At 37.5% G+C, this 72,089-nt stretch overlaps 1 protein-coding gene across 1 annotated transcript; it reads left to right on the top strand.

Moving 5' to 3' along the window:
- The first annotated feature begins 4,583 nt into the window (after positions 1–4,583).
- Positions 4,584–38,335, top strand: LOC113433557 (LON peptidase N-terminal domain and RING finger protein 1-like). The gene is made up of 12 exons (XM_087924248.1): positions 4,584–5,820; positions 8,779–8,897; positions 11,794–11,916; positions 16,804–16,938; positions 17,438–17,519; positions 19,114–19,246; positions 22,666–22,780; positions 24,306–24,427; positions 25,250–25,408; positions 28,908–29,070; positions 30,679–30,825; positions 36,169–38,335. The coding sequence occupies exons 1-12, from the start codon at positions 5,514–5,516 to the stop codon at positions 36,331–36,333; spliced, it is 1,770 nt and encodes a 589-aa protein (XP_087780374.1). The 5' UTR covers positions 4,584–5,513; the 3' UTR covers positions 36,334–38,335.
- Positions 38,336–72,089: the final 33,754 nt, after the last annotated feature.

A 72,089-nucleotide genomic window follows, 5' to 3' on the forward strand; every position in this document is an offset into this window, starting at 1 on the left:
CTCTTCCTATTGGGGATCTTCAAAAAAAATATGCAAAGAGCACAAAATACTTATTATTACATATATTGACTGCTGCTAGAATTGCCTTTGCTCAATGTTGGAAACAACCAGTTCAGAGAAACTGGTCATACAAAAAGTTATGAGCTGTGCTGAAATGGACAAATTAACGCTGAGTTCAAAAGATAAAGAAGCTTCAATATTTTATAAGGTGTGGGAACAATGGTATAGCTGGATAGAATGGAGATAGATTAAAGATAGATAGTTATCAAATATAAGTAACAGATAAAATAAGAATGTAATTATGCATAAATCAATACCTGTAGAGCATGAATTATTGTTATATGATAAGCACTACAAATTGTTGTTATTGAGTGATATATTTTTTATGTTTTTAATGTAATAAAATTCAATAAAGTCTATTTAAAAAAAAGATTCCTGTCTGTTTCCTAGGTGTGTTTTCACTAGCCTTAAGGTGCTGTAGTAAGAATGTATATAGAAGACTGGTTGTGGTCGATCTCTTGTCCTTTCCAGAAAGAGAATGGTTTGATTAAGGCAGTTGTCAGTTTTAGGCAAGAAAGCAGCAAAGTTGTATCTATGTAGTTATTGGTAATAGAGGTTGATGTGAGGATACAGTTTACCTTTTTTAAGGAAGGCTTCTTGGTATGGAGTACTCTGGTATGATAGAATTTCTCTGTGTATATGAGAGAATCAGTCTATAACTTCTCAATCATGACAACTTTATGATGTGTGAGCTTTAATTCCCAGAATTCTCTAGCACGCTGGCTAGTGAATTTAGGGGGTTGAGGTCTGCAAATCTTAAAAAGTCGACAAGTGGAGAAACACTGGTCTACAACACTGAGGGAAGATTGCCATCTACTGCTTCCACTAGCACATTGCAGCTTCTGTTCTGGCTCTTTGGAATAGCTCTTTTCAGCAAGTCTCACATCTGCACTATCTGCACTATCATCCTGCTCCTGCCACTGGCTAAAATACATGTAGTCCTCATTCAATGACTGAAAATGGTTCCAGCAAAATGATCCACATGGAACCACCAAGACTGAGAGACAAAGATGCTGGGAAAATTGCTAATTGCTCTGTCTCATTCAGATAAAGCCCCCTCATACAACCTTCTATGTCTGACCTGGTTTCTTTAACCTCTCACAAGCTATCTCTTCCTGAGGTGCTTTTTTTCCATAGACTGACTGCACTTCCCTAAAAAGCTAAGGATAAGTCAACAAGCTCAGCTCTGATCTTAATTATTTGATGGTAGACTGGTAGTTGCTGGAAACTGAGCAGACCTTAATCAGTTTCAGGGATTGGTCACAAAGTAACTTTTTTAAAAACACTCATAATTGCCAACTATCTGAGGCAATTGCTAAACAAGGATTATTTGTATTATATTTTAATGCTGTAATTACTCTAATAAATAAAAGCATTATTTCATTTGAGGTAGAACATATTTTTAAATAAATCTTGCACATTAGATATATTTTACCAAACTGTAAAGTGGAACTTAACAGTCCAAGCAGCAACTACTGTGGCCTGTGCTGACTTGGGAATGCAGCCTGAGTTTGTCCTGGATTTCTTCATTGGAAACACATTTCCTGAAAAAATTGGGTTTTGGCAATTCCCATATTTTCAACATTGATAGAATATGAGAAATAATGACTTAGACATCCTCAGGATTGGGTGATAATGAAATAGGACATGCCATTATATTGACTGCAATTGAAATTCAAATGCTTTTTAATATTAATTCTCTGCTGACTAAATATAATTTTACCTATGTTTAATATCAAGTGTCAGGATGATATTCAATGGCACAATGCTGTCCTGAGGGCTGGTCCCCATTTTGAAATACAGCAGCCATTTGTTAACTCAAATTGTTTCAAATTAAAAACCCATGCTTTTCCCTGTTTAAAAGCTTGTCAAAAAAGCAGGCAGAAAAATATATCAAATCAATCTCCATGAAGATGGAATTATAGGTAAATCTTGCTTGTCAACCATCTTGTTTAGCAACTCTTCAAACTTATTATGGGGTGAAAAATTACCTTTTTAACCAATCATTGCATTTATGACCTGCACAATGTCTCTGTGTTCCTATAATTGCCATTTGTGTGCTTTGTAACTGGTATTCAACGAGCAGAATGGAGGTGGTGGCAATAAAATTGGAAGTTATGATCACATAAGGTCTCACTTAATTATTGCAGCAGGTCATAAGTCCATTGTGGTTACATGATATTGACCATGATTTTTAACAATGGAGTTGCCCATCCTAATTGTGGTTTTTAAGCAAGGACTGCCTGCATATAATTTAGATATTATTATGAAGAATGCTGCCTTATAAAAGCAATGAAAAAGACAGGATCAAAGGAACATGTAATGTATGGTTTATCTGTTTATCTTATATTTGACCTCTCTGGCTAAATGAAATGATTGGATTTGTGGAATTCTTAAAAATCTTGAGTTCTTAATTTGCAGGAAGATGTGTGTATATTGCCATAACAACCAGCTTTTCAGATTTTCTTTGAAATTACATCTCATAAATACCTCTTAAACTAAAATGTAATGTGAAAAATGGCAATTGGGGGGACATTTACTGTACTTATTAAAATGAAAAGCAGCAGTTGTGAGGTAAAGATTATTCTGCAGGAAAACAACAGGGTAACTCTTGATTTCCAAACCGGATTTCATAATCTAAGATTTGCTGTGGTTGCTTCTACAGGGATGTTGTAACCAACCTATGATGATTTCCTAATATTTTGGCAATTACCACTGGCTATAATGATATTGTGAAAGTTGATCAACACTTGTTAGCCATTTTGTCATGTTTTTAGCTAAGCGAAAGAATATGAATGATAGGATTATAGGATGATAGAATATGAATGATAGGATTATATTGTTTATCACAGAAGCCTCTTTATGAGAGGGAGCTGTTTAGAAAGGGGGTCAATCTGTAGAATATTTATCTCATTACTGAGTATTGGTTCAGGGCATATGATCTATTTATCTCATTACAGAATACAAGGGTCCATTCTCCCAAATTAAATTGCTATGTTCCTTCAATATTCTGCTCCCTCAACTATTTTTATGATGTATTTTTCTTGGATATTTTTTACCCTACCAAGTATTTTTTCCCCTCTGGTGATATAATCATGACTCCAAGTTGTTTTTGTTGTTTGAAATGGTGGTTTACTCTGTAGTCTCAATCACTTTCTATACAAACTAAAACAAATTCAGAGAAATTGGGGAGATTTCGTCCAATATCTGATCTAAATAGCAGCTTTGGGAAGGATGACAAGTAATCTAGCTTCTAAATGGTGGCTTCAAAGATTGCAAATCACCATGATCACATTCTGATGGCTTATTAAACCACACTGTTGTCTGGATTACTGGGTGGATCCCTGAAAGTTAAATAGTTAATGATGATAATAAATAGCATTAACTTTTCACATGTTTTAAAACAACCCAAATCAATCTTGTCTCAACTCATTGACTAGGATTTACTTTCACCAGCTCATAGCATAAATTAATGCTTCTCAACCACAGCAACTTCAAGATGGACGGACTTTTAACTTCCCATCATTCTGGCTGAGCAAAGTTTGAGAGTTGACATCCACATATCCTAAAGTTGCTGAGGTTGACAAAAACTAGCATAAACCATAAGATAAACCAAATCTCAAGCTAAACAATTGTTTTAGGAAAAAAATACTCTCTTTTAGTGTGTACCCGTATGTCTGTGTGCATTGGTTGGAAATCCCAAAGGCGTTTTTTCCTTGAAGATGTTTTGCTTCTCATTCAAGAAGCTTCTAACTCAGAACTGAAGAAGCTTCTTGGATGAGAAGCGAAACGTCTTCAAGGAGAAAACAAAAGTCTGATTGTCTTTTGAAAAAGCAACTTTGGGACAACCATGAGAATCTCCACAGACATTGATTGGAAATGTCAATTTTGCTGCCCACCACTTTATGCGTGTCGCACTTCATGCAATATACGAAGGATTGCTGCTCCAGAGAACAATATTCTTGTAAGTTACCCTGAAGCAAAGTGTTTTCTTTTCTTCTTTTTCCACCGAGCTGACCAAATGAAACCCAGCGAAAACCTTCACAATTGCAATAGTGTTTACATCTAGGGCAGTACCCGAGGGTAACAAGTGTACAGCTCTTTCTGTATAGGGCTGTGGACCATCCTTGCACATCGGTGGCGTTCTGTTTTGCATTCAAGTAAATTCCTCTTATGTCATCGTTCCATCAGAGGAATGAATAATAATATGACCAAGGCAATGGGGGAATCACGAGTTGCTTTTAATTTCAGAACCACGCAGCGGGAAGCGGAACGTTCTCGCTTACACTTCTCCCTTTAGGAAAGCAACTTCTTTGGGACGTCAAGGGCAGAACTGGAGCAGGAGGCAAGACGCCCCCCCGCTTCCCCTCCCCTTTTCTTTAGCCGAACGGTTCGCGATTCCCAACTTTCATCCTTCTCGGAGGTTATGAAACGCACTTCGCTACGTCTGTTTCTCAGTGGGGGCCGGCCAAAGCTGGCAGCCAATCGGCTGGCTCTCCGACGCCATCACACGGGGCTGCTCCCGATTTTATGTAATATTCCGGCCTGGGGGTGGTGAATGAGGGTAATTTACACGCTTGTGTGTTGGTTATCAGAGAAATCCGGTGGCTGAAACCGATCCGGCATAAAGGAGGCTGAAAAGTTACTGGTTTGGGGGCCCCTCCTCCTCCTCCTCCTTTTATTCGTCCCACGCCGAGACACCTTCCCCCCTCCGCCCCGCCTCCTTGTCGCTAACTAGAAAAAGGATGCCGCCTCCTGCCCAGGCTGAGAGATCGCCCCGGGCGACAGGAAGGGGGGCCCACCGCTCTGAAGGGGAATCAAGTCTTCTCCAGCGACTGCCCATTGATTGATGGATGGATGGATTGATTGGCGCAAGAACGTCGTTGAGTTGCAACAGTTTTAAGCCTCGGAGGAAACCAGGGAGCTGTTGGGCGGAGAGAGCGCTTTAGATGCTCAGACCGAGCAAGCACCGGGGTCTTTTAAAAGAAGAAGAAGGAAAAACAACAACAACAACAACAGGATGAAGCGGTCGATTTAGTGGTCGTTGCATGGAAAGCAACCCCGGCTTGCTGCGCGCGAAGTTGGCAGGAAGCGGCGCGTTTGCTTTCTGCTCCATTGCCTGGAGAGAGAGAGAGAGAGAGAGAGAGAGAGCAGCTCTTTTCCTTCGGAAATTGAAGAATTCCTCCAAGGGGCAAACAATCGGGAACCGCGAAGGAGGTTTGTGACTTGAAGAGCCCGCGATTTGCTCCGTCTTTGCTGGTTGGACAGGACGCAAAACCAAAAAAGAAAAAGTGGGGGGAATGAAGTTCCAGCTTTGTCAAAGTGTCCCACTGGCTCTTTCGGCCGCTTTTCTTTGCTGCTCTTGGGCAGCCGCCGACCTTTGCCCGGTGCCGTCCTAACTTCTCGTCTAGGCCGCGATTTCCCGTCCCCCTCCCCTCTGACGGAGCAGAAGCATGGAGCTTGTTCTCTGTCCCTCGTGTCGCATGATCCTCCGGGACCCAGTGACTGTCTCTTGCGGCCATTCCTTCTGCAAGAGATGCCTGGGCGAAACCTCGCCTCCCGAGTGCTGCCTCTGCGGGGAGAAACTCGGCCTCCTGGGCTCGCGGAAGCTGAGCTCGAACGTCCTGCTCGGGAACTTGCTCGAAAAGGGCTTGGATACGGCCGCCAAGGTGGCCCAGTTGAAAAGGGACCTGCGGGAGCTGGTGAGCCACGGGGACTTCCAGGAAGCGCTCAGGACGCTTCAGAAGGGAATCGGCTTGGGTAAGGTTTGCGTGCTATCCAGAGAGGATGCTTATTTTTTGTGGGGTGGGGGGAGAGTGTTGCGAGGTTGAACGACGGGAAGGGAAGGGAGGCTGGGTGATATGCGCGGGACTGACCGCCAGGTGCTCCCTGGTTATGCAACTTGCCACCATCTCGTTGGCTGCATTGTATAAGCAGGCGAGGGACAATTCTTGGTAACCCTTTTCACTAACTTCAGCTATGGGGTTTCCTCTTCCTTAAAAGGCTGGAGATCTTATGGTCATATAAGTATTTGGGTGTAGGGTATCTCCCATTTGTGCCCTTGCTTCTAGATCTTGTGATTCCCTTCTCTTTTAAGTAAAAAAAGGGCTTACTTTAGTTAGTTTCTGTTGCAGATTTTGACCACAGAAGTGAAACCAAATGCTGCCAATGGTAATGGTCACATCAGAAAATTAAATATTAAATCTAAAGTGTGTATGATGATAGGACTGTGTTGTTTTTGGACTTATTCTTTAGGAACTTTTAAAAAAGGAGTTATGTAACTTTGCTGACTTCCTTGGAAGGCCATGGGACCATCTTTAACTGTTCATGGAGAGCAAGAATAAAATAGAGCAGATCTTAAATGTTGGAATGTGCTGAAATGAGTAGATTGACATTTGAAATCAGAGAACAAGATGATAAACAATTTTATAAAATTTGGGATCTATTAATGGTTAGACAATAAAACATGGTAATGAAATATGTAGATTCTTAGAAAATAATAAATATATAAAGATGTATTCTTTTCTTATATCTACAAACTGATTGTAGGATAGATTTGAGATGATAACATGAACTGTTATAAAACAAATTAAGTAAAATATGATTATTTCATGAAACATGAATGAATAAAAGTATAGTCAAATGATTAACAAAGATATTAATGTATTTAATACTTGATTGAAAATATGAGAATATATATAATGTAATTGTAATTGAAGACTACGAAATGGAAGCACAAAACAATTTGTAAACCAACCGGCACACTGTATATATGTATATGTATAGGGAAGATGGCTTGATGTTTTTATGTTTTGTTTGTCTGTGTTCGTCTTAAAAACCAATAAAAATTTAATAATAAATAGAGCAGATCTTTATAACGTTTCTATAATTTGAGGGCTTGAAAGTATTTTTGATGTGGGAATCTTAGCCCTCTGGAGCACCATTCTCAATGTTGAATTTTTTTTTTTTGTATGCTGCCTGGAGTCTTTATTTCTTTACCATTTACTGAAGAGGCAGACATTCAACAGATGCTGCTTTCCTATTATGCTGATGTTATGATGATGACAAATATACCAATTTTTTTTAACATGCTCTCATTAAACACATAGTGCCTTTGTTAGGGAAGAAAAGATGATCTGTTATTACCCAGGGGAAATAATCTCATTTCATCTTTAATCTTAAAACTTACATTAAAATCAGCTTTGGACCTGGTAAGCTGATGCTACTTAAACCTTAGGATTTAGGAATGAGTAATTAGGAACCAGGCTTTTCTTTACTGATTCAGACTTTCCTGTGAGTGGAAGCTGACACACCCCTCTCATTTATAGTGCTGTTATAAAATGCTAGCTCTTGTTTTGCAATGAGTCAGACAGAAGTGTCAGTACAGGTGTTTCCATCAACAAGTGAGCTTATACAGGAATATTTTCATCTACTTTTTTTAGATGAATTTTTTTTTTACTTCAGTTGGAGGATTCCTTCAATTAATAGGGATCGAACTCAAATCTAGCAATCCTTGAGTTTAATCCAGGTGCATTTATAACATGGACTGCCAGGGCTGAATGATTAAGCAATATTAAACAATGTTTCGGCATTTCAGCTTTTTACCATTTGTACTATACTTTTCTTTATAAACACCAAAGCAGGTGAGGTGAAAATGTGCTGTCAAATCTTACAAATATTAATCTTGGATTTGACTTTTTTTAAAATCACTTTTTAAAAAAACTTTAACATCCATGAAAAGTTTTTTGGAGATTAAAAATATTTACAACATTATGTTACTCAAATTGTGAAATACTGTGGTATGAGGTGATAATACATTCTAAAACCAGACTTTACCTATTACCATTTATAAATATCTATAAACTTTAATCTTGAGTTAGTCCTGCTCATTTTGTATTAATTGATACATAGGCCTTTTTCAATTCTTTTAATTGAAAACAGTGATAATATAAGAAAGATTTTGGACCAAATTCTTGTTTGGACCAAATTCTTGTTTAAGGTGATGATAAAATTTGTTAAAATCTAATTAGCTGTGATTTCCTACTTTTTCTCAAAATGGATGTACCTTAACATCCATTATACATTGCTAGATAGGGGGAAAACATTAAAAAAAGAACTCTGTTGTGGTCAGTCATAAGTTAAGGACTACCTGTACAGGGTCATAAAAATACTACTAGAGTATGTGATCCACAGCAGGTGAAAGATAGCTGACTGAATTGTTTCTCTTGTTCTTTATTCCTCATTCTTTTAACATCTCTGTATTGGAAACTTCTTCGACAGGAGCTTTCTGCCATTGAACAACTTTTTAATTCTGGTCAGTGGATGAGGCGAGTTCTCTCTTACCGTTCACTCCTATAATCCCCCATCCTCAAATGATACAAGTATGATTGTATATTTCCAACTGAAAAACAATAGATCTTTTCCTTAAGCAGAGAATTGTTTTTGACAGTATCAGAATAAGCTACCTTTGGATGATTTTATCTGGCCATTTAATTGATGGATAATACTTAAGGCCAACTTTCTTGTCAATAAAGTAGAATTAATGAGTTTTTTTAAAAAAATCTGGCTAAACTTATTGGAAATGAACATAGCTGATTCTAGTCAATAAGTCCCTTTCTTGGAGATTTTCTTATAGTACCTTGGTGTGTATAACTGTACCATGTTTGTTTTTTATTATTTCTTAGGAACAACAGTGAAATGTTCTGCTTCCTCCTACAGCTCCAGATGATCTTACATTAAGGCTGTGCAGATCAGAGCTTTATGTGGCTTTACAGGAGTATGAAGGGGCTCTTGAGGATTTGGAGGTTCTATGCAAGCAGAAGCCAGAAGAATGTGAAGTGAGTTGAGTGTAAAGCTGGGTGTTGAGATCCAGAATAAGCATATGTCCTTTCCAACTTTTAAGTGGTGAGATGAAGTAGCTTTTCTGGACAAGGCTACATTTGAACTCAGTTGCAATAGTAGTATAGAAAGTGAGCATGTTACTTCATATAGTTGCTTATTTAAATACAAGGTAGGCTTTCCCTGGTTCTGTACAAACCAATATTGACTCATATGCTCTAACAGAATGATTAAAAGACATTCTCCTGCTAAAATCCACAGAAAGAAAAACTTGAATTACTTCTGGAAGATTCACAGATTTCTCTTGTAGTCAAAGAGGAATTTACCAATGTTTCAATTAATACCCAACTGTAGGCTAAATTTGCAGTCTGGAGAATTTCTGCGAAATACTGAATGTTTGAGCTTTGATAGTGGAGAACCAGAGAGGTCTTAGTGAATTTTATAAAGCTGCCTTGAAAAATTTCCCTATGTTTATCTATGTTATGCTCCCTGGCAATAAATTTCTCTACAAAAGTTAGATAATAGAGGTTCTTTACTATTTGGAACACTCAATAAATTTGACAGAATAGGTGATTGGAGTTTGCACATCCAATCAGCATAATATTTTAAAAGACAAGTGCTAGTGAGCTGTCTAGAAAATTTCTACTCTGTATGTCTACAGGGAGGAACAAGTAATGAAACTGTATGGTAACATCATGGTCAGGGAGGCAAATATCTAGCCCAACCTGTTCTGATAGATACCAGTCTACTTTGACGAAAAAAATATTGGATAACTGATTTATTGTGGCTTATTCCCTCAGTCTGTATCTGTGCTAGGCTTCAAGCAGAGAATTTGAAATCTTGATTTACATAGAGACTGAACCAACACTTCTCATCTCTACTGACAGTCCCCTTTTACAGTTCCACAATATCTGTATCATTAATTAATTCCATCTCACAGGAGGGTCTTTTACTTTGGCATGTATAGATCTACTTCCCACAATGGCACTTGTGGGTAAATATAATAATATTCCTTTCCAGGACCATTTGTGTATTTACATAGACTTTGAAACTGAGATCATAGCCTACGTGCTTCTGAAATATCTACATTAGAGATAATCTTTCATCTTAATTACAAACAGAACAACCTCACATGTGGACTGTGTGCTATCTACTAAATGATTAAGATGTCTCTAGAATTGGAGTCAAACTTTGTACCATTGCTATGAGTTTCAGGTTTGAGGACCTAATTGCTTCCCCAGATATAATTAGTGCAAGTATGAATAGGTTTTTATTGGATGCTATGTAACTCTGTTTTTTAATTTCTGTATATTTGGTCTATGATTGTATATTTTTAATAAACCAAACTCCTCCCCTTGCATATTTTGTGTGGAGGGATGTTACAATGCAGGTTTAAAAGGGAGAGCTTGCATTGTGGGGCTATGATTAATGTTTTGCTAGTTTGGCATCATCATGATTAGTAATTTGAAAATGTTTTGGAGTGCTTAACATTCTTCAGTTGATCGTATGTTCAAACTTGGTCTCATATGTTCTTCTAATTTCTTAAAACTTCTTTTCTGTCTTTTGATATTTGTGTATTCCCAAATAATTTCTTTGACCTTACCTGAAGGTACATGCACAACTATGACAGTTGCTAACCACATTTTACAACAAAGCACTGATTTTTTTGTATTTGATCACAATTTTGGAAGTAAGGATTATGTTTTAAGACTTGCCAGACTTGTTGTTTTAGGCTCTGTTGAAAAAGCTCTTCAGCCTATGAGGGTGACAAAGCAAGAACAGAATCTGTGCGATTGTCATTTTGCTACATTTTTGGTATGAACATTTTGAAGAAAGGTTTATGGTAATAGGTGTGGAATATTTTTATTTTGAGTAAGGCCAATTTTATTTGCATTTTCAGATAGCTTTCTTTTGTTTTAGCCCTTAAATTTTTTTTATATTAAAGAAGTGGGGAAGTTGTATTGTTGCAATAATTGAAGTTATTTCATACTTCCGTCATAAATATGCTTTCCCCCTTCATCCTGTTTTATAGTAGTTTTTTTTGTTTTAAGTTCCCAAGTTCTGTGCTCAGAGTAGGTTAATCAGGTACTGCCACTTGTTGAGACTAAAAATTAAGTTTTCTTTGAGTCCTACTCACATCCTTAATGAATGTATTCATGAAGTTTTCTTGGATCTCCCCAGTTTTATTCTAATATTATACTTAAGTAGCATTCTTAGTATCTGTGTAACACACACACACACACACACACACACACACACACACACACACAGGACATTACATATCCTTAGTATGAGCTAGATGTATTAAGAGTCTACACTTTTGATATACTTTTTTTTTTTGCAACTGGGAATGTATTAACTCCATATAGCATCCATTCTCAGAAATGTTGGTGGGAAAGAGAGACCTTACCATTGGTTTCACAGATTTTATGAGTGACGTCACTGTTTTCATGCTCTTAGTTTTCTTGCTTCACAGGGATTGTGGAAGTTGATGGGGCGAATGATCCCTATCCTAACTGCCATTTTATTGCTCCGGCAGTATCTTTCACTGTTGCCCTGTTGAAAAATGGCAAGCTAGGCTAGAAGGAATATAGCTGGGTGATTCTTTGATTCTGCTAATCATAGGGAGGAGGGTTTAAGTAAAGCTTGCCTGCTGATAAAAGAGTCTACATCATGAGTGTCAAACTCGATCGCATCATGTGGTCTGCGCATGATGCATCTAGCCTCCAGCCTGCCATTTTGACATCCCTGATACCCTGAGGACTATATACTTGATTGATTGATTGATTGACTAAACCTGCGGCCTTTGGCATTATGCAAAGCAATTTGCAGCTGCTGCAGAATGTTGTGACACTTCAGGAAGGCAACTGAAATGTGTTTTGTGTTTCTTTTCAGGGCTTTTTTAGAAAAGGGAAAGTGCTCTTGGATTTAGGGAACCAATCAGAAGCCCTGCTGCAGTTTCAACATTGCCTTAAACTGGACTCCAGTTTCCATGCTGCTCAAAATGAGATAGAAAAGGTAAATGCACTATTATGACTAAGAACCTTGAGATTAAATGTTGGAAACTTAATTGATTCGCATAGGAAGAAGCAGCGGTTTATTTTTGAGATTTCAGTAAAGGAAGATGAGATTCTTGTGCTGTACATGATGGAATTGATGAAGTTGTATCTACTCATACTTCTCCAATTGGGTATCACACTGTTGTTGTTTTAAGAAAAGTATTTGTTTTGTTTGAGAATTGTTAAGGATACAGAATTGTTAAGCTACACAGAAGTTAAGATTTAAATGGCAAAATATGAATTGATGTGTCTATGGTTGCACACAGTTTGCCATTTTTGTGTGATGCTGGCAAAGGTTTATGACATTCCTAATAGGTATGGGGCATGTTCACAGTGGTCTGAATCACATTTTGGCCATGGTATTTGCTCAGCCCTAATAAATATATTGTTAGGCAGGTTGCTTCTGTATTGGTAAGAGTTATCAGAAATCATTTCTCTATGTACTGTAGTGTCTTGGTCTAAACCAGTGGTTCCCAAAGTGGGCGATACCATGCCCTGGGGGGCGGTGGGATACCTTAGGGGGCGGTAAGAGGGCCGGCAGGGGGGCGCTAAGAGGTGGCAGGGGGGCGTTTGAGGTGCCGGCCCCGCAGGCTCATTGACTGCCGGCCACGCAGCCCATTGACTGTTTCATCACTCTGCAGCCGGTGCCTCGAATGTGGAACCCACACATGGTGAGCCTTGCCAAGCCTGGGGGGAAAGGTGGGAGGTGGTGGAAAGAGGGCGCCTTAGCTTGCAGGCTGCCCTCTCCGGTGGAAGCGGCGGAGGCATGCCAGAGGGCCTGAAAGCAAAACCCTCCCAAGGCGCGCAGTGGAAGGAGTGGGTGGTCTGGCGTTAGGGCCCCCTTCCCCAGAGGAGAACAAGGGAGCGCGCAGCACCCACTTGGTCTCCGCCTCTCCAGCCAGCCAGGCTTGCGCGCAGGAAGTGGGTGGGTGCAGCTGCGGCTCTCCAAGACGCGTGGCTCGGTTCGCTTCGGCTCTATGTGGCTGTCCTGGACCTAGAACCTAGCCTCCCTCCGCAGCCCAGTTCTTTCAACCAAGCCCTGCGCTTGCTTGCTTAGTTTCCAAGCGATCGTTCCCTCTGCCTCCCCTAGTCTGGGCTGCTTCCGCATGCCTTCCTCCTCCCGGGTGGAGCATAAAGATGGGTAGACTGTTTCACTGAAGTTGGGAGTCTCTGAGCATGTGCAGAGTACTTCCCTTGCTTGGCCGAATGGAAGTAGACCTTGGGTTGAAGCAAAGAGAGTGAGGTCGGTTGCATCGCTGCCCCAGGGAGGTTGGCATTGCAAAATTAGATACCAAAGGGGGCTGGAGAAGGCAGTTGCAGGGGGCTGGAGAAGGGGTAGAGGGGCAGCTGCAGGGGGCTGCAGAAGGGGCAGAGGGGCAGCTGCATTAAGGAGCAGGAAGATTTTAGCCATGGTTTATTCATTGACTAAGCCGGAATCAAACAGCATGCTAAACTCTAAACCAGAATGGCTGGGTTGATATACTCAGCCCGTGTTTCTCAACCTTGGCAACTTGTGTGGACTTGAATTCCCAATCTGGCTTTGCTCTACTTTCTCAAAGTGCCACTGCTGTCACATTCGTTCTTTCTGTCCATCCATCCATCCATCCATCCATCCATCCATCCATCCATCCATCCATCCATGCAAAAGGTCTGCCTGTCTGTCTGCCTGCCTTTCTGTCTACCTACCTACCTACCTATCAATATAGATCTATCTGTCTGTCTGTCTGTCTATCTATCCATCCATCCATCATGTCTTTCTGTCTGCCTGCCTTCCTGCCTACCTACCTACATACCTACCTGCCTGCCTACGTATCTTTCTGTCTGTCTACCTATCTGCCTATGTACCAATATAGATCTACCTACCTACTGTGTTTCTCACAAAATAAGGCCGGGCCTTATTTTTTTTTGAACCCCGAAAAAACGGCTAGGACGTCTTTCCAGGAGTGAATTAATTTCTTCCCACCCTCGCGCATCAGCGCCGTCTCCAACAACAGCATCTGAGTCGCTCCCGCTTTTCCCCCGTCCCCGTAACAACAGGAAAAAAAAAACATTTTGAGGTATCTGGGAGCGCCGTGCGCTGCGTTTTGGTTTAATCCTGAGTGGCTGGGTGGGTGAGAAGAGCCGAGCGAGTGTCTCTGCTGCTGCTACCCTTGGTGCTCCATCCTCGGGCGCTGCAAGTTTGCAAAAGTCCCAGTGCGCAGCCTGTTCCTGCATTCCAAGCGCCCAGGCCGAGCTGCAGCTGTCCCTCTCTCGCCAGTGCCATCTCCAAAAACAGCGGCAGCAGCAGCAGGAACCGTGGAAGTTACAGAGGCGGCTCCCCCACCCGGGAAGCAGCTGAAACACTTCCACGGTTTCTGCTGCTGCTGCTGTTGTTGTTGGAGACGGCGCTGGTGAGAGAGGGACAGCTGCAGCTCGGCCTGGGTGCTTGGAATGCAGGAACGGGCTGCACACCAGGACTTTTGCAAACTTGCAGAGCCCGAGGCTGGAGCACCAAGGGTAGCAGCAGCAGAGACACTCGCTCGGCTCTTCTTACGCCGACCCAGCTGCTGGGTGGGAACCGTGGAAGCTACGGAGGCCTGAGAAGCGGCTGAAACGCTGCCCGACATCCATGCCGATGCTGCCCGCCTACTGACCCGGGTAAGGGAGGAGTAAGGGAGCTCTCCATGCTACACCATGATTGGCTGTTAGGAGCAGCTGATGGTGAGACGTAGCTGCCCGCGGGGCACTCCTAATGGCAAGTTACCCCCCTGCCTTCCCTTACCCCCCAATTTTGCATGTTTTAAACTCGGCCTAAATTTGGGGGGAGGGACTTAATTTCACTTTATGCCTAGAAAACATGCTGGGTCTTCCTATTGTGGGGGGCGTATTGTTGGAGGAACACGGCACCTACCTACCTACTTATCTACCAATCTACTTAGCTACCTACCTACCTACCTATCCATACATTCATCCAAAAGTTCTGCCTGACTGCCTATCTGCCAATCTACCTACCTACCTGTCTCTGTCTGTCTGTCTCTCCATCCATCCATCTATCCATGTTTGAAGCGCCAGCCCTGCAGGCACATTGGGAAAGTAGACCAAAGCCATTCTGGGAGGGAGAGAGACGGAGAGAGAGAGAGAGAGAGAGAGAGAGACCTGATTGATTGAAATGAGGCCTAGTTTAGACTGAGGTCATTTTCCACATTAAAACATCTTTGGCTTCTATAATTAAAGGTTTTGTGGACAAAACATGGTTAAGACTATCAGGAAGCTCTCACATTTTGTTGAGGCTTTAAACAGGATCCATTGGACCAGATCTCCATTCTAAAAATTACTTTCCCCCAATGTATTACAGTGCCAGTTCTGAAGAAGGCAAAACCAAAATGTACTGATAAATTACAAGGAGAACACACACACACACACACACTCCCTTCTAACCCTGCTGGAGCAGGTGATTGGACTAGAATAGATATCTCATTATCTTTTTCCTCCCTCCCTCCTTCTTTATTTCTTTTTCTTTCTGTCCCTTCCTTCCATCCCCCCTCTTTCTTTGTCCCTTTTTCTTTCTTTCCCTTTTCTCTTTCTCTCTCTCTCTTTCTTTTCTTTCTCTCTCTTTCCCTCTCTCAGGCTTATCCCATTGACTTGACTTTCTTGGACAGGTCCCTCCAATGCAGTGGGCTCAATGGGGTGGACCTGTGGGACCAGCACCTAGAACACGGCAGTGTCGGCATGTTTGAAAAGTAGAGCAAAGCCAGAGGTCGGTAATTTTTGCTGCAAAGAATCACAAAAGCTTCTAGGTTGTGCACAAGAAGGGACACACATGTCAGTGCAATTCAGCAACATAAAATAAAGAGATACAAATAAAACAAATCAACAAGAATCGGCAAAGCATCTCTGATTAGATTTTATTCACTGCTAGAATCTAATCAGAGGTGCTTTGCCGATTCTAGTGCAATGACCTGCTCCAGCAGGGTTGGAAGGGAGTTTGTGTGAATGTGTGTGCATGGCTGTCAAAACTCTAAAAACGGGTCAAGGATCTCTGGAGAAGGCAGTCATAAATCAGAACACTTGCTAAACAACCAGCCATTAAGTGAGGACCACTTGTATTTAGTTTGCCAGTCACCTGGACACGCCCACCCAGTCACATGACCATCAATTCACACCTACCCCGTCATGTGACCAGCAAGCCATGCCCAGCCAGCAAGCCGCGCCAGCCAGTCACGTGACTAGTAAGCCATGCCCACCCAGTCACATGACCAGCAAGCCACACCCTCAAATTAGGCCACGCCCACAGAAATTTGAATCCCAGTCCTGGGTGGGGGGCACTGAGGATGAGTTTGTAGCACCAAGGGGGCGGTGGACTGAAAAAGTTTGGGAACCACTGGTCTAAACTGACGGGCTGGGGATTCTGAGAATTGAAGTTCACATGTTTTAATGTTTCTAAGATTGAGAAATACTGCCTTGGCAAAGAGTTTTTTTAAAAAAAGTCATATTGATGTGCTGTCTGGTCAAGTATAGCACGAAGAAAGTGAAGCTTGTATCTGACTAACTTCATATTTAACCAATTGAGAGACATGACCCTTGCAGATTTCTCAGAAGTCAGATTCTACTGTCTCTGGAGATTCTCAGTCATCCAGGTCATAATTGTCCCAGAGGTGGTTTTTCAAGAGGCAACTGGACTTCCTTGTTTTTCTCTGAAGACATTTTGCTTCTCATCCAAGAAACTTCTAAGAGCTGAAGAAGCTTCTTGGATGAGAAGCAAAACATTTTTAAAGAAAAATAAGCAAGTCTAGTTGCTTCTTGAAAAACTACCTTCGGGACTGTGTTCTCCTTCAAAATAAACTAATGTAAAATCTTTCTGTCGCAGATTCTCACAAATGATGCCTCCCCTACTCCTGGTACTGTTATGGAGTTAAAGAACAATGGCAGTCAGAATTTGGAAGGTTGCAATTCAAGGGAACAGTTGACTTTTCTTGGGAGTTTTGAAGGCGAAACCCTACCGGTAATTCATATGGGATGATGTCTTACCAGTTCCAAATTTAGAGATGGCGTAACAAAAATATGTATTTGTATGTAGTGAAACATTGGTAAAGGGATTTCCATGTGAACCCTTTCATATGTTCAATCACATCAAGACTGTCCACTCACCTCTAGTTTTTCTCACTTAAAGAAGTTCTTGTACATTCATCTGTAAACAAAAGAACCAGCTAACATTTGTAGGGATTGGGAACTTACCTTTCACAGAGTTGCATTAATTCCTTTCCTTTTAAACAATATCTGCTTTTAATCTATAATAATAAAAATACAAGAATTAAAAATAAACATTAAGTACCATAATGTATTATAGCACAAAAAGCAAAACAAAGATAAATCAAGAAATAATTAAAGTGTAGGAAAAACAATGCAACAATAACAATATGTAGTGTTATCTTTTTGTTTTCCTATCTGTACTTGTGTCCCTTGATTTCATGTTTAACATCTTATTTTTCTTTATTAAATAGGATATGAAGATGCAAAAAGAAAATTGGCTGGAAGAAACTATGCCTGATCATAGCCAGGCAGCACTTCCCATGAGGAAGAAAGGCGAGTATATCACTAAATGTTTGAGTCCATGTTTTTTAATAAGCCTCTTGTCTCTGTCTGGGAGAAATAATTGATGCCCTAATTATGATAAATTATTTTGGCCTGTGCTTTAAAATCTTGGTCTGTCATTTGATCACTATTTCTACACACACACACACACACACATACACACACACACACACGCCCAGCAGGATCACCTTAAGCAGGTACTTTGAGTATGCTCCCAAAACCCTAGAATCATGTGACTGTTCTCAAGACCAAATTCCATCACAAGAAACCCCAAGGAATCGTGCCTGTTGTATATCAATAGGGGCTGATTAGATTGCGCTGTTTTAATGCTGATGGCAATAAAGTCCTGCCAGCATATTGCTCCTAATAAATCCTTTGAAGTTTTTTGAAGTTTGGCTCGCGACTCATGATTCAATTAGGGTGATCGCTGGAATCCTGACAGCTGATCAAATAATAGGGTAGAGAAGGGCAGCCCAGTTTAATGTTCAAATTAGCTACATTACACTCAGTCCAGCATGATTTATAGAAGAGTCCTGCTTCTGTATATACTAGATCTTTCTAGAGATTTGGGGCCCCAGCTGGAGATAAATATAATAATATCCATCTGAACCTGCTCTGAATAAAATTTAATGGCCTAGGACCATGATGGTGAACCTGTGGCACATGTGCCACAGGTGGCACGCAGAGCCATTTGTGTCGGCACACAAGCTGCAGGCAAACTTACCTCACTGCACATGTGTGCACCTCACAGTTATTTTTGGCTGGTTTGAGGCCTTTTTCGGCTTCCCAAAGGCTTGAGGAAGGCTTCTGCAGGCTTCTGCAAGCTTTGTAGGCTGAAATCTAGTCCCGTTTCATTACTTCTGTTTTTTTCAGAAAAACAGGAAGTGATGAAACAGGGCTTAATTTCGGTGTACAAAGCTTGTAGAAGCCTGCAGAAGCCTTCCTCAAGCCTTTGGGAGGCCAAAAAAGGCCTCAAAGCGGCCAAAAATCAGCTGTGAGGTACAGTGCAGGTAAGGGGGTGGTGGGGGTGGTGGGATTGTGCGCACATGTGTAGGGGACATAGGGGGGCGTGCATTGCCTTCTGGGTGCTGGCATGCGAATGCGAGTGTGCTAGCGCACGCACAATTTTTGGTACAGGAGCCCAAAAAGGTTAGCCACCCCTTGCCTAGGATATGGTGGCTCAATTTCTTTTATTGCTGGACAGTTTTTTCCAGTTTTGATTTATAGTCTAATTGGAAAATTTTATGGATTTTACTGGGAGACAGGAGTGCATATAAAAAATGAAGGCAGTGGCTGAAGGACTCTTCTTTCATCACTGAAAAGGGTTATAGACTTAAAGTAACATGTTTGGGCTGAATAGATATAAATAGCCAGTGTTCGTGTGAAATCAATTGCCACTTGGCATGACACCATAATAGACTCTTGGTCTTAAGGGGGAGGGGAACTCCACAAAACAGCTTCTTGCAAGTATGTGACCCGCCAATAAAATAAATGTGATAAAAATGTTCAAAGTGAGGTTCAGTGAGGAGTTGGTCAGTGTGTAACATTCATAATCTGACTTTTGCTCTTTCCTTTTGTGAACCAGATTTGGATGAAGAGGAGGCCTCACCAGAGACTTCAGGAACTAGATCAGCAGAAACAAAATCTGTGAAAGACTATTATCCAGACTTCATGGGCTTCCTGACTACATCAGACTTGGAATGTTCCCTTTGTATACGGTCAGTTAATTAACAGCACAGGAATAATCAAGGAGAGAAGAAACCTAGAACTAAGGAGAAATTTCCTGACAGCTAGAACAATTAATCAGTGGAACAACTTGCCTCCAGAAGTTGTGAATGCTTCAACATTGGAAGTTTTTAAGAAGAGATTGGGCAACCACTTGTCTGAAGTGGTATAGGGTTTCCTGCCTAAGCAGGGAGTTAACTAGAAGACTTCCAAGGTGCCTTCCAACTCTGTTATTCTGTTAAGAGCTGCTAGGGAAAGGATTTTGAAGTGCTATGCAAATTGAGCATGAGGTGTCTTCTTAGCCCAGGGATGTCAAACTGGTAGCCCTTGGGCCAGATGCATCATGCAATGGCCATGCCTACCCCAGCTCCGGGAAGGGAAAAAACATCATGATATGTCATGTGACAGCAATGTGATGCCCCAGATTTGACACCCATGTTCTAGCCAATGGATTTCTGAAAAAGCCATGGGGATAAACCCTCTCCTTATTTGTTGAAGAATAAAGAAAAGGTTTTGAAACATATTTGAACTTCCTCTTGATATTTTCAATACATCTATTCTATTTAAAGTACTATTCAAAATTATATAGTTTTTTGTAAATAGAAAAAAACCTACAATCATGAGCAGTGGAGCAGTGGTTTAAAGTGCTGTACTGCAGGCCACTTCTGCTGCCTACTGGCTGCCTGCAATTTAGCAGTTCAAATCCCACCAAGGTCTAGGTTGACTCAGCCTTCCATCCTTTTGAGGTGGGTAAAATGAGGACCCAAGTTGTTGGGGGCAATATGCTGACTCTGTAAACTGCTTAGAGAGGGCTATAAAGCCCTGTCAAAGCAGTATATAAGTCTAAGTGCTTATTGCTATTGCTGTAACCTGAATATTCTTACATGCACTAAAATCCAGTGTATATTGTAGGACTGCTTCCTAATGATGTGCAAAAAAGCATGGTCAGGTTTTCACCAATCAGAAATGAGCCAGTTCTCGTATGAAACATGAAGTGGTACACTATTGCATGGCATGATATCAGAAAATCTTTTTTGACTGTTAAAAAAGAGGAGAAAAATAGTGATGATTACACACCAAAGTTTTTGTTCGTCATTAGAATTTAAAATAACAATTTTAACAATCTAAAGAGTTAAACATTGAGGCATGCTTTATATAAGACTAGCCCAACCATGAAGTTTATAGATCTCATATAATGAATTATTGCTAGAAGGCAAAGTAACTTGCTTGCAAAACTCTCCACCTCTGGGGTCAGTGTAGTTCTTGCCATTTAAATCCTCTTCTCAGTTGTAAGTGAGAAAAACCTTGAGACATGGGCAAAGAAATGCTGCCAGGTCTGAAACGCAGATCTGGGAATGGAAGATATTAAATGGATGTGCAGACCTCAGTGCCTGAACATTTACTGTGGAAAGGCTATGAACAAAAATTAAAACTGGGTTAGAATGTCATGACAGTATTCAATACAATAAAGGGACGGAATGCCTAGAAAATAAGTCCAGGCAGAACTTAATAGAGGACATCTTTGACCCCTGAAATTGTTATCCAATTCAATGTGCCAGTGTAATACCTTTTGCAGAGTGGTACTACTTTGTAATGAACTGAAATTTGTTTCATCTGAAGATGGATATTTCAAAGAAAGTAAGAAAGGAGGGCTCTTTGGCAGTTAACCTTAACAGATTCTAATCTCTTTTGCAGAATATATATTTTATGTGGAAAATAGAAATACTGGCTGTATCGTACAATGGTCCAGTGTGATGGAATTGGAGTGCAGCAATTTCGGGACTGGTGTTGGAAAAAAAAATAGAGAAATTGTAGAACAATATTTTTCTTCATATAAGTATTGTAGTATTTTAATGAGAGCATTGGAAATTGCAATCATGACCATGTCTCGCTGCAATGTCATAATTGTGAGCCAGGCCTGCAACTGCCACAATTTTGTGGACTGCTTGTAAAAGTTACAACTTGGTAACTTTTCATAACTGCAGATTGTTTCATAACACAATCATAACTTTGAATGGTTGTTGAACAAGTGGCTATAACCCGAGGACTACTTATAATCATCAGGTGTCGTAGGACTCTTAGTGTTAGCGCCTTGGCAGCTGATTCAGTTAAAAGTCAATCTTCAAGAAAGATTCACAAAGTCTTTAACTGGCTGTATTGAAAGAAAAGATTTAGACTTACTAGAATTTGAGCACTCAACACTTATCACTTTAGAACCGATTTATCTTACCTTACATTGTGGTGGACACTTTTTCTATTTTTTTGCAACGTCTCTCTTGTGAACCTGGAAGAGGGCATTTATCTCAAGTTAACACAGGAACTTGCTGGTGGCTGTTTACAAAACCGTTGGAAATTTTTTCTTCTGATCCTGTGAACTGATTATTATGTTTTCCATCATATATTTCCCAAGAAAGCAGCACATTTCTCTTGATATTACTGAATTATGATGCAGTTGGAATGGCCTATATGGACTGGGGGTTTTAAACTCTCTTCTGCAAAATCCTTTATGGGATTCCATGAGAGATTAAGAACAAAGTTCACTTGAATGCAGCCACTTTATTACTAGAACTTTGCTTCTGGATATGGGGTTCCAGAAATAATAACAACACAATAATTTTAACTAACAGGTTCCATGGCCTGAAAAGGCTAAGAAAAACCTGATTTATACTATTAAATCAATCTCATGAATATTCAAAAATCCAAATAAAAAGCATCTATGACTGTCCTGCAAAATGCGGTCATTATCTTCCTCTTAGTTTTGCTCTTAACATTGAATTAAACCAGAATCTTTCTTCCTGCCATTTATCAATTATTCCATCTTCTTTTCTCTGGGATAGTGGAATACAAACCATTCTTCTGAAGGATGATGAGACACACAATAATATTTCCCTCTGATCATAATTTTCTTTCAAACTAAACATGTTCAGGTTCCTCAGTTTCTTTTCCTAGGACTTAGTTACTAGTTGCTTAATGATCTTATTGCTCTTCTCTGAATTGTTTCCATTTTATCTTAAATCAGGAATTGCAGACTGTCTTTAAAATGGGATCTGAACAGAGCAGGGATCTTCTGTCACTTTGATCCTAAGCTTCCTGCATTTACCCTTTTTACTCTTCTGTCAAAGAACTAATTCATATTTAGCTTGGAGTCACCATTTTTGCAAGTATCATTACCAAACTAGGCAATAACTCAACCTATGCATGTGAGATCTAAGTGAAAAACTCAACCTTTGCCTCAGTTAAATGTTATGCTGCCATTTTCTATTCATTTCTGTAACCTGTTAAGATTATTCAGAAATGTACTGCTGTCTTGTTAGATATTCTTTCCAACCACCTAATAGATACCCCATTCTTAAGTAACTCCCTAACAATGAACATGTCAGTGCCCAACGAGAGATGTTCTTTTTCTCTGCAGTATGTTTTATGAACCTGTCACGACACCATGTGGCCACACCTTCTGCAAAGAGTGTATGGAGCGTTGCTTAGACCACCGGCCCACCTGCCCACTTTGCAAGCAAAGCCTGCAAGAGGTAAGAGGGACAATTTTCTCTTGGTTGCTTTCAACTGCTGGGTGCTTTTCTTTATGTAGTCAAAAAAGGAGATGGTAAATGAGTTCTGTCATTCCAATGCATTTGAAGAATATTAAATTAGGTAATATTTTCAGATTTTGGATTTGCAGGTTGGCATGTTCTTTAGCCTTGACTTTTACTATTGAATGGGATTTTCTTTTGTAACAAAAGTGGGATTCTCCATCTCCTGGCAGGTAATTTTTTTTTATTTTTACTACAATAAGGGGGGTCTGTTTGTACCCAGGTGTTTTTGCTTGTGGTGTGGAGATTTATTTTGTTGTGAGTGCAGGCTTCCAGATAATTGATAGTCTGGTGGAGTCATCTCTTCTGTTCATGCTTTCAGGTCTTTTTTCAATCTCTATGGCTTCTCTGATAATTCTGTAACTGGAGTTAGCTATAGTGGCTAGGGTTTTGATGCCATTGAAGTCGATGCTATGACCTGTGGCTTTCATGTGTTGGACTAGTGAGGAAGTGTGTTCCAGCTTTTTTACAACAAAAAAAGCTTTTTATTTTACAACAAAAAGCCTGACTCACAGATGAACACAATACACAAGACTGATGATGGCAAATGAGATTCTGCCGAAACGTCACTACAACTTTAAAGGCACAACTATAATGACATGAGAAAATACCCGAACAAAGCTGAATACCACACACACACACACACACACACACACACACGCACACACACACACACACGGTTTTATCTTGATGTTGTAAGCCACCCAGAGTCACCTGGCATGGAGATGGCTAGCAAACAAGTTTAATAAAGAAAATAATTTAGCTTCAGCACTGAGAATGATTTTGTATACAGTAAGTCATAAGAGTTAGCCATAGTAGTTTAGACTATCTCATAAAAATATTAGGCTCCTTACCAAGTGCTAAATCAAATAGTTTTATTAATTATTGCCAGATATTTGCTATAATTAGTACAAAACTGTTTTTGCATTAGGTATTAGATAGTGAATATTAAATATTGACAGGTGCTGAGTATGGGATTATCAGAGTAAAATATTTGCAAAGGCCATCAGAGCAGAGATGGTATTCAGCAGGTTCTGACCAGTTCTGGAAAACCGGTAGTAGAAATTTTGAGTAGTTCGGAGAACTGGCAAATGCCACCTCTGATGGGAGATTTTACAGTATCCTTTCCCTTCCACGCCCACCAAGCCACGCCCACAGAACTGGTAGTAAAAAGTTTTGAATCCCACCGCTGCATCAGAGGGTCACCTGAGCCAAAGTTTTATTCTTTGGAAAAAGACATTGTTGAAAGGAGATTTCAGTTCTGTGCAATTCAGAAGTGGATATTGAAAAAAACTGGCTAGGTCCAGAAGAGGAACTCAGAGAACAGAATGTCTTTTGCTGAATGCTTTCAAACTTCCATTCTGCAAAAGATGTACTTTGTGAGACTAAAATATATAAGACATATCTGTAAATATGTGTAAAATATATCAAGGTGATATAATTATGAATGTTTGATTCCTTTCAGTATCTGAAAGCTGGAAAATACAATACTACCATTCTGCTTGAAGAGCTGATGACGACAGTCTTCCCTTCACAACTGGCAGAAAGGAAACTAGTCCACCAAGCTGAAATGGTAGAACTTTCAAAGTAAATATGAACCTTTTGGCTGCATATTCTATGTGTACAATCCCAGAAGCAGAAAACATATTGTACAGGAATTGGAAAGTATATTTGATGGTTTTATCCTGTTCTTCTCTGTCTCCCTCTCTCTGTCTCTGTCTCTCTGTCTCTGTCTCTCTGTCTCTGTCTCTCTCTCTCTCTCTCTCTCTCTCTCTCTGTATCTCTCTCTGTCTCTGTCTCTCTCTATCTCTCTGTCTCTGTCTCTCTCCCTCTCCCTGTATCCCCTATACAAGGTAAGCTTTTGATGACCAAACAATCTGTTCATGGTGACCCTGAGTTTTTTATTTATTCCTTGGCCATCCTTGCTTCATAATGAGTGCCTCACATCATCATGTCTTCAAGCCTTTTTCTCTCTGTGTCTTCTGTAATCTGACATCAAGGCTCTAATGGCAATGTCTCCCTATGCCTTATTCCACATTCAGAGAAATGCAGCTTGCTTTCTATCAGTGTAGGGTCCCAGTGTTGATTAATGTCCCTAGCAATGCTGGAAGGGACAAATGAACTAGATAGTGGGTTTATAGAACATGACTTTTCTTTAGAGTTCTTTGGCAGTCCTGTAGAGTTCATGGAGTAAAATGGGCATGTAAATCTAATAAATGACTGGCTTCTTGGTAGGTTCAATAGTCCACATGCATTTTATCTTTTTGGGCAGGCATGGAAAGTTCATTTGGATGTCCTTGTGTGCATGCATAAAAGTTACCCAGTGGTATATTCTACTCTGAAATCCTCCTGTTTATTTTTCAAATTCCTAGTAGTCCTTTTGTTGATTATAGTTCCTTTCTTTTACAGCCTAAACAAGAATATCCCCATCTTTGTGTGCACCATGTCATTTCCAGGTCTCGTCTGTCCTCTTCATGTGTTTGAACCTCGCTATCGACTCATGATGCGAAGATGTCATGAGACTGGCACAAAGATGTTTGGCATGTGCATGTATGAAAATGGAAAAAAGTAAGTTACACGGAAGACTGAGGCTGCGACTTTTTAAAACTTGGTTCTACAGTAGAGGTTGAATCCCACAATTTTGGGTTGATTGAACCAACAGATGAAACCATACTAAAAAGAATAAATGTAACTTTTGTTTTTCTGAAATTCTATACATGGGTTCTGCTTGGTATTTTGAGGCAGAATGTCATCTTTTGAATTGTAACTGAATGCTCTCTTCCTCTTCCCCCTCTCCTACAAAACTTAGATTTTAGAGAAGTGAAGAAGAAAACTCCACTGAGCTCCATGGTTGCAAATCAGCTTTCATTGTTAGATACCAATGAACAGGAGGAACATAATCAGAATCTAAATAAACAAATAGATGAATGGATATTGATCTGGGTTTTTTTTATTGATACTTCTTTACATGTTAGCCTGCGCTGAGTGCTTATCTATGGTAGGTAGAATAGAGATTGTCACCTGGTCTTTCCCTAGATATTGTTCACTATGCCAGCTCTGGCTCTAACATCTGCATATTGAATGCAGTCTATTGCTCGTGCAGGGTGACTTTTTGTAGTGTTTTATGAGTTTGCAGTGTAAAAAGAGGGAACATCTGCATCTGGTTGAAAATGTCATTATTTGGGACTATGCAGGAGTTCCAGAAATACGTTAAAAGCATGTCCTTTTTGGAGACTTCCGGTTTGGGCTTCGGCGATGGACCAAAGTCGCAATCGCCTGTGATTTTGATCCATGCTCGCCGCTGGAGCGCACCGAGCCGCCCGGACTCAGGGCTGAAGCCACCCCCTAGAGGTGGATAATTTAAAAACTTTCTTTAAAAAAAAAGAAAGAAAGCAGCGGAGGGAAAAAGGAAAAAAGAGGGTGGAATCTGGAAAATGAAGGAGACCACCTGGAAAAAAAATTGATAGTGGAATTTTAACAAGGCTTGCAAAAGATACATTGTAGCTGAAACTTTGTTACAAGAGAACAAAGCCCCTGGAAAGAGAAAGTGAGAAAAGAAGCAAGAAACAGTTTTGGATTATTGGATGATTCCTGGAACTTTGGATGGAGGATCCTAATGAAATAAAATAAAATCAATTGGGGGTTGTTTAAAATTGTTTAATTTTTTTTAAAAATGGCATCACTTCTTGAAGAGTTAAAAATGAGACTTAAAGAACAAAAAGAAGAAACACAAGACGGAAGAGGATCTTTTGGTTTCGTATTTCAATTTTTAGAAATGGAGATCTAGAACTATGAAAAACAACCAGAAATGCTGGCAGAACAAGAAGGGCGGGACAACGAAGAAGCCATCTTTAATGACCAAGAAATTTTAAGTGGGGTAAAAAAGGGAAAGGGGGGGAAACGAGTTAAAAACTTAAGTACTGAAGCAACAACCAAAAAAATAATAATTTGAAAAGTAATAATATCAGGAAGAAGCAGAAGGGAGGATCACAGAAAGGAGAATCAGATAGAAAAGGCAATAAAAAGGGGAGGGAGAAGAAGAGAGGGAAGAGACAAAGGAAAAGAAGCTACAAAAGACAGAAACAAGATATAGAGGTACAGGAAAAACGTACAAGAATTAAATGCATAAACCTATTTAAAAGACACAGAGACAATGGTTAAAATTTAACTTACATACATACATACATACATACATACATACATACTTTTTTCTTTTAAGAATTTAGTGTGTATTTTAAGGGAATGTACCGAGCAGAATTTGATTGAAAATAGGTATGTGTTATAAAATAGAGGTTAGAAAATGAATGTTATAACTGTAAAGATGTAACTTAAATTTTTAAATAAGATTTGAAAAAAGATACAAAGGTGTTACACTTCAGTCTAGTAATTACAGGGGAAAATTTGTTTTATGAGAAAAGATAATATGAAATTGTAAACAGGACAGACGAAAGTATAAAACATTGACTAGAAAGATTTTAAAAATTGGAAAAAGATATGTAATTGAATTAAGAAAGGAATGAGATAATTTAAAATAAGGCTATAGGAAGTAAAGAAAGGGAAAAGCTATTGAAAAAATTGTGAAAATAGTTATAAGATATGGATTACAATGTATAAGATAAATATGTATTGAGTTTATGTCTGTATGGAGAAGTGATAACCAGGGGCCATGCTGTTCTAAAAAAAACCACATATTTTGTTTGTATTTGTATGTTTTGTGAAATCTTAAAACTTTTATTAAAAAAAAAAGCGTGTCCTTTATATACATTTGCTGGATATGCGGTAAATGTAAAACTAAAAGGTATAAGGAAGTTTTTCTTGGGTGTGAAATGCTAGAGTTAAATTGGTACAAATGAAAATGAACGTGTATTAGAAAGCTGTTCCAGTATTTGATAGTGATTGAATTCTAATTTAAGTACATTTAAATTGCATTCTTTTTTATTCTGAATCCTTCCATCCCAAGCCATTCAATTCAAAGCATTTGCATAATAGCATCCATCGTAGGGTGGGTCAAATTTTTCAACTTTCAATTTCCAAATATTAGGGGTGCTCAAAGCTGTGACATGCCTTGGGGATTGTAAAGATATTTTAGTTACTTTAATTTAGATGTGCTTGGCAAGTAATTACATAAATAAATAGAATAGAATTCTTTATTGGCCAAGTGTGATTGGACACAGAAGGAATTTGTCTTGATGCAAATACTCTCAGCATACATAAAAGAAGATACATCCATCAAGAGTCAAGAATCATAAGGTACAACACTTAATAATAGTCATAGGGTACAATAAGCAATCAAATCTTACTAGGAAACAGTCAATATATTATAAATAGTAAGGATACAAGTGACAAAGTTACAGTCATACAGTCACAAATGGAAGGGGATGGGTGATTAGGAGTGATGAGAAGATTAATAGTAGTGCAGACTTTCTAAATAGTTGGACAGTGTTGAGGGAATTATTTGTTTAGCAGAGGGATGGCATTCGGGAAAAAACTCCTTGATTCTAGTTGTTCTGGTGTGCAGTGCTCTATAACATCATTTTGAGGGTAGGAGTTGAAACAGTTTATGTCTGGGATGTGAGGGGTCTGTAAATATTTTCACAGCCCTTTTTCTGACTCGTGCAGTATACAGGTCCTCGATTGAATGCAGGTTGGTAGTAATTGTTTTTTCTGCAGTCCTATTTATCCTCTGAAGTCTGTGTCTGTCCTGTTGGGTTGCAGAACCAAACAAGTTATATAGGTGCAGATGACAGACTCAATAATTCCTCTGTAGAACTGTATCAGCAGCTCCTTGGGCAGTTTGAGCTTTCTGAGTTGGCGCAGAAAGAACATTCTTTGTTGTGCTTTTTTGATGACATTTTTGATGTTAGGTGTCCATTTTAGGTTTTATGATATGATAGAACCTAGAAATTTGAAGATCTCTACTGTTGATACTATTGATAAATTTTGTAACTTTTAAAAATTTTGTTTGTTTCATTTCCCACAGGTTACATAGCATACCAGAATTGGAAAAGCAGAATTGTAAAGATGAATCTTCCTTCTGTCCTTTATTAAAAGCCTTGTCTCTTTTCAGCTTTGCTGACTATGGCTGCATACTGGAGATTCAGAAAATAGCATTTTTCCCTGATGGACGATCATTGGTGGACACTATCGGCAAGAGGAGGTTTCGAGTTTTGAGACGAGGGCACAGAGATGGCTACCACACTGCAGATGTTGAATACTTGGAAGACGAGAAGGTGAGTAGTCCTTATGTGAAGAATAAAGTCCTAAAGATCTGGCTAAAACAAAAGGAATATTATGCACTGGGTGTCGCTTGATATAGGTAATACTTGACTTATGACCACAATTGAGCCCCCAGTTTTTGTTGCTCATCAAGACAGTTGTTAAATGTGCTTTGCCCATTTTAGACCTTTCTTGCCACAGTTGTTAAGTGAATCACTACAGTTCTTAAGTTAATCACACAGTTGTTAAGTGAACCTGCCTTTCCTATTGACTTAGGTTGCAGGAAGGTCACAACAGGTGATCACATGACCCTGGGACACTGCAACCATCATAAATAGAGTCAGTTGCCAAGCATCTGAATTTTGATCATGTGACCACGGAGATGCTGCAACGGTTGTAAGTGTGAAAAACGGTCATAAGTCACTTTTTTCAGTGCTGTTGTAACTTCGAATGGTCACTAAGTGAAATGTTGTAAGTTGAGGACTATGTGTAATTTACAGGTGTTCCTGAGTTTATCTTTCACTTTTCCACCAAAAGATGGCATTCAAAGTGGTAATCAGTAAACACATATTAAAATGAACAAATTTAACACAGCTGAGCTACAAAATAATAACTTGAACCATGCCTACTCTTTTGAATCTTATAGGACAGATGGTAACGATTGGAGATAGAATATTCAACTTAGCCCTCTGCTGTTTTTTTTTTCATTGATACTTTGGTACAATAAATGTATAAAACAAGTAGAAAAACCTATCATATTGATTTATGGGTCTGCGCTTTCAATTTATGAGTTAACAGCTGTCCACTGTTAGAAGGAAAAGCGCTTTTTAAATGTCTTCCCTGTTCTTAGTACATTGCAGTAAAGCCAGGATAATCACTGCACCCCCACCCAAATACAGCATTAATTCTTTGATTCATTGGTTAAAATAGTTGCTTGTCAAGCTGGAATTTTCTTTGATAACGTACTAATGCATAGCTTCTATTCCCCTTGCTCCTTTTAGTAAGCGAGACTGTTCTTCTGGCAGCTCTCAAATGAGCACATGTCTGCCTTAAGAAGACTCTCTTTTCTTTAAAGAAGCCTTGGTAATTGAAATGCATCTTTCTACCGTATCTCCTCCTCTTGCTCCTTTTAATGGTCTGTGCACCAGCCTACCTGCTTCATAATTTGCCTTCTATCCTATTCCGTCTGCTCAGCTGTCACTCCTGCCAATAAAAAGGACTTGTACCTTTCCTTTTTGCAATTTTACAACTCGGTGGTAGGGAAGAAGGTCTCAACATTTGACCTGTCCTTATTGTCCCAGCACCTTCCTTTCCCACTAGGCCGAGGAGTTTCCTCAAGAGCATTTCCTTCTCTTTTCTCCCAGGCCAAACCAGTTCTGTGTGTAGAGCAAAACATCCAAGCACATGTTTCAGTTTTGGCACAGACCACTCAAAACCAGGCTTTTGAAGCATGCAATATTTTACAAGTCCCTACTATATGGCAACAACACCTGCGTTCTACTTAGCAGTTATGTTTTCTCTCTCACGCTCTCTTTTGATCTCAACTGTTGTTCAGATTCTTTCGTTTTTACTTTCAATGTGCTTCCCTTTGCTTGTTTTCAACTTCTGACCTTGTGATCTAGATGGAAGGAGAAGAACAGACTGAGCTCCAGAATTTGCATGATTGTACCTATGAGCTAACCCAGAGATTTTATGAACATGGGGGCAGGACTTTCCGACAGCTTGTGATGCATCATGGACCACTTCCGGAAAAAGAGGAAGACATACAGGTATTGAGACTTGTTCTCACCCGGAATATAAAGTAATCTGCAGGGGAATAAGATCTGATAAAAGGGATATATGACTGTCATATAGAATAACAATAAAAATACTCAGATTCCATTCTAATTTGGAGGAGAATAAACAATTTATTAATTATCTAGTCCTGGCATGGATTCTATATTCTGATAGCCTATTGTGGTACATTAGATAAATTAGGTGTCCACAGCCTTGTTGACCATTTGTTGATTATGTGCCGTCAAATTGGTGTTGACTAGTAGTCAAATGGATTGACTGTTTCTTAGATACATATGTCATATTTGGTGGCTTTCTATGGCACACATAAGGTTTTTAAAAATAATCTTGTGTTCACACTCTTAAGTTTTAAAAAAAAGAATAAGCAGGGGTGGGATTCTACTGGTTCTGTCCACCTCTGTAGAACTGGTTGCTCTGAAGAGCAGCAGACATAGAACCGGTTCTGTGTCTGCTGCTGTTGTGGCCCACACACCTGCCCGGGCTCTTACCTGACTTTTATTTCCTGCTTTTTCAACCGCAGCTGCTTTGCGTGACATAGCTACAGTTGAAAAAGCAGGAAAAAAGGGCTTTTCCAACCGCTGCACACTTGCACGCAGTGCTGTTCAGCTGTCTGGGCAGCTCAGCAGGTTGTAAATTGCACTTGTGCGACTCACGTGACTCGCGCATACGTGCATGACTCTAATAGACAGAACCGGTAGTTATACCAGTTACATCCCATCCCTGAGAATAACCATATCATAACAGATAAATAAATGCTATGCAGCCAATCGAAACTTGTCATTCATTTGTCTTTTCCAGGATCTTAATCCTACATTTTGTAGTAGATAACATAGAAGCCATTTTTAAATTATTTTCCAGGAACTAGATTGCCTTGAATTTCAGATTTAGGTTCATGTATATAAATGCATTTTGTACATTATAAGTTGAAACAGCAATTGTTAAAACAACAATTCCCTGGAATCAAACTCAACATCCGATGTTTACATGGACCTATGGAATCCATGAAGTTTTCCTGGAAGGAATGGAAGTCATTTTCTATTATCTTTTAGGATGTGTGTTGATTTGTTAGATTTGCCTATTGCCCTGGGATTTCCAGTAGTATCCAGTACTATGCAGGTCTATCATTACATATTTTTTCAAGATCAGCCAAAGGCAGATAAGAACTTGCAGCAGCTTTAACAAAATAAGTTAGCAGTTTAAAATTTTGCATTTTGTACATTCATATAATTTTTAAAATGTAATTTTAGCTATTTGATTAGGTAATGCCCTTTAAATGAAGTCCATGGTATTAGGTTACTATAAGGCTCAAACCATCCATATCTTAGAAATGCAGCCTTCCCAAGTAAATAATATTAGAGATACTGCATTATCATAACTATCCCTATATGTTTTTCTTTCTACAAGCAGTTAGATGGCCTTAAGAGAATTTTGTACCTGAAAATCATAGTTTTCCAGGAGTGTAGTAATAAACAAAGTTCAGTGGCAAAGTAAATTTAGTTTAGAATTAATTAACCTATTAATCTCACTTTTCTGTCTAAATAAATTAATTATAAGAATTATGATCTTCAGTTGCTGCAATCTGCAAACCTTTCTCCTCTAACAAGTGAGACTTAACAGCTCTAAAAGATTGTGTCTTGGGGCTTTTTAAAATAGGAAGTTTGGGTTCTGTTTTAAAGACTAGAAAGGATATCCTAGTTTGTACAATTTTGCCATGGTGACTATTCTAAATATTTCAGTATTGTTACTATTACATTAGCGATATTAATTTAAAATATTAGTAGGCTGTATTAATATTACACCATATCATTTATTAGTTGCATGAATAATTTAAGGAATTGTCATTGCTATAAAATTCTTAGAATGGCATACACTGAAGAATATTAAATTAATAACCCATAAAAAGAAATGAGGCACACAGAATGGATGGCCATAAAACTGGCAACATCCATAGAGCCATAAGGTTAAATTAAAGCAACTTATAATGTGGAGCAAAATGCCTGGACAACTGGAGAACAGTCTTGAGTTTGACCCCCAAAAATAACAAAATTAACCTCGGCCATGTTTTATCCAGTATCTTACGCAGAAGTGCCATGGTGAAAGCTTCTTAACTTCAGTCATCACCCAAGTAACCTTGATGAAAATGGCAGTATTTAGCTGACCTTCAAAAATGATAAGCAGTGTTGTTCCTGGCTTGTCCTTAGGGGGTAGACATATTTACCACAGGGGAGAGGAGCAGAACAACAGTTGTAGGCTAGAACAATTGTAAATATGTTGACTGCCATATGAAAGTTTGAATCCTTCTTCATTAGAAGTCTATAAAGAGGCTAGAATCTAGATGATCATCTATGAGACAAGCTTTACACGGGGAAATGTTTTTAGATGAGATGACCTCTCCTTCAAACTATGTGACTATAAAATTCCAGGGCTACAACTGGATTGAGAAGTTTAAAAATTCTAGAAGAAAGTAACGGCAAATCATGTAAATCATTCCTGCCTAGAAATACGTTTTACTCAAGCATTTAATTTCCTGTCTGTGAAAAACTGAATCAAATCTTAACTCCTTTTCATTTCTAATTACTTGCCATTTCACCTCTTAAAAATGTTCCTTCTAAGGCATCTATGGTATCCCCAGTGCTTGATTGTTTCAGTTCATTATTCCTTAACTATGGTTATTGTTTTCCAAAATCTCAGTCTTTAAAATAAGAAATAAAATCAAAATCTGATTTAAACCAGTATTATTTAAAAAACAAAGCTGTAATTAGATCAAATTGTTAAGGGCTATTTTAAAAAGCTTGCTTAGGATCTTTTTTCTAAAAAATTTTTGCAAAGCAATTAGGGTTTTAACAAATAATTGGAATATTCCAACATTCTGGGCACTTGTTGTTTATGGCAACAATAATCACATTTGCTCTAATGACTTTTACCATGGGGATCCTAAATAACCTGGATTTAGGCTATTAAAATTCAACACTCAGAATGAGAGCCATTGAAATGTGTTGGCTAAGTATAATATGACCTCAGATTCTGCAAAAGACCAGCCTACGTGTTGAATTTTGTATTTTTTTTCAAAACTAGACACAAAGGCAGCCCATCGACTATAATAAATATTATAAAAATCAAACTTGAAGGCTATTACAATGTGTATCATAGTTGCATAGTCATTTTCTTCTAGGAAATGATGGAGTTGATGTACCAAGCTGATAAAAGATACTTTGAATCATGGCTTCATTTTAGGAAAACAGAGAACGAGTTTGAATTCAGCAGTATTCTCATGTATATTCTCATTTAGAATATGATTCCACCCAGGACACTTCTGAATGGAACTGTCTTCCACCTCTCTGAAACTGTGACCATTTACATTGAGCATCTTCAAATATTATTTGACCCTCAGTCTCTTTAGCTTTAAAGAAATAGATTTAGATCTCAGAAAACATGGAGAGAACTCAACTCCATACTTGGTCATAATTTCATGTAGATGCTGAAAAAAAGACAGAATAGAGCACATGTAATAACTCCATTTCTAGGAGCAATTCAAGCATCTTCAAGGGACCACTTGAGATCAACGTGATGAAATCCCATGTCAAACAGTGCTTTTTATTCCCAGCTTTCCTAGGCAATCTAAAATTGATCAATGTATTGAAAGTTCCTGGGTATAATGGAACATGTATATGACCTCGAGGAAAGAGATAAAGAGATGCTTGCTAGGAAGCAATCAAACAAGAGAGGCAGAAGCCCCCAGTGACTTAACTATCAGGAGAAAGAAACTTAGAAAGGACTGTTTCCAATGGTTAAGCAGTTAAAAGTGTTGGCAGGAAGTTTGTACTTTTAGACATGCAAGAATCTCTTATAAGACTTAAAGTAGAATTAGTTTGTCTATTTGTGTTACCTAACTGGTTTATCTGGAAGATCAAGAAGAACCAATAGTATCACATGTCTATCTAAAGAAGCTGCTTAACTAGTAGGCTAATAAATCAGCATTAATCTGCTTTTTTAGGGCTGCTCATTTTCTCAGTCCCATTAGAGATTAACCTATAATTGGTAATTGCCAAAAGATACAAGTAGTCTAATCATTGCTGCCTTCTCCTCCTGGCAGACATTTACAATGATCTAATAATTCCTGGCTATAAGCTACAAAACAATTTGAGCAAGGATTCAAGGGCAAGGTGGTAGATATATCTTTATTTTGTGCAAATCATGGTAGAATAGATAATGTTCCTTCCTGTTTTCCCTATAACAATCTTGTGGAATGTCTGGGTTGAGAGAGAATGACTGTCCCAGAGTTACCAGTTCCCATGCCTAAGGAAGGGCTAGAATTGGTGGCATTCAGGTTTCCAGTCCAGCACCTTAACCTTTACACCAAACTACTCCAGCAAGTCTCTTCATGTCCTGTGCTATGAGTTGAAATGCATCCCAAAAAGAAGCTATCAAGCAGCACTAATTCTGCATTTGTGGTGTCATCAAGAGTACCTCAAACTATGCAAGATTTTGACCAGCTTTAAAAAACCCAGTAAAACAATCACAGTGAGCTCCAGAATCCTGTAATCAAGCTTTGAGAGAAGGTGCCAGGGGGTCTTATACAGCCAAAGCAATAATAGGTTAGGGTTGTGCAGGCAAAAATAGCCTCTTCAGCTGCATATATAACTGGATTCAATAGCTTTTGGGGCCGGATCATCCTAACAGCTCCAGTGGCCTTAAATAAGTTCTTGATCTTAGGATCACAGTGACCTGTCTCATGATAATGAGGGGAAATGAGGCACTCCCATAGACATATTTCTATGATCAGCATGAAAGATCAAAGACAGAATCCATTTTCTGGGTTCACAAAATGGATTAAGCCACAAATCAGGCAAACAGACTGGATTTGCTCAAGCAGTTTGTTAAAAAAAACAAACCAAACTTATCATGTTGTGAATCCAAACACTGGATTTTGAACTAACCCAATTAAGCATGGTTTATGAATGCAGCTGATATAAATGCACCAGTACGGTGGTTGCTTTGGTACTTAATTTACCTTGCATCATTAAATATATACTGTCACATAACATCTATCAATGTAACATTTGGGGCATTGTTCTCTTCCTACTCCTTAGTCTTTCTTGTAGGAGTTTAAAAAAATGATTTCTATTATATTGAAAAGATCACATGCTCAGTAGACAGTGCAAGAATTAAGTCTGCAGCTGATAAAGGAAATTTCCTGTCACACTTCAATGATGAATCTTGATGTCCTCAAGATGGATCCACTCAAGTAGCTCTAGTAGGGTCCTAATTTATTTATTATGCAAAACGCATTGATATATTTTCTATTATCTTTTCATTAGGCATCGCCAGATGGACCAGTTTGGTGTTGGTGGCTTATATCTGTCTTGCCCCTTGACTTGACCCACAAGTTGACCATTTTTTCTGAAACGTCCTTGAAGGCACGCCTCACCCAACTAAAACATATTCTGAACATCATTCTGGAAAGTCGTGACTACAGCAATTAATACTCAGACTTGTCACAAGGAAGTTTTACATAACATAGAAGGCAGGGAAGTGGGACTTCTGGAGAAGAAATGACAAACTGCAGATGGCTTGGCAAAAAATGGAACTGACAACCACAGAGGAATGAACTGGCGAATAGTCCAGCTCTTCATAATTCTTCTCCAGCCAAGGAGAGATTTGAGATTGCCCATAAGTGCTCTATACAGTTGCGCCTCATAATGCCAATCTGGTGCCCTCCAGAGGTCCTGGGACTGCAATTCCTAGAACTTCTAGCCAGCATGGTTGATTGGGAAATTCTACAAGTTGTGATCCCAGCACATCAAGTGGATGCTAGGTTAGGGTGGTCAAAGCCTTAACATCTTTATTTCCCTCTTTATTGTGATTATTTTGTTACTGTAAAACTGACTTCAGTTATAGTCCTTGAATGAGGACCCTGAAACTGGTCTGCAGTTGTAGCAAGATTTACTACAATGGTATGTAGTAGTAGCAAGATTTTTTTGAATGGGTTTTGGACCGACGGGGATAAAAGATTCAGTAGTAAGATTGAATTGTATTCAAGTGAACATATTTCAAAGCACCTTACACTATGAGAATAGGAAATAAAACTACAAACACTGGGACTTCCTGAGGAAATTTGCCTTATATCATATATTGATGTTTGCATGGGACTCTTCAGCATATTTTTCATAATGTATGATGTTCTTTCTTTCCAAGTTATGTAACTCACTGCTATTGATTGTAGGGTAAAAGCCAACTCAGAAATGAGGAACATGACAGAAGGGCTGATTTTCTTTCCTGTATTTTATTCTGATTGCTATTTAATGAAGAATTTCAAAAGGGATCAGATACAATGACTTATGCTGTTATAAAAGGTAGATTAGAATACTTCTATAAGAGAAAAAAGATTTAAAAGCTGATTGGGATAGATAATGTGTAGTTACCCAGATGTTCAGGAAGTACAATGATTTCTTACCATTTGGAGAGCTATACTTTCCCATCAGTCTAAAGCAGGCCACTTTAAAGATTTAATTTACAGAAAATGCCTAAAAGGAAACCTGAAAATGAAAATTAAATTGTAGACAATTCTGATGGGATGAAGTGAATAGCTAGAGAACTAACTACGACCTAAAATGTATAATTCAGGAATCAATCTAGGTTTCAAGACACTTAGATGGCAGAGTATTCAGCTGAACCAATCTGCTGCATAATTGTACATATTATTAGACAAATTACTGTGAATATATAAAGTTTGATATGCATGTATGTAATATTAACTGAACATGTACACATAGTTTAGTATAGGGAATGTCTGAATAGTTCATGAAAGGTCAATCATTCGTTCACGTTTAAGAAGTCATGGGATTTTTAAAACAACAGCTGCTAAAGCGATTGGTTTGTAAAATTTGCCAAAGATCAGAATTATTTTTAGATAAAATGTTTTTGTGCTCCAGCCTCAAGAATATGGATTCTGAGAATGAACAGCACTGTACAATACAGGTAGGCCTCAATTTACGACCATAATTGGGACTGGAACTTATGTTGCTAAAGTGATGTCATAAAATTACCCAATTTGATGATCTTTTTTTGCAGCAATTGTTAAATGTATCCAGCTTCCCCCATTGACTTTGCTTACCAGAAGCTGACTGGGAAGGTTGCAAGTGCTGATCCCATGACCCTGGGATCCTGGGATTGTGATAAATAAATGCTGGCTCTCCAGCTCCAAAATTACAATCATATGACTGGGGAAACTTATGGTTATAACATAAGGATCAGCCATAAACCACTTTTCCCCCCAATACGGTTGTAACTTCAGATGGTTCCTAAAGGAATAGTTCTAAGTTGAGGACTAACTCTATTTTTTTTTTTTTGGCAGATTTTAAGCCTGCTGTGATATATAGCTGTGTTTGCTGTTAGTTGTACTTAAACGTACACTCCTTATAACAATATGTTTACGTAATTTAAAATTGGCTTGCCAAAAAGAATTAAAACACTGTAGATGAAGGGCATATGCTACATTATCATTGAAGCTGCTCCACTCTTGTGCTTCTTCTGGTTTGACTGTTAAGTGGTTTAAGAAAATTCTGTTCAGACTCAGATACTTTGTCAACAAATTGCAAAGTATTCAATCTGGACTATAGGTTATCATGTCCTCCCATTGGACAATTCCTCTTGTGCCTGCCTACCATTCTGTATCAGACAAACAATGGCCAGTCATTTTCTTTTCTCTGGATGGATCGTCTTAAAGAGATATGTTAAAAATATAACTTGGAGAGAGTGTTAAAATGCTGGACTTGGACAGAGGAGAGCCAGATTTTAATGCTTCCTTAGATATAAAAACTGGATCAGTGTCTTTGGGCTAGTCACTGTCAGCTCACTCAGGAAGTTGAAAACATTTATCCACCAATGCACAATGGCTGGTATGGTGACCAACAACCTTTAATGAAGAGACCTTCGTTCTGCAATGAATTGCTTTGGGATAATAATGCACACACATACACAAACAAACATCCTAAAACATAAAAGGAGGAAGGCTTTCACTGCAGCCTCTCAATGGCCTTGTAGATTAATTTGGCTGCTTAATTGCTGATTGTGAAGGTTTTCTACTTCAAATGACAAATTAATGAAATGGTGGAATTATTAATGAGAACGGATAAATAAATGGAAATGAGGGAAACCTGGAAAAGCTTTTTAAAAGAGCAGTTTTCTTTGGGGTGTCAAACCAGAATTCTGAGTGAACAAGACAATTATTTCACTGATTATACTGTCGTAACAAGATAAGAAGAAAGCTTTAAAAGCTATTAGAACTAATGCTAAGGATTGGTTCAATTGAAGAAATGGTCCTTCTTCTGCAGAGTATCCAGTTGACCTTCAGCTGCAGCAAAATAAAAGCATCTTGGCACAAATAGAAAAGGTCAACTAAAAAGATACTCCTTTGGTCTTTTTAGCTGCCAGAAAAGGGGACTGGGGGGAAACTACATTCTTTAAATGCCTAGGCCCTAGATAATCACCCCGGCAGCCCTGTCAGAGCCGTAAGAAAGTTATTGGAGAGCATGATGGAGATGGATGCATCCCATTGGAGAAGCCACATCCAGAGGGTGGGGGAAAGACCAGGGTCAAGGGGGAAATGTATGGTGTAATTTAGTATTGGTTGCACCCAGCTAAATGCCAACATGGCCACTTCTAGTAAATCAATGTCCTTTTCTCTGAGATGTGGCTAGAGACTTTTGATTTGAATGGGGGTGGATTTGTTGGAGCCCTGACAGCAAGGAGCAATCAAACTGTCATAGGGAGGAATAATGTATATAGTTTCATGTTTTTTTAAAAAAAAATGTAAAGTTGGGATGGAGAAATGGAAACAATATAATTTCTCTAATTAAGGTCTTTTGCTTGCTTTAAATTACCTTGCTGTTCTTTTGTGGAAAGAGGAATTCAACTGCCAAATAGGGGCATTTTGTCCATATGCTTTTCCCCATTTTTCTATATTTATTTGGAACTATTAGGATAGATTCTAAACGTTGAATAAAATTTAGGCTTAGTTTCAACTTTTATATCTTACCCTTAAGTCCTTATCTTAGGGAAAGTGATAATAAAAGGCGCCTGAAATTTATAGAACATGGTAGAGATGTAATAGCCCTTTGGGCTATTTTGTAATGCTACCACCAGCTGCTTATTTCTCTGCTTGCTTCCAAATATCTTTTTAACCCACTAGTGTTGAACTCATTCTTTTGTATAGTAATGCCTCCTCTGAATAATAAGCTTCTCTAAGTTAAGGATATAAAATGGTGTTGAAGGGGTGGAGCAAAATTGCATGTTTGCAATTTGCGCTTCTTCATGTGTTATGAAATAAAATACTGGTTGGAATTAAATACCCTTGTTTGCCTGGTCTGAAACTTTAGTACCTGCAAATGTAGCTATGCAAGACTGCACAATGATGATGAAAGCCATTTACTGAGGTCTGTTAACCATTCAACTCTTATAACTGCTTGGACAATATATGTCTCTGGAATCCTGGATTCAGAAAATTCTGGCTTCCTCAGTAAATGGGTGGCGGGGCGTTATTTGTGTAAATATATACCACATTTAGGAAAATACTTTTCTTTTCAACATGACTGTTGAAATACAATTTAGGAAAGAATCCCCTATTGATAACTTATAAATTTTGCTTTGGTGTTGTCAGACGGCCAAGGTGATTTGAGAAGCTTAATTTTAAATTTTAATTATTAAGTTTTAGTAATTGGTATTACTTGAATTGCCTAGACAAATAAGCAAACTTTGGTTGTTTCGTTTATTCCACAGACTTCCTGGCTGTTCCTAGTTTTAAAAGATAAGAATTTTGAAAAGTCAAAAAATAAGAGCAGTTGCCCAAAAAGCTAATTTAGTCCTAGGCTGCATAAACAGAGGGACAGAATCAAGTTCGCATGAACTGTTAGTACTGCTTTATACCGCTTTGGTAAGACCACACTTAGAATATTGCATTGGTCATCACGTTATAAAAAATATGTTGAGGCTATAGAAAGTATACAGAAAAGAGCATCAAAGATTATTAGGGCTGGAGGCTAAAACACGTGAAGATTGGCTGCAGGAATTGGATTTGTCTAGTCTGGTGGAAAGAAGGACTAGGGGTGACACGATAACAATCTTCCAATATCTAAAGGGCTCTCAAAGAACTGCAGGTCAACATATTCTCCAATGGACTTGAAGACAGGATAAGAAGTAAAAGATGGAAACGTATTAAGGAGAGATCCAACTTAGAACTAAGAAGAAAATTCCCAACAATAAGAACAATAAATCAGTAGAAGATTAACTCCAGAGGTTGTGGGTGGTTCATCACTGGAGGATTTTTAGTAGAGATTGGACAATCATTTCTCCAAAATGGTAAAGGGTTTTTTGCTTGAGCAGGAGGTTGGACTAGAAGACTTACAATTCTGGGTTGCTGTTTTTTTGTCAAGCTAATGAACGTCATTTGAGCAAACCATTTGTTGGTTCTCAGAAAGATGTACATCTTAGAACAGACAGTATCTTAGAGCAGTGCTGTCAAAATGGCGGCCTATGGGCTAGATGCATCACGTGCAGGCCACGCTCACCCCAGTTCCACAAATAGAAAAAATGTCATGAAAAGTCACATGTCTGCAAGTTTGACACCCGTGCCTTAGAACAGCAGTATGCTCCTTTATTTAGTTTACTTTGCTTTATTGTACCTCATACAACGAAATCAAACACCATCTTCAGTGCACATCATGACCACGACCATGAAAATAAACACAAACACACATCCTTCACCCTTCACACATTGAACCGGAAACCCCCGACATCACACCAACACTGCACTATACAGCAGAATTCAAAAGAGCTACTGCCCTGAGATAGATTCTAATATTTATATATTAGTAGTGTTTTAATTATGACAAACAGCAAGAACAGAGAAATCACCTTCTGCAGTGTTTTCATATGGGAAGAAAACAAATGTAAATATGTATCGAGAAAAGAACTACAATAGTAAATTAAATACGAATACAGGATTGTATTTTGGGAATTTGTTAGCTTTTGGCAATGAAAATTCCTTCCACTAGGTGTCAATATAAAACAAAGATGATCAGAGACAAAAACAAAGAAAAATTAAGCGTACTGCGAATCAAAAATCATGAAGCTCCTTCTAAGAGAGATAAGAAGAACTTGGTATTACAGTATTGCTGTTTTCATCTTCTTTCACCTTTGACTTTGCTGATTCAGGGAGATAAAATTGTTGTTCAGCAACATTTGGAAGTTCTCAGATTTCACAGACTTCAAAGCCTATGGCAATAATGCTGTCTGCATGCCCTTAATTTAACAATTTGCAGTTATTTAACGTTGAGTACTTAATGCAATACAGATAGTCCTTACTTAGTGACACTTGTTCATCATTAATAATTTGCTTACAGATACAACTGGAACTTCTGATGTAAATTGGTGCAGTCATGTGAATGTTAACTTATGACTGTATTGCTTAGTGATAGAGTTCCTGGTCCCAATTATGGTCATTAACTGAGGATTACTTGTACATCATACTTGGTTAGTTCTGGATGTAGCCATTCTTTGTATAAAGGCATTGAAACAAATGGAGAAAGTTAGTTCTGACTGGGAATAGAGAAAGGATTTAATGTAGTTACTATTTTAACGTGAGCTTGGCTTTCAAAAGAATATATAGAATGAAGTAGAGTAGATACTGCAGTGCAAGAAGTGCAGAATGAACAGTGGTGAGTAGAGCGGCTCTTCAACACCTCTTTAGACAAGGACAGGACTCGAGATTACCCACACATACTCCAGGCAGCTTTTTCTCATGTTGAAACCATAAGATAGCACTCTCTGGAAGGTTTAATGCTGGAAGGCAAGGGAATAGTCTTCCTCAAACTGCAGTCAGAATCTTTCAATCAACACTAACTTTGCAAACTTCTTTTTCTAATCACTTTTGGAAATTAGGTATTAACTGCTTTGCAGCTATTAGAAACCTTTGGATTGACAGGCTTCACACCACCAGGTGAGTTTCCTTCAATCTTTAGCGAAATAATATTTTAATTACAAATTTAAGGACTTATTTTTTTTAATAAACAGCAAAAGGGTGATTAAGTTTTTGATCTTAGAAAGTTGCAGACAGACTAAGGGATCCAGATAGGTTTCAAATAAAATGTAACTAAAAATCACAAAGGAGACACAAACATAAACTGGATTTATGCTTACAGAATGAAACAAGATATTCTAACATTGGACATATTAAAGGGTTTTTTTTAAAAAAAAATGGACCCAGAGGTTAATAGTATCAAAAGAGATATCTGCAGTATCTCTATGGGGAAACTGCCTAAAATACATTATGGAAAAGGAACAAGTCTTACCTAACTTTTACCTAGATGGAGGCTGAGTTGAAAGTGGATATACAAATTATAGGCTACCAGAATAATATTGAAAAACATGTACTGGATACACAAAAGAAACTGGCTGATGTTTTAATAATTAATAGGAATATACAGACAATAAACCAAGAGAGTGGCAGCCTCTCAAATATGAATACTTCTATTGTATCCCCCCTAGTTCTTCTTTTCTCTAGACTAGCCATAAGATATTCCATGCAGAAGTTGCTATGGGGCAACCTTCCTAAACTGAGTGCCTCCAGATATATAAATCTGATAACTTTAGGATCTGGAATGATCCTAGACTGGGAATACCATGGAAACATTTTTCTTCTGTCAGATGCTGACCAGTCTCCTTTCACCCCCAGCTGAAGTTACAACCAGTGAAGACTGCTCATCTAAAGCCCATTAGACAAATCAACTCTGGAAACTACAGGGACATAATTCAATATGGAAAGGGTAATTTCCAGAGAATAGAATAGAATAGAATAGAATAGAATAGAATAGAATAGAATAGAATAGAATAGAATAGAATAGAATAGAATAGAATAGAATAGAATAGAATAGGAATAGAAATAGGAATAGAATAGAATAGAATAGAATAGAATAGAATAGAATAGAATAGAATAGAATAGGAATAGGAATAGAACAGAACAGAACAGAACAGAACAGAACAGAACAGAACAGAATAGAATAGAATAGAATAGAATAGAATAGAATAGAATAGGAATAGGAATAGAAATAGAAAAAGGAATAGAATAGAATAGAATAGAATAGAATAGAATAGGAATAGGAATAGGAATAGGAATAGAACAGAACAGAACAGAACAGAACAGAACAGAATAGAATAGAATAGAATAGAATAGAATAGAATAGAATAGAATAGAATAGAATAGGAGAGGACAGGAATGGGAATAGGAATAGAATAGGAATAGAATAGAATAGAATAGAAGAGAATAGAAGAGAATAGAAGACTATATTGGCCAAGTGTGATTGGACAGACAAGGAATTTGTCTTTGGTGCATAAGCTCTCAGTGTACTTAAAGAAAAAAAATACATTGAATGTATTGAATGGCCCCTGCTTCGAATGGCCACCTTGTGAGAAATTACAGTTAACAAACTCTTAAAGTCACGCATTGCCCTTCTGGCCGATTAAAGCACACAATCTTCAGTTGTAATGTTTTGGTGCTAAAATTCACTTATTTCAGGGGGCTGACATTCTGCCTCAGCGCTTGAAGCTGTCCTTTCAGGTCTTTGGAGGCTCTGTATTTCCAGATGTTGCCACCATCAAAGGTTTTCATCTCTAGCTGCTGCTTGAAAGCCAGGAGTGAGGCAACCATGAAAAGGAAAACACGCAGCCTGCCTAGGAACCACTGCTTTGTTCTTCAATATTCTTTAAAATAATGCTCTCAGCTCTGTTCTACTGAGGTCAACAGAAGAGGCTGATTTAAAAAAAAAATGCCAGGGGCTTGAAAAATGCCAGTGAAAAGAATTAAAAGAAAAATAACATTTCGCCATTCTTTCCCCCATTAGAACCAAGCAGACATTAATAGCATGGTATGCTTGGTTGCTTATCTATAATTACAGAGAGGCCTCTTCTTCTTTCCTCATCACAACTCCAAATAAATTACTTAATTCCAAAACCTTCCCGCCCCCACTTTCATTCCAGATGGGAACAAAACAACTCATGTTTCTTTGAGCTGTGCTGAGGAGATAACAGTGGGCAGAGGCAGAGAATTTTACCTTCCTTTCACCTTCCCTGAAAAAAATCAGGGGGAGAAGCAGGGCCTAATTGCTGGGGAGCACTTGAGTACTTTAACTCATAATGACAAATCAGCAAGAAAGAGCACTTACATAAATGTGTGTGTATATGTGGGGGTGGGTTGGGGCAGCTATGCAGCCCCTCTGATTGCAGAGTTTCTAAGCTGTGTGGGATTTCCAAGTAGTCTCCCATGCAGGGATACAACAAGGGTTTGCCTTCAGCATCTTTTCCTTCCCATATTGTATTTTTAGCATTGCCTCTTTTGTTCCAAGGCTGAATATAAACTCATTTGGCACGGTCCAAGCATCACACTAAGCCATAAGGTGGTTTTTTTTTTTTTTTTGGTTTACGATGCTATGCAAAAACTCCCTTGTGGCTTCCAAAATAGTTTATGGCATAGTATGAAGGTCAAATCAATCAATTGCAGTGTAGGATGGCTTCATTATTTGATATTCATCAGATTTGAAGAATGAACTGAGCTACTGTTAATTACTCTAGTCTGCCATTTTTCAAAGATAACGTTTCTTGGTTTTGCTGGGTCACTACAGTGACAATCTATTGTCTCAATTGAACTCTCCCTCCATTGACCAAATTCCAAATAACAAGAAGACATCTTTTATTTTAGATTTTTACAATTCATAATCCCAGCATCATATTAATATAAGAGACCAGGAATCTCAGCTGCACCAAACTCACAATATTATATAAATCACACTTCTATTAGCATCAGCTGTCCACATGAAGTCTGATAGACCAGGAGTCTCCAACCTTGGCAACTTTAAGACTTGTGGACTTCAATTCCCAGAGTTCCTCAGCCAGTGAAGCTGGCTAAGGAACTCTGGGAGTTGAAGTTCACAAGTCTTAGAGTTGCCAAGGTTGGAGATCCCTGCAATAGAGACTATTGGCCTGTCAATTCTTCTTAATCCAATTTGATTGAATTTCTAAACTTTCAGTGCACCTCTTCCTTTTGAAACGTTAGCTCAACACCACCAGGAAACAAATACCCATAAACCAAGAAGCTGGAAGTATTCTCTCACCCTTTTAGGGTACCATTGTCCTAAATAAGGGGAAATCACTTTTTGTTTATAGTGTTCCATAACTAACATGGAAATTAAGATTATAGATCTTTATTAGAAAGAATGGCTTCATTTCTGCAAGCAAAAGGAAGGGCATAAAGGGCAGCTGACTGGTCCTTCTCCCTCAAAAATCATATTATGACTTAAAGTAGTAACATCAGGGGTGGTTCTGTGGGTGTGGCTTAGTTGGTGGGCATGTTATTGGCTGGCCGTGGCCAACTCAATATCACTTATATCGAGGCATGCATCTCCTCGCCTGGCCTGTGGGGATGCTGCAACAGTTGTAAGTGTGAAAAATGGTCATAAGTCACTTTTTTCAGTGCCATTGTAACTTTAAATGGTCACTCTACATAAGCAAAGTACCAGCAAAGGAGAGGAAAAAAACTCCAGAGAAGTTCCTGAGACTGGAAGTCTAGTCCTGCCAAGAATGTAATAAGGGTTAACAGAGAGGCAGTTTCTGTAAGCAACACCAGAATGTTTCTTTCCTGCCTTCCTTACAGGATTAGGCCAACCGGTTCTAGAGAATAGGTGCAAACTGGTAGAATCCCACCCCTGAGTAACATGGTTTATGTAACATAAAACAATTACTAGATGATCACAATAAAAAACCCATAGTTTACCCAATTTCAATATTAGACTAAAAATAAAAACCTATATAAAAAAATATTAGACTAATCTAATGTGATGTGGGAACCAGACTGCATGTATCTATTGTAATTGTCTCCCCAAGCTTTTTCCATCTTGGGAAAGTTATTATCAATTTCAGAACTGATCTGTAATCTTCCAACCATTTCTTAAAACTATTGCAGGATTAGCCTTTGCTAATGAAGCAATCTATATTGCATGATCTATATTTTTTCCTTAAGAACCCCCTGGACTACTTTGTAAAATATATCCTCAATTCATTCTAGGGATGTTTATTCCGAAATATGCCCAAGTGAGCAAAAGACAGGTAATGTTTACATGACTAATAGAAAAAAAGATAGAAAGTGTATGTATGATTGTTTTAAGATCTAAATTTTAAAAAAGTTTTTTTTTAAAAAAAAATGTGACTCTACCCTTAGAAAAGATAGTAGTGTTGCTTGGTTTATTTTGTTTTCTCTCCATTAATTATAGTTTGGGAAGAAATATATAAATCAAAATAAATTAATCTGTTTTTGAAGCTTTTATGTTGATGGCTTCTAAGGAACTCAACTAATCACAGATATCTGGATGATGAGGTTATATTTCCCAGATAGAAAGGGGAAAAAAAGCAGGGACAACAGAAGGGCACAAATGTATGAGAATCAGTTGTCAGAAAAACATTTTCATCAGTTATCTTTTTTGTTCTTTTGTCAGTATAAATCATCATTACAGGTTATAAATTATGTATAGTAAAACTCAAATGAAAGTTGCACATGAGCAGATTTTGGAAAGGGATAGAGTTCAATTTCACATCCTAATGGTTGGCAAACTATAATTGGCCTGGGGAAAATTTAGAACTTTCCTAAAAAGTAGATTTATGATAGCAACTTGGGAAAGCTATCTTTTCTCAGGCCGAGATATGCATTTAGATGACAATGACAAACTTCACAGTAGGGATGGTAACAGCGCTAAAGAAGGAAGGGATTTATTTGTGTCTATCATTTTGGATTTCTGGACCTAACTGCATATAGTGATCTGTGCCATTGTATTGAGCTATCCTAAAGGATATTCTCATGATGAATGAATCTTGTGTCCTCCGTGACTCATTTCATCAGATGCATGAAATAGTCATCCAGACAGCTGAATTACTAAGCTGAATAGAAAGTGAAGGGGGAAAAAACATTATCCAAACAAAGCAAGCAGGTATGAGAGTATGGAAATCACTAACAGCATGCTGCTTTTACTTTGAGATGAAATGAATATAGTACCCAATAAATGAATACATTCATATCAGCATGGGGGACGCAGCATCCAACCTGTAAATGCTGGTGATTAAAGCCAAGCACAATGGACAGAATAAGCAAACTTTGAAGAGAAAGGCAATTACATTATACAGAAAAAGACAAAAGCCCAGGTTTCTTATGATCAAATGTCACCATTTCCAATTTGTAATTGACCACCCTAACATCAGGGACAGAGTTGGTATGGAGGGACAGCTAATGTTATGATTCTTTTCAATCCCAGCTATTTCTTGTTCTGTCACAAAGTAGGAGACTGAAGGGAGAGCAGCTGGAGATGGATGGGGGAACAGAAATGATATAAACCACTTGCCCCTGACAAGCCTATATAGCAGATTGACTTATCAAACTTGCCCTCTTTTTTCTTTTTTTCTTTTTTTTTGAATTTTGGGTCATGGTTTTTGGTCTCAGTTTATGACATGTGGTGTGTGAGAGAGAGAGGTTAGAGGCAGAGGTGGGATTCTACCAGTTCGCACCTATTCGCTAGAACCAGTTGTTAACATTCTAAGCAGTTCGGAGAGCCGGTTGTTAGAAGAAATTACTGGCCTAATCCTGTAAGGAAGGCAACATTCTGGTGTTGCTTACAGAAACCGCCTTAAACCTTATTACATTCTTGGCAGGACTAGACTTCCTGTCTCAGGAATGTCTCTGGAGTTTTTTTCCCTTCCTTTGCTGGTACTTTGCTTGTGTGGAGTGACCATTCAAAGTTACAATGGCACTGAAAAAAGTGACTTATGACCATTTTTCACACTTACAACTGCAGCATCCCCACAGTCATGAGAGGCCAGGCGAGGAGATGCATGCCTCGATATGAGTGATACTGAGTTGGCCACGGCCAGCCAATAACATGACCACCAAGTCATGTCCACCCAGTCACATGACCACCAAGCCATGCCTACCACCTAAGCCATGCCCACAGAACCGGTTGTTAAAAATTTGAATCCCACCCCTGGTTAGAGGGTTTTGCATCCACATCTTTATGGCTCCCACTGGTATCAAGAATTAATGGTGGTACGCAGAGTCCCTTTCTGGTCTGATTTCAGCAAGATTTTGGACATCCTGGCATACCCCAATGGAGCTGAATTTTCCTCACCCCTCTGCAATTTGAATGAAAAAGCAAGTTTTCCTCAGGAGTGCCAATTACTTTGCTATAATCATTTGTTAGGTCCTCATTGACTTGAAAATTTAGTATCCTCCTTTAGAAAAAATAGAAAATTTGAGATGCGGTTTGAGCTTCTTCGACGACAGACCAAAATCTGCAATTGTGCGCAGTTTTGATCTGAGCTTGCCACTGGAGCGCCCCGAGCTGGCTGGTTTCGGGGCTAACCCACCCCATAGAGGTGGTGAAGAGGGGGGAGACTGCCAGCAGGGTCGAGCTCCTCCCCAGCTGGTCATTACTCCTTTTCTCAAAGGCGATTGCAGCGGTGGTCAGAAATGGCCACCTCAAAGAAGAACTCAACCTGAAAAGAATGTGCAGGAGAAAGATAAGAGAAAGTTTTTGGCTGACCGGGTTGAACTGGAAAAACAACAATACAAAGTACCCTGGAATTTGAATTATAAAGAACAACATAGTTCCCAAAGAAGTCTTTGAAGCTGCAAATGAGAGAGGGAAGGGAAAGGATTTGGTTTTTTTCCTTCCTTCCCTATATTGACAACTAAGAGATTTAAGCACGAAATTGGCAAAAATCCACTTTGACAGTAACAGGTATTTAAGCTGAAAATAAAATGTCAAAGGGATAATAAAGATTTCTGGATTCTCAAAAACTTTTAAAAGAAGGAAAAAAAACAAAAGGGTGGGATCTGGAAAAAGGGAGGAGACCACCTGGAAGTGAAAGGAATTAACAGTGAAACTTTAACAAGATTCCTAAAAGATACATTTTAACTGAAACTTTGTAACAAGATAAGAGAACCCCAGGAAGAGAAAGTGGAAAAAGAAGCAAGAAGAAACAGCTTTGGATTATTTGGATTACTTGGTGATTTTTGGATTTTGGGCTATAGGATCTAAAAGACTAAAATTAATCGGGTGGTTGTTTAAAAGTTTTTAAAATGGTATCACTCTTGGAAGAATTGAGAATGGAACTTAAAAAACAGAAAGAAGATGCACAAGAGGTTCTTTTGGCTTCATATTTCAATTTTTAGAAATTGAGATCCTGAACTATGAGAAACAACAAGAAATGCCTGTAGAACAAGAAGGGCGGGACAAAGAAGAAGCCATCTTCAGTGACCAAGTATTTCTGTGTGGGGAAAAGAAAGGAAAGAGGGGAAAGAGAGTGAAAAATTTAAGATCTGAAAAAACAATCCCAAAAAGGAATAGTTTGAAAAGTAATTATAACATTAGGAAGAAACAGAAGAGAGGATTACAGAAGAGAGAATCAGAATTAGAGATAGAAGGGGTCAAAAAGGGAAGGGAGAAGAAGAGGGAGAAGAGGGAAAGGAAAAGAAATTATAAAGGACAGAACCAGGACATAGAGAAACAGGGAAAATGTACAAGACACAGAGATAATGGGTGAAAACTTAATTGAAAGGGGGATTCTGCAAGGGTACATAAGATAGTATTGTTATATTAGAAATAGAAATGAACTTCGAAAATATCAAACAAGTGTGATTAAAATGATAGATAAAATACTCATAATATAATGGAATGTTTAATAAATAAATGAAATAAAGAGAATGAGAGAATGAAATTAGAAAAGGAGGGGAACATTTTAATTATTATAAATGTGTTATAAAAATTAAGTAAAGAGGAATATGAAAGAAACATGAAAAAATTATGGAAATATTATAAGTGTTCCTAGAAGTATGATATCCTATTGAAAAGGAATGTTAAAGATGTCAAAGATTATAGCTAACATTAATGATAGAGGTGAATTGGAATAGAATAAGTATTTTATTTATTATTGTTATATATATATATTTTCTCTTTAAGAACTTAGTGTGTATTTTAAGAATGTACCAGGTAGAATTCGACTGGAAGTTATGTGTTATATTGAATGTTATAATTGTAAAGGCATAAATTGAAGTTTAAATAAGAGTTGAATGGATAAAAATTAAAAGATACAAAGGTGTCATACTCCAATTAGTAACTGCAGGGGAAAATTTTGTTTAATGAGAAAAGAAAATATGAAATTGAAACAGGACAGACAAAAGTATAAATATGATGACTAGAAAGGTATTGAATTAGAAAAAGATATATATAATTGAATTTAGAAAGGAGTGAGATAATTAAAAGTAAGATTGAGAAAACTAAGGGAAGGGAAAAATTATTGAGAAAATGTTAAAATAGTAATAAGATATGGAATAGAACACAATGATGAATATGAAACTTAATTTGTATCTGTATGGAGAAGTGATAACCTGGGACCATGCTATTCTCAAAAAAGAAATTTTACTTGTATTATGTTTTGTGAAAACAGAAATAAAATTTTTATTAAAAAAAGAAAAAATAGAAAATTTATTTAGTTGATTTATATGACTGCCCATCTCACAAATGCAATTCTGGGCAGCTAAATACATGTTAAACAAACAAACAAAAAATATAAAGAATTTTTTAAAAAACCTACAATAGCTACCAAACCAAACCAAACAATTAAAGGTTGCTCAATGGGCCATCTAACCACTTGAACCTTAGACCTTGAAACACGTCACACATCTACAATGCTGTGAACAAGATGTTAACAAAGTGAGGGCGCTCTTTAGAATCTTCCAGGATGATTTTTTAAAATGTACTTCATAAAATGGAGGCATTTGCTATGTTTGTGTTGAAGGGAAAAGACCAGCTTCGTGAAGAGACTTATGAGTATGCCAAAGCAGCAGAATATAAATGCCTGAAGATTCAATGCCTGCTGAGCATTTAAGGCTGCTCTGAAGGAAAAGACAGGCCTGGGGGTTGGAGAAAATGTTGAGAAAGATGACAGATGTCTTTACTGGAAGAGGACAATAAAAAGAACCCTGCAAAGAAAGCGCTTGGTGGATCACTCTTATCAGTGCTCTATAAACAACTCCTTTAAGTTCTAAGCTTAAGGTCTAACTCCTATAATTCTGAATTGACTGGCTGAGATTTGGCTCATTTTCACAGAATAGAGCTAATTCCTCATACTAGAAAGCCTTTCTTACAGAAAAGTAAAGGGTCAGAGTCAAGACTTCCTAAGTAGGATATTGCCTATATATGCATAGCTGAGGCTGGAAGACATATTGAGTCCATTTAGTGGAAAAGCAAAAGAAGTCTCAAATTGCTACTGTCATATAACACTGCTTGATTAGATATTTTGAGAATTACTTTTGAACTCTTGTTTTGGACTGCTGAAGTCCCACGAGTCTGCTTTTGTTGGCAACCCCTATTCCTGAATGCTCAAGGGACTGGCTAGAAGAAACTTCATCACTTTCTCCACATCATAGGAATATTCAGTGTTTGCTTTCTGTTATGTTAATCAGCTCTCTAGAGTCTCTGCCATAGTGCCGAAGAAATGAGAGTCCCACTAAGGATCAGGGATGTCCTCAGATTATGATAAAGAGGGTTTGCTTCAGAGATGGTATCCACCAGGTTCTGACCAGTTCTGGAGATCTGCTAGAGGAAATTTTGAGTACTTTGGAGAACCAGCAAATACCATCTCTGACTGGAGATCCTTCCCCTGCCATGACCATAGAACTGGTAGTAAAAAAAAATTGAATCCCACCACTGGCTTGCTTGTTTATTTATTTATGTATTTATTTACTTATTTATTTACTTGTTTATTTATAATTGACTGCCAGTGGACTCTACATGGTGCACAGAACTAAAAAAAGACATACAATCAGCTACAATTTTTAAATCAAGATAGTAGCAATGCACATAAAAACAGATGGCTCTTCAACAGCACTATTGTGACTGCCATCTTGATATTTCTTTAACCATACCCTGCAGACATCTTTGTTAAGAAAGATGAGGACAAAATACAGAACTTCTTTGACAAAAGAATACAACCCAGGCAGAAAGTTAATGTTGTTTATTCTTGGATATATAGGTTTCTTGGGAAATACAGAGATTCTAATAGCAGAACATGTGGGAAAATAAGGATGCTTAAGCAGAAATTAGTTTCTAGTTGACAGTAAGAAACAAATGAATCAAGAGGCAACCTAGTAAAAAGCAGACATAAAGCAAATAAAGCCAGTTATAGCTGACTGTAGCAGAACACAATATGACCTGAGTTTAGCTTCCTGCTGACCCCCATATTCCCAAAATAAAATACCTCAGCAATACATATGCAACACAGGCACTAAGATCAAAGATCTGTCAGGAACTGAAGTAAAATATTAAGAAAATGAACCAGAGGGCAGAGCTGGCATTGCTACGATACAGCATGCAATCTTGGAGGTCTGAGATTGCTGCCGATATCTTTGCTCCTGGACGATCCAATTGGATCTAAACCGTCCCAAAGAGACGGTGAAAGTGAAAAGCACATCCTGCCAATCCCAGGGATACTGCAAAGTCCCTGGGTAGATCCAGGAGAACCTCTTCTTGCCAGTGGCAAAGAGGCAGTCATTAAAGCTGCTGAAGTTGGGACAGCTCCGAAATGGAAGAGAGCAGAAAGAGAAAGTGTGCCAGTTTGGTGAGAACTTTTTTTTTTTACTCTAAGATCTGAAAGGACACCCTAAGGGAAAGAAAGAATCTGTAAAAGTTTTGACAGAAGTGATTAAGCGGCGATTTTAAACAGGAGTGTCAAAGTAATGTTTCGGGTTTTTTTCTCATTGCTGGATTTTTTACATACGATCTTGTATTTTGAAACTGGACTGGTTTTTTCATTCATATCTATCTAGTTTTTTTCTTCTCCTTTTTGATTTTGTAATATTTTAGGCTAGAGGCTCCCTTTAGTTGATTCATTTTTTAAAAATATCTTTCCCCCCCCCTTTTTATCAACTATCATTATATTCTGCTCGGAAAAGGAGGGGGAAAGTGAGAGCAAAGAAACTTTGTAACACTGCCAACTAGAGGCTCGAAAATGTTCTTTTCCCTGTGACCAGACAAAGCTGAGAAAGAAAGAACTGAGACTCTTTTTCAAGGACATTGCCATTTGATAAGATAGAGGGAAGAGCATGGGAGAGTATTATTGCAGGTGCTCTTCTGGGTTTCTATCAACAGCTGGAGTCTGGTGTTGAAATGCAGGGGCAAAAAAGGTGATAAGTTTTTGGAGAATAGAGCTATAATAAGAGCCTTGGATAATTAAATAAAGTGCAGTGTGCCCTTTTTACTTTTCCTAAGTTGTGCTATCCCTCCTCACCAGCTTTATTGCATTTTTTTCTATCTCCTTTTTTGTAATAACTGTTTGGGTTTTTGGCTTTGTTGGAGCTTGCCTTTGTTATTCTCTCTCTTTTTTTGGAAGTCCAACCTCTACGTTTGCTTTTTATTTTAAAGGAAAAGCCTTAAAAGCCTTTTTTTCCCCTTTCCTGATATTTTTTCATCTACTTTTTTGGTTTATTTTTATGCACTTTTTTCTATTTGAGACCTTTCAATTGGATTAAGGTGTTGAAGAACCTGAAGAAATTTTGTCCTCTCTTTTTTTCTTTGCTTTTTCCTTTTTTATTATTATTACTGGGCTTCTTTTTTTTTTTTTTACTATTTTTATTTTGAACTACAATTGGCTATTTCATGATTGGATTAAGGTTTAGAAGAACCTGAAGATTTTGAATTGCCTAAAATGAGTAGGAAATTTACAGTTCCTGGCTCTTCAACTTCTACTTCTTCCTCTCCACCATCTGGAGGACAACATTCAATACAGACAATGTTAAAGCAAGAAAAAGAACAAAAAAAGTGACTCTGCAGATGATTATGCAAGGAATTCAAAATATCCAAGCAAGATCAGAGAATATTGAAAAGAGAATAGAAAACATCGAACAAAGAACAGAGAACATTGAACAAAGAACAGAGAGCATTGAACAAAGAACTGAGAGCATTGAACAAAGAATATGGAAAACCGATGAAAAAGTGGAGAACATACAACAAATGATGTTGAAGTATGACGAGAGATTCCAAAAAATTGAAGAAGAAGATAAACAAAGAGACAAGAAGATTGGAGATATTGATAATAGATTAACAGTGGTTGAACAAGATAAAAGTGGTATGTTGAGCTGGGAGATGGATAGATCAGAATTCTATATTAGATTTCAAAACAGAGGAAGAAAAAGGACAAAACCTAGCTGAGATAATGATAGAAATATTGGCTGAAGCTTTGGAAATAACTCAAGAGAAGATGATGGATGGAATAGATGTTTGTCGAGTCTTCACAAGATATGCGATGAGAAATAGCTTACCAAGAGAAGTTCACATTAGATTTACAAAGAAAGCCATTAAGACGCAAATATTGCAAGTGGCAAAAGAGAAAATACAAAGACAAGGAGATTGTGGTCTTGAAACAAATACCCAGAAGAGTGAGAGAGATGAGAAGAGAATACTGATTCCTGACTAAAATACTACTTAAAAAAGAGGTGAATTATAGATGGCTGATTCCAGAAGGTTTAATGTTCACATGGCAAGAACAGAGACACAGAATTGACTCAATTCAGAAAGCAGAATTATTTTATACAGAATTTTTTTGAAGGAAAGAGGAAGAGGCAGAAAAAGAGAGCTCACTAATTGAATTCCAAGAGGACTGCCAAATGGCAACTGAAAAAGAAGAAGGCGCAGTAGGTGGAAAGGTGAAAGCCAAAGAACAACGTGAATTAAGATCTACGAGAGCTGTTAAACCTAATTATAACATATAACTATGGAAGAGAAAAAAATGATTACAATTAATATAAATGGACTTAACTCAGCCATTAAAAGAAGGAAAACCTTTCATAAATTGGAGAAATTAAAATTTGATATAATCCATCTACAAGAAGTACATATTAAAGACACTTCCGGCTTGTGGTGCTTCGGTGCAGGCAGGAATCTGCGACTGTGCGCGGTCTCTGCCTGTGTTCACTGCCTGAGTGCCCCGAGCCATTTGGCCATTTGTAGAAGGTGGTGAAGACTGGGGGGTTCTGGCAGGGATGAGAGACACTGCATCTCTCTTCCCTAGCCGGCTAAATCTCCCTCTCCGATGGCAGCTGAGCGGCGGTCTGTAATGGCCGCCACATAGAAGAGCTCAGCCGGAAAAAGAAAGTGCTGGAGGAGCTTGTGAAGAAGTGAAAGTGATTTTGCTGACCGGGACAAAGGAACAGTGAAAGTATCCTGGTATTTAACACCCAGACTGAGTAAGCAGCGAATGGATATTAAAGGGAAAACTTTTTTTCTTTTCACTCTCCTTCCAAACGGAACAGCTTTGAGAGAAATCGGAAAACCCGCATTGAAGGTATGCTAAATGCTAAAGACTATGCTAATGCCAAAGGGATATGGATTTCTAAATATTTAAAGAAATTTTTTTCTTTTGCTGTGAGTGGGAAGGGAGTGGAAAAAAATTGAAGTAGAAGTTGAAAATAAGGAGCAGACTGCCTAGAATTTTAAAGAGCCATTTGAACATTAATAAGACTTCAAAAAGACATATTTTAATTGGAATTTTGTGATTTAATAGCAACCCCAGAAAAAGAAATGGAAGAAGGGAAAAAGTGCTAAAAGAAATAGTCTATCTGGATTGTTTGGTGACTTTGCATCTTTTGGGAAATTTTTTTTCTTTGTTTAAAAACACTCGGGTGGTTGTTTTGGGAAAAATTTTTCCTCTTTATAATGGCATCACCCTTGGATGAATCTAAAACTGAATATCTAAAATATAAAAAGGAAGAACAAGACTGGAAAGATACTTTGGACATTCTTTTTCAATCTCTAGAAATGGCGGTGCATTCCTACAGAGAATTGATTGCGCAGCAGGATAATTGGGACAAAGAAGAAACTATTTTTGATGAACATGTGATCCTATTGGGGGAGAAGAAGGAAGAGGAAAAAGAAAAAAGGATTTTAAAACCTAAAAAAAACAACCAAAAAAGATAAAAATGAGTTGAAAGGTAGATATAAGGTTAGAAAACAACAGGAAGGGGGAAAGCAGAAGAAGAAAAGGGAGGTGGAGAGACAAAGGGGTAAAAAGGGTAAGGAAAAGAATAAGCAAGGGAGAAAGGAAGAGGTGAGAAGTCTCAATGATGGGAAGCAAGATTTAAAGAAACAAAATTTATTTAGAGACAATGGGTAAATCTAATTGAAAAAGGGATTCTGTAAGGTACATAAGATTGTGTTATTATAGGCATTTTTAGAATAAAATGTTTAAGATATAAATAAGTATTAATAGGTATGATTAAAATGGTTTTGACAGGGGTACTAGCTATATTATATATTTATAAATTTGTTTCTTTGTTATTGTCGTTCTTTCTTTTTTCTTTTTCTCTCTATATAATATATTGTGTGACTTTAGGATGTGCTAAACAGAATCCCAATACAAGTTATGTGTGATATTAAGTATTATTAGGTTAGGGGAAAGAGTTAAAGGCGTTATACTCCAATTAGTGTACAGGAGAGGTTTTGTTTAAAGAGAAAAAATGAATGGATAGTTGAGAACAGACAAAGAATGATAAGTATTATGACTTGAACTGAGATAAGTAGAATAAAACTAAGAGAATTAAAAAAAGGAAGAAGCTATATAGAAAATGGAAAACGGTAATAAGATATGGAATGATATATAAAAGGAACATGATTTTTGAAGTGGTGTCTGTATGATGAGTTTTAACCCAGGATCAAGCAACTTTCAGAAAAGATGTTTTATGTTTTTATGTTTTATGTCTTGTTTGTTTTTGTATTGGAAGAGAATAATGAAAATGTATAAGACAGATGGATATAAAAAATGTATACAATCTAAAGTTAAAGAGATATAATTTGAATAAATAGAAGGAAAGGAAGTAATAAAGAGAAGTTCGGGATAAGATATGAAGATGAATAGATAAGGTAAATATATATATTAAATTGTGTTTGTTTGGAAATGTGATAACTTGGAATAATTCTGTCTTTAAATAAGATGTTGTATTGGTTGTTTTAGAAAAAAATTTCTTATGTCATTATATTTTATGTTTTGTTTGTCTGTGTATTGTTTTGTAAAATCAATAAAATTTGTTTTTAAAAAAAGAAGTACATATTAAAAAACAATATGAACAATTGTTGGTACAGCCAAAATTAGGGAAAATATTTACTTCCTTGACACAATGTAAGAAAAGAGGAGTGTTTTTATATATTAAAGAGACCACCCCAGCAAAATTGATTTATACTGATGATGATGGAAGAATACTAATGGTGGAAATAATGGACAATAATATGAAAACAGTCCTGATTGCAACATATGCTCCGAATGATAAACAAGAAGAATTCTACAAAAAACTACATATGAAAATAATTGAACTGGACTATGCTGATATAGTTATGATGGGAGATTTTAATGGAATTATAGACAACAAACTGGATTATACAGCACAGAAAACCACAAAGCGAAACAGAAAGACTCTCCCTAAATCTTTTTTTAAAATGGTAGATGAAATAAACTTAAAAGATACATGGAGAGAAAGAAATGCTAAAGCTAAAAAATATACTTTCTATTCAAATAGACATTTATCATGGTCCAGAATAGATACGGTATGGATGTCAACAGAATTGTTAACTAATATTCAAGAAATAAATATTGAAACAAGTACTTGGGTAATCCAATGACAATTAAATAGAAAGGACAAAGAAGAAGATCTAGATGGATGTTAAATAATACTATTCTAAAGGAAAAAGACTTCACACAGTGGATGGAGAAAGAATTGGCCTTTTTCTTTAGAGAAAATAAAAAAGAAGATACATCAATTCAGAATGTATGGGATACAATGAAGGCATATGCTAGAGGCTTGATAATAGACTATACAAGGAAAAGGAATACCATGAAAAGGCTAGCCTCTAAGGCCCTAGAGGATGAGCATAAAAGACTTGAAAAAGAGCTACAGAAAATGCCACAGAAAAAGGACATCAAGTTAAAAATGGATATAATTAAACACAAAATGGGTCAAATAGAAAAAGAAGAATTAGCACAGAAAATTAGAGGTGCTAAACAGAACTACTTTGAAGACGCAAACAGACCAGGTAGATGGTTAGCATATAAATTGAGAAAGGAGAAAGAATCAAGGAAAATATTGCAATTAATAGATGACCAAGGCCAAGTTTGCCATGGTAGCAAAGAGAAGAAGGAAATCATTCGAGACTTCTATGGGAAATTATATATGCAAGAGAATATTGATGAAGAAAGAATTAAGCAGTACTTATAGAATACTAATTTACCTCAGATACCTAAAGAGATTGAAAAAATGTTAGAAAGCAACATAATGATGATGGAGTTAACTGAAGCACTCAAAAAGCAAAATAATGGAAAGGCACCAGGCCCAGATGGACTTCCAGCAGAATTTTATAAAACATTATAAAAATCGTTGAATCTTCCATTGCTAGAAGTTATGAATGAAGTTATGTTAAAGAAGAAGATACCTAAATCATGGTCAGAAGCCTATATTACACTTATTCCTAAAGAGGAGGCCGACCCATTACAAATTAAAAACTACAGACCCATTTCTTTACTCAATGCAGATTACAAAATCTTTGCTTCAATTTTGGCAGAAAGATTAAAAAAATATTTAAATAATTTTATCCATCCTGATCAAAATGGATTTCTGCCAAAGAAACAAATTAAAGACAATATGAGAGTAATCTTGGACACCTTGGAATACTACAAGGCACATCCTGAAAAACAAATGGCTCTGATATTTTTAGATGCACAGAAGGCATTTGACAATGTGAATTGGCGATTCATGTTATTACTGTTGGAACAGATGGGTTTTGCTAGAAAATTCATCCAAGCAATAGAAGCTATATACTATAAGCAAACAGCAAAGGTAATGATAGAGGGAGAAGTGACAGACTCTATTAATATAAGAAAAGGAACAAGACAAGGGTGCCCACTATCACCTTTGTTGTTTGTGTTAACTTTGGAAGTGTTAAACAGAAATATTAGAGATGAAACGAATATAAAAGGAATGAAAATCAAAAAGAAAGAATTTAAGCTGCAAGCATTTGCAGATGATCTGGTTTTCATCTTAGAAGACCCTTTAGAAACAGCATCAAAATTGATAGAAAAGAGAGACATATGGAAAGGTGGCTGGTTTGAAAATAAATAAAGATAAGACAAAGATTTTGACAAAGAATATGTTATTAAGACAAAAGGAAGAACTGGCAGACCTATTGAAAATTCAAGTCACGAATAAGATCAAGTACTTGGGGATATATTTGACAGCAAGATGTAGTACATTAAAAGAGAATAATTATATTAAACTTAAACAGCAGATAGTGCTAGATTTGGCAAATGGGAAAACTTACAACTCTTTCTAATAGGGAGAATCTCAACAATCAAGATGAATATATTACCCAGAATTTTATATTTGTTTCAAACTATTCCAGTTAGGCTTGGAAAAGACTACTTTGAAGATTTAAATAAAATTGTGTTGAAATATATATGGCAAGGTAAGAAAGCGAGAATAAAGTTTAAACTTTTGCAAGATGCTAGAATTAGAGGAGGATTTGGTTTGCCTAATTGGGAATTGTACTACCAAGCTACAAATCTGATGTGGATTAAGGAATGGATAACACTAAGAAATGCTAGATTGTTGACATTAGAAGGACATGATCTGTTGTTGGGGTGGCATGCTTTTTTATGGTACAAAGGAACTAAAACACAGGGGTCTTTTAGAAGACATTATATACGGGAGTCTCTGTGGTTAAACTGGAAGAAGGTTAAAAGATAATGTTATTTGAAAATTCCAGTTTGGTTATCGACTATTGAAGCATTCTCATATCCTATAATATACAAAAAGGAACAAACAGTTAGATATGGTGAAATACTGAATGAAAAGGGTGAACTTAAATCTATGCAAAAACTAGAGGAACAAGGTATAAAGATGAATTGGTTTTCATATGCGCAAATACATTCAAGGTATGCTAAAGATTCTAAAACAGAAGGTTTCTATGATAAATCGACTGACTTAGATAAGATTTTGACAGGTACTGATGAAAAGGTGATTAAAAAATTGTATGGATATCTATTAGAAATTAAACTAGAAGAAGAACAAGTTAAAGAAACTATGATTGCTTGGGGGAAGAATTTTGGATATGGGATTGATTTAGAGAAATGGCAAAAAATGTGGTCTCAAAATTATAAAATGACAATGCCAACAGCATATAAAGAAAATTTGTATAAGATGTCTTACAGGTGGCATTTCCCCTCGACAAGAATAGCAAGAATGTTCAAGAATAAATCCGAAAGATGTTGGAAATGTCATCAGACACCTGGCTCATTTTACCATATGTGGTGGACTTGTGTGGATGCTAAAAAATACTGGACTAAAATCCACATGTGGTTGGAAAAAATGATGAAAAAACATATAGACTTGAAACCAGAGATATTTTTATTGGGAATTTTACCTGAACTATATAGTAAAGACTTGAAATACCTGATTGTAAATGTATTAACAGTGGCTAGGATTGTATTTGCTAAAAACTGGAAAAATGAGAAGATACCATCACAGGAGGAAATCATTAAGAAAATATTGGAATGTGCTGAAATGAGTAGATTGACATTTGAAATTAGAGAACAAGAGGATAAACAATTTTATAAAATTTGGGGTCTTTTCTATCAATGGTTAGATAACAAAGTACAGTAATGAAATATGTAAGTTTCTAGGAAATAATAAATATATAAAGATGTACTTCTTTCTTATTATAACTACAAAATTATTTCAGGATAGATTTGGGATGATAATATGAACTGTTATAAAATAAATTAAGTAAATTATGGTTATCTTGTAAAACATGAATGAATAAAAGTATAGTCAAATGATTGATTAATAATGATACTAAGGTATTTAATTTTTGATTGACAATATGAGATTATATGTAATGTAATTGTAATTAAAGACTATGAAATGGAAGCACAAAACAATTTGTAAACCAACCGGCACACTGTATGTACACCTATGGAAGATGGCTTGATGTTTTTATGTTTTTATGTTTTGTTTGTTTATGTTTGTTTTTAAAAACCAATAAAAATTTTAATTAAAAAAAGAAAAGAAAATGAACCAGTTTCCACAGGATTTCATTTATTCCCTTTGGTTGATAGTAGGACATTTCATTCAACCCCAACATACTTTTTTTGATGCCATTCCCATAATTCCAGAGGAATCATTTTGATGATCACATCAAATTCATGTTCTTCTGAGCATCAATCACCCATACCCCCTAGATCCCATCCCTGAACCTAAATTAATGGAAAAGATGAAATTGAGGGACAGCATTAAATGTTCCCAGGTCTACAAGCAGGTGATCTATTATTATTCTGAGCTAAGAAAATGCTTTCCTATATTTTTCTATAGGAGTGAAATATGGCTTTAAGTTGAAGGCAAATACAGATTCTCCTTGCTTGTTCAGTGGCCACTTGCTCAGTTGTTGCAGCATCTCAACAGTCACATGATCATGATTCGGGTGCATGGAAATCAGTGCACATTTATTACTGTAGCCCCTGGTCACATGATCACTATTGATGACCTTCACAACTGGTTTCTGCCAAACTAAGTCAATGGGGAAGCTGGCAGGAAATCACAAGTTGTGGTCATGTGACATTGCGCTTAACAACCTGCAATGATTCACTTAATGACCACATCTGGAATTGACATTGTAAGTCAGTGCAGCCATATGACATCGCACTCAAAATGGTGCAGCTTAGTGTCAGAATTGTTAGTCCCAATTGTGATCAGTAAATGCAGACTATCTGTAATGTCTAATTGTGCCAAAGTGAGCCTTCATTTTCTAAGAATTTCTGAGAATCATCTTGTGGTGAGATGGGTGGCAAATAAATTTTATAAATAAGAATACATTCCTTCAGAAATTGGTTGGGAGCAGCATGTGGTAATGGAGGCAGAACCAGAATATCCAAAGTCATACTGGATCAAATCTGAATGTAGTTGGTAGGTGTAGTTGGAAACTGGGCAGCCAATTAATTGGACCCTTTCAAATTCTTCTTTGAGTTTTTTCAATATTCTGTTGTAACCTAAATACTGATAAGATGAACATTTCAAAGGAGCCTTGCCACAGATTGCATTAGCAGATTTGGCTGCAGGAAAGTTAGTGGGTTTTTTACTATGAGCAGTTTATAGGGCAAGTATAACCTTAAATTTACTATACAAGGTGGGAATACCAGCACTGTGAATTTTACTTAAACAACTTTTGAGTCATCTCTTTCATTCATTGAGCACTTATGGATGTTAGCAGCAAAACAAATAACAATTTTTTCAAGAAGAGATTGGATAAACATTTGTCTGAAATGATATAGGGGTCCTGCTTGATTGGACTAGATAGAAGACCTCCAAGGTCCCTTGCAACTCTGTTATTCTGTTATGTTGAATATTTATCAATTTATGAAAACCATTTAAACCATTCTTAACATGAGTGGAATCTGAAAATATTTGGCTGAAGAAGTTTGATTCCTTTGTGAAAGGAGAAAGGTGTGTGGGGTGTGTGTGCGTGTGTGCGTGGGTGTAAGCACAATTCCAGCAGGGCATTTATTGTAATTTGGACATATCCTTAAGGATGCTCTTGGAAGAGCCTGGTAATTCAGTGGTTGTTCACAATATGGGCAAACCAAGACAATTAGAGACAAGAACTCTACATGTGAAGCCCTGTGTGACTTTTTAAAGCTTCTTGATTAATGCAGAGGAATCAAAAAACTTCCAACTGCCTTAGGCATCATTTTGTGTCAATAGCTTTGATGTTTTGGACAGATTGATTTCTCTATTATGTTTATCTTTGAAAAATATACAGGAAACATGGCATGGCATTAAAATCATCTATACATATTCCAACTATCTTTGATGGAATCCCTCCCCACATTTCCCTCCAAATTTGCCATGAGACTTTTGCATTGAGAATACAATTATCAGTGGTCCTACCACAGTGAGTGACAGCATCAGCAGGCTACAAAATCTTCTTCAAGAGGCTTTATTTGTAATGACTTCATAGATATGTCTGTGGAATTTTAGCAGCAACAATATAGAAATGTTTTATTGTTCCTCCTTAGGGGATGCTTTTTCATCTTCCCAAAGCAACCCAAGCAATCCAATACAAAGCATGTTGAACAGAGCAGGGTGACCTCCTGGAACTGTAATATCTCATTCCTGAAAACTTTATTGTGGTTTCCTTGTCTCATTTTGCTATGCAAACTGAATCTATTTTGTAGGTTGGGGAGAAGGCACTTATGCAGAAAAAAAACATCCCTTGGGCATATTAAAAAAAGGCACTGTTAGTAGTAGAAATCAGCAAAGTGGATATCTAGCATGCAGTGAAAAAGGAACTGATATTTATTTTTTTTCATTTACAATAGAACTATAATTTATTCCATAACTTTGGCAATTTCTTCATCTTCTAATTCTACAGGAATTTCTGGGTCAGGGGTCATGTTTGATCACCACCCAAGTATGTGTTCATGATCAGATTCAAAAATTTTGTGAATTTTTTGGTTAGAACCTGATTTGGTCATGGTCAGAAGCATGACCAAAGGTTCTACTGTATCAGTCTACTGTATCAGTCATATTTGTATGCTTTCAATTTCACAAAAAGTGACTCTAATCTATTATATGTCAGCCCTGGATCCATCTTGATTCAGATTTGGGGCTGCCCCAAAGTGTGGGGGGGTAACTTTGGGAATGAGAGAGAAGTGAGAAGGGAGGATAGCCACAACAACATTCTTTTGCCAGAACTCAAGGTCGAGTCTCTGGAGTTGAGGGTGGAGTGACAGGACTTGGCGGGAGTTCAGAATGAGGGTCCTCAGTAAGGGGCTGGGTGTGAGTTTTAGTGTAGCTGGGAAAATGTGGAAATTCAGATTCGGGTTTTCCCAGATGTGCCAATATGACTTCTCTAATAAATTCTTACTTAAATGGACTTTGTCTCTGAGTGCTGAATTTGGGATGGAGAGTTTGGTTGGAACACTGACATTATAGACAAGAGATTTTCTTCTTTACACTAATAAACCTAGTACGATGTGCAAGGTTAGGTCTTCATGAGACCAAGGACTTTTCCTCACTGCTGAGATGAACTGCTGCCCACTTCTTTATCAGTTGGGAAGAGTTGTACTACCATAAAGTTTGCTATCTCCGTTACCAACTTCTATCCTGTCTCCATTGTCTCTCTTCCAAAGGCTTTCAGCTACCCAGCTCGTTTCTAAAGGTGAAAAAGCCTAACAGAGAAGGTGACAAAGCCTAACAGATTTTAAAACCTGGATTCTGCTTTTGAATGATGTCAGAATAGGAGAAAGAGTGCTTCTTTTGTACCAATGCAACTTATGGTGGTCACGGGCTGGAATAAGCTGAGGCTCCATAAGAGGGCTTTAAAACCATCCAGAGTCACCTTGTTGGGGAGATGGATGGCATAAAAGTTTAATAAATAAATACATAATAAATAAAATTATAAGAAGTTGTGCCCAGAGCTATATAAAGAATATAAATCTTTCCATTCCCCACCATTCAGTCAGAGATGAAGAAGCTTCTTGGATGAGAAGCAAAATGTCTTCAAAGAAAAAAACAAGAATGTCCAGTTGTCTCCTGAAAAAGCACCTTTGGGATAACCATGACCCGGATGACTGAGAATCTCTACAGACTTTTAGCTATATAATTTGGAATGAACACCCTTTGAATGGTGTGGGAGTAGGATTGGATTTCCAGAGAGAGAAAAAAATTGCAGATGACGGGAACCAGGAGCACTACTCAGGTGACCTTGAGGACACAGATAAAATGCTTCAACCCTCTAAAAGGATGCAAGCGAGGAGCTGTCTGCAAGCAATATAAATCCTCCCATTCCCCACTATCCTGTCAGAGCTGAAGAAGCTTCTTGGATGAGAAGCAAAACATCTTCTAAGAAAAAAAAAATCAAAGTCTAATTGCCTCCTGAAAAAGGACCTTTGGGACAACCATGACATGGATGACTCAGAATCTCCATAGACTTGTGGCTAGAGTGTATTTGTGCAAAGACAGTAAGAGGAAGTTTTGAGGCAATACACTTAACCTTTTGTATAACTGCTAGTCTTATTTAGTCTAATAATTATTTTACCTATTCTGGAAGGGGGGGAGAAATGGCAAAAAGTGGTACAAAAGAAAAGAAACTGGGAAGAAAACACTTGCTAGCCAGTAAGTACCAGAGTTACTTAGTGCTTTCATACCATTCTAGTCCTAGCAAATACCATTAGAAATGATTTACTGCCCCAAACCCTCCCAATGCTTTGCCTAAATATATTATAGAAAGCATTTAAGAAAACAGTGATGAACTTAATTTTTTCTTAAATTCATAGCTATGAAGATTACTGGACAAGGTCACATTTTTTTTCAATTTATCTAAAAAGCTTTTATACTCGCCCAGGTTTTCTCTCACAAATGCCATGGGAAATGGAAATGACATGGACCAAATATAGACCTTTTTATGTGTCGGGGTATGGATGACTGAAATCTGAGTATTATTTATTTAAGATGAGCTTTGGGTAGGTAAATTTAAATAGGACACAGTGCCAGGTGCTCCCAGAAAGATAAGAGAATTAAGAGGTGTATTTCTGAGTGAAAATATAGCCAATTAATCTGAAAAGGGACTTTAACAGTTGAACATTTAAGCAGGATTGAATTGATGTTATTAAGACTATCTTTGTCCAGGAGTTTCTATAAAGTTTAAAAAGAACATCCCATTTAAAACAAAAGGGAATAATATTTTATCACCCTTCTTTTGGGTGTGTGTGCTTTTTACTGTACTTTATTTGAAAAGTGTGGCAATTTCATAAGCTTGTAAGCTGAAGGTCAACTTTAATGAGTCTTATATGGGAGAAAATGTCATGAAAATTTTTGGAAGGACAAGGGGCACGTACGAAATTTAGAAAAATATGTAACAATGCTTGACAAATATGTGAACCAAGATTTACAAATGATGTAAAAGATTCATGTCTTTGTTGTTCGAGTATATGTTTGTGAATCTATTTGGTATGTAGGTACATATAAGGGGAGGAGTCCCTGTGGACTTTACTCTGCTAGTTGTTGCCAACTGTAAGGGTGGTGCTCATCTCTGTTTCAAGGCCATTGAGCCAGAGTTGTTTGAAAATATTTCTGTGGTCAATGTGGCCAACAGGATGTCACGGAGTGCTATTACCTTTGCAACAAAGTGGTACTTATTAATCTACTTGCATTTGTATGCTTTTGAACTGCTAGGCTGACAGGCGCTGGGGTGAAGAGAGGAATTCATGTGATTGGAGCACCATGTGATAGAGTGAGCTCCTGTCCTCACCCCATCTCCTGCTAACCAATCAGTAGGAACATATTTGTATTGGAGGTTAGGATAAAAGCCTAAAAATTGGAAATTGCTCTCTGTTTTCCTCTTCTGATGAAAATGAAGAGATAGTATTTGGATTGCTTCATGTTAGAAAAGGAATAACAATAGGAGATATTAAAATAAATGACTGTGGGAGGTTTTTTTTCTTTCTTGTCCTCTCTCCTTACAGTGCATATGCATCCATGTCAGCATGATCCAATAAAAGTTTCAAAAGAGGTCAAACGTGGACCTTTTTTAAAAAACAGCCTTTATAGCAAATAGAAGCCACATCTGGAAGATTTGTGAGATCACCACTTAGATGACTGAAGTGACGATTAAACCAATTTCAGAGTGACAATCTTTTTAGTAGCTATTAGTGATACAGTATATTCATATGTATTGTCAAGAATGCTATTTGCAAGGAGAAAATATAGAGAGCGAAGATCACAGGATTCCAGTTTAGTCTGGTTACTACTAGAAATTGAACATTAGACTGATATGAGCCTTCATCAGATTCTATAGCAACAGGCTATATAGGAATTTATCTCCAAAGAGTTCTAGCTGTGATATGTCTATATATGCTGCATTACCGTCCTAGGCAGAAAATGGTGATTGTTGTTTTTTAATGTCTTTTTTTAAAAGCTTTGATTTATTCATTCCTTTACCATTAATAGTTTAGATGTCTTTGTTCTCAAAACTGACAGACTTCCTTTAAAAGATTTGGAGTGGGTGTTAAGGAGGCATCAATATTTCACGTAACTGGTAACCTTCAGGAGATAAATTGAAATTAAACTTTAAAACTGAGGAAAATTATAAGAAGACTTTGTAGAATCTTAGAGGCAGAAGATATAAAGGCAAGATAGAAACAGACATCCAGGAGGAGAAGGGAAAAGGCAGATATAAGAATACAGGTGTCAAACTCACCGCATCATGTTGCCATCATGTGACATTTCATGACATTTTCCCATTTGTGGAGCTGGGGTGAGCGTGGCCTGTGTGTGACGCATCTGGCCTGCGGGCCACCAGTTTGACACCCCTGTATAAGAGTATGAAATAAATACATAAAAATGAATTAGAAGATTCCACATTTGTCCCCACCCCGTTGCCATATATCTGCTTTTGACAAACCAGTCATTTGCTTGATTGACAGAATGAAGACAGTAGCTTATCAGGCCCAAGATGAAATCAACAGGGACTCAATCAGAAAGGATTGCTGAGCATTACAGAAGATGAAGAAATCAGACTAGTGTGTCAGCTTTGAAATTCAGCTGCCATATTTTTTTTAAGAGAGTTGGAGGAGTTGAAAAGTTCAAGGTAATTCTGTATGGAGTATTAGGAAATTCCAGTGGCAGTTAATTGGTTCTCATGATTTATGAAGTGTAGAAATGAGAGGAGAGAAGGTGGATTCTGTGTAACACGCAAATTTTTTTTTCGTTTTGGGAAATTGCCTTTGACATGCCAGATCTGTTTCTAAATAAATCAATTGGAGAGAAAATGTCTTGGAGTGATCGATATCATGGATACTTTCTGGATGCCTTACATAGTGAGCATGAAGACAAATGGAAGAGGTATTAATTTTAAAGATAAAGAATTGGCTATATAGCCTCTCAGATGGAACTTCTTTGCATGGTTTGATTGGGGTAGAAAGATAGATCAATAAATTGACAGAGCTGACTACGACTTTCTCAACAATATATTTATTGTCCCAGTTCATTTCATAAACTTTTTTATGAACTCAAGCATCAACTATCAAGTTCACAAATGCTTGTAAAACATATGCTCAAGGAAATTAAAGATATTTGAAAGTAGTTGGGATAGAATTTCTCTAGAGACCATTATTGGAGGGTACACATTTTCCTAAATATTTAAGAACAACCTATAAAAAATAGTTCTAGATCATGAGCTGGATTTCTTCTTTTTCCCTCTTCTGATTCAAAATATGAAAAGGACCCCTTAAAAATAGCTGGAAAATCTATTGCAGATAACTGGCTGAAGATAAAAATTAAATGTGCACTTTTAGCAAATTTGTAAGACTGTGAGTATATATTGAATAAATATTGAATAAATTTATTTTTTGAATAAAGATTGGGGGATTACTTAAGGGAAAAATATGTGTTATCTTGCAATAAAATAAAAATGTCCCTAACTTAATCGACACTAATTAGTGTTTGTAATTGTCATGACACTAGAAGCCCATAAGGGAAAAGGAATTTTCCATTTTCAGTTTTTCACCACTACAGGGAATCCTTCTCTCAGGTTACTACCTGCTTTACCTCAAAAAGTGGAGCTACTTGAAAAATTAACTTTAATGCATAAGCTTTGTCTGATACTTTGACAAAGTGCAAACAACAGCTTGAATCTCTCTTTCCCTCTGACAGGATGTATTTCAAACACAATATTGTGTGAAGAACCAACATTACAAACACTGGCCCCAGAACTCTGGTTGGCTAGATTCAGATAGCTTGTGGTTATTGTTTAAGATGCCTTTCTGTAATTTATGTGATTCTTGCTTTTGGAGCTTCACAAATCCAAAAAAATCACATTGAGAAAACAATGGCTTGATTAATAATAAATGAGAATATTTTGTGACTTCAGTTGCTTTTGCTAAATGCAGAAGTAAACAGTGAAGGAAACATTTAAGCTGGTAAATTAGACTTCAAGGGAGCATCCCAGAAGCATGGATAGCATAACCTCAAACTATCCACTATTGACCTTGTTGTATATAGACATTTGCATACTCGTAATACCACATTCCTATTGGACAACCATTGCCGCCTAGTGATTGGAGGTTTAACAACAGTTGCGATTGGTCCACCAATGGCGGGAAGTCTAAAACGATGCCATTGGCTGCAAGCCGCGAGCAGCCGCTATAAAAGAGGCTGCCGTGGCTCGAGTTTAGTTGAAGTTACTGACGCTTAATAAAGCTGAATTCAACTCCAGTCTTCGAGTCCGTCTTTGTTCCACAACAGAACAGACCTCACTCCATTCCTAAGAGGTCTCTAAAGGGCGTGCATAAGTGCACCATCGTGCCTACCGCCCCTGTCCTATTGTCTCCATTTATTCATACCTATTTCCTGTATCCTTACTCATGTTTATACTTATATCTATTACCTTGTAAGCAATTGACAAATCAAATCAAATCAAATCAAATCAATCAATCAATCAATCAATCAATCAATCAAAATACATAGCAAGGAGCACTGATATGTACAAAACTCAGAGTACTTTAAAAGAACTTACATAAAGGAATTCACAGAGAATAGAAATATCTTTATTTGCTTAGAGTTCCCCTGAGTACCTAACTGCAGCTGCCACTAATTGTTATTGGCTCTCTGCTTTAACCAATTGATCAATTTTACTCATTAAAAGTTGGATCTATGTCTAATATAAACTACATTACTACATTCATATGATGAAATGTTCAGTGTCTTTCAAATTTTCTGGAGAGAAATAGAAAACTAGATGATAGCGAGAAACTTTTCGACTAAGACACTTCCCTGACATGCCAGTCAAAACATTTAATTCCTTTAGGATCTGAAAGAGAATACCATGAGTTTTAGTCCTGCCATAGCCATGAAATCCAACTGGGTAACCTTGGGCCAGTCACTCTGTCTTAGCCCAACCCACTTCACAGGGTTATTATTGCAGGGAAAATAGGAAAAGGAAGGAATATTGGGTATGTTTGCTGCTATGAGTTATTTGTAAATATAATAAAGGCAGGAGACAAATCAAATAAACATATAAATAAATAAATAAATAAATAATATTCAACCTTTTAGTTCTCCTTCTGTTTTTCTAATGTAGGACATCAGCCCACCTTGCAAGGTTGACTATTTAAACCTTCTTACAGAACTCAAATATCTTTGAAAAGGGGACGATGGGCTGCCTAGTTTGGAGATTGACACTTGCCTTAATTAGTTTCCAATAACATTTCATAGTTCCAATCAGAGAATGCCTGATCCATTTTGCTTCCTAATTGTGTGTGCCTTGCTGCCATTCTTGTTTTAGGACTGGTTTTGCAATATTGGCTAACTAAATCTGGGGAGAGAGAGGAGAAGAGAGGAGAGGAGAGGATGATAATGATAATAACAACAACAATAATAACAACAACAATTGGCGCTGACAAGATCACCATTGGTCAGCTGCAGAAGGCCACCTTACTGGGATCTGTTCGCATAATCCGCCGATACATTATGCAGTCCTAAACACTTGGGAAGTGTTCGACTAGTGATCTGTGATACGAAACCCAGCATGGTTATCTCGTTTGCTGTGTATACTGTCATTTTTGTGATTATTATTATTATTATTATTATTATTATTATTATTATTATTATTATTATTATTATTATTATTATTATTATTATTTAAAGAGAAAAGATAATATAGAATTATGACCCACACTTCTTTCCATCAAATAGTTATGGTCTTATGCTTTCCTGTCCCTCTTTTTCTTCTGTCTCTTACTTTATCATTCCCCTTCCCTCCTCTTTTTAATTCCTTTTCATCTCCAAATCCATACATCATCAATCCAGTATTTTCTTCTGTGAACAAAAAGTCCCTAGAAGCTTTCTAGTTGAAATGCTAGTGGTCTTCATCATTGATTTGTAGACTTTTGTCCAAGTGATTTGAGCAATGTCTGCTGATGGTCCAAGCTCCATAACATGATAGGGCATTTTGGAAGTTCATTCTGTGCCAGTGAAATCAATTTGCTTGCAAACCAGAAAGGATTTTTTTAATGAAGATTCATGCACTGAAATGAGTTCACATTAAATGGCATGCTTGCA

The sequence above is a fragment of the Pseudonaja textilis genome, chromosome 2 (assembly GCF_049901715.1).
Source record: "Pseudonaja textilis isolate UNSWEBS1 chromosome 2, rPseTex1.2, whole genome shotgun sequence".
NCBI lineage: Eukaryota > Metazoa > Chordata > Lepidosauria > Squamata > Elapidae > Pseudonaja > Pseudonaja textilis.

What these genes read in the sequence shown, in the direction of transcription:
- LOC113433557 (XM_087924248.1), top strand. Translation starts at nt 5,514, where the DNA reads ATGGAGCTTGTTCTCTGTCCCTCGTGTCGCATGATCCTCCGGGACCCA. An exon ending in TTGAAGGCGAAACCCTACCG is followed by an intron (nt 16,939 to 17,437) that starts GTAATTCATATG and finishes TTTATTAAATAG; the next exon opens with GATATGAAGATGCAAAAAGA. An exon ending in GAAATGGTAGAACTTTCAAA is followed by an intron (nt 24,428 to 25,249) that starts GTAAATATGAAC and finishes TTTCTTTTACAG; the next exon opens with CCTAAACAAGAATATCCCCA.